This window comes from Setaria viridis, chromosome 5 (genome assembly GCF_005286985.2).
Source record: "Setaria viridis chromosome 5, Setaria_viridis_v4.0, whole genome shotgun sequence".
Taxonomy (NCBI): Eukaryota; Viridiplantae; Streptophyta; class Magnoliopsida; order Poales; family Poaceae; genus Setaria; species Setaria viridis.
The window spans coordinates 9242026-9310491 of NC_048267.2; the positions used below are offsets into that span (position 1 = coordinate 9242026).

The 68466-nt window shown below is 46.0% G+C and overlaps 8 protein-coding genes and 2 long non-coding RNA genes across 10 annotated transcripts; 6 read left to right on the plus strand and 4 right to left on the minus strand.

Annotated features, from left to right (window-relative positions):
- Positions 1-9483: 9483 nt before the first annotated feature.
- LOC117859338 (uncharacterized) lies at positions 9484-13047 on the plus strand. Its single transcript, XM_034742581.2, has 8 exons — positions 9484-10261; positions 10418-10494; positions 11200-11368; positions 11706-11794; positions 11929-12093; positions 12186-12263; positions 12368-12471; positions 12628-13047. The coding sequence occupies exons 1-8, from the start codon at positions 9763-9765 to the stop codon at positions 12731-12733; spliced, it is 1287 nt and encodes a 428-aa protein (XP_034598472.1). The 5' UTR covers positions 9484-9762; the 3' UTR covers positions 12734-13047.
- Positions 13048-13997: 950 nt separating this feature from the next.
- LOC117856131 (autophagy-related protein 18d) lies at positions 13998-18901 on the plus strand. The gene is made up of 5 exons (XM_034738566.2): positions 13998-14215; positions 14986-15835; positions 16024-16282; positions 17689-17812; positions 18415-18901. The coding sequence occupies exons 2-5, from the start codon at positions 15074-15076 to the stop codon at positions 18521-18523; spliced, it is 1254 nt and encodes a 417-aa protein (XP_034594457.1). The 5' UTR covers positions 13998-14215; positions 14986-15073; the 3' UTR covers positions 18524-18901.
- A 2026-nt stretch (positions 18902-20927) lies between these two features.
- LOC117856130 (rhamnogalacturonan I rhamnosyltransferase 1) lies at positions 20928-24740 on the plus strand. Its single transcript, XM_034738565.2, has 8 exons — positions 20928-21561; positions 22193-22260; positions 22379-22467; positions 22706-22868; positions 22977-23266; positions 23354-23558; positions 23636-23793; positions 23958-24740. Exons 1-8 carry the CDS (start codon positions 21300-21302, stop codon positions 24202-24204), a joined length of 1482 nt encoding a protein of 493 aa, XP_034594456.1. The 5' UTR covers positions 20928-21299; the 3' UTR covers positions 24205-24740.
- A 331-nt stretch (positions 24741-25071) lies between these two features.
- Positions 25072-27391, minus strand: LOC117856132 (uncharacterized). Its single transcript, XM_034738567.2, has 4 exons — positions 26406-27391; positions 25777-25866; positions 25636-25703; positions 25072-25474 (listed from the first exon to the last, which is right to left on the minus strand). The coding sequence occupies exons 1-4, from the start codon at positions 27093-27095 to the stop codon at positions 25318-25320; spliced, it is 1005 nt and encodes a 334-aa protein (XP_034594458.1). The 5' UTR covers positions 27096-27391; the 3' UTR covers positions 25072-25317.
- Positions 27392-28723: 1332 nt separating this feature from the next.
- On the minus strand, positions 28724-30974 carry LOC117855306 (uncharacterized). Its single transcript, XM_034737617.2, has 4 exons — positions 30079-30974; positions 29563-29652; positions 29375-29442; positions 28724-29178 (listed from the first exon to the last, which is right to left on the minus strand). The coding sequence occupies exons 1-4, from the start codon at positions 30760-30762 to the stop codon at positions 29034-29036; spliced, it is 987 nt and encodes a 328-aa protein (XP_034593508.1). The 5' UTR covers positions 30763-30974; the 3' UTR covers positions 28724-29033.
- Positions 30975-34244: 3270 nt separating this feature from the next.
- Positions 34245-35671, minus strand: LOC117855813 (uncharacterized). The gene is made up of 2 exons (XM_034738200.2): positions 35233-35671; positions 34245-35143 (listed from the first exon to the last, which is right to left on the minus strand). The coding sequence occupies exons 1-2, from the start codon at positions 35396-35398 to the stop codon at positions 34524-34526; spliced, it is 786 nt and encodes a 261-aa protein (XP_034594091.1). The 5' UTR covers positions 35399-35671; the 3' UTR covers positions 34245-34523.
- Positions 35672-43299: 7628 nt separating this feature from the next.
- LOC117855812 (transcription factor MYB61) lies at positions 43300-44910 on the plus strand. The gene is made up of 3 exons (XM_034738199.2): positions 43300-43835; positions 43969-44098; positions 44208-44910. The coding sequence occupies exons 1-3, from the start codon at positions 43697-43699 to the stop codon at positions 44746-44748; spliced, it is 810 nt and encodes a 269-aa protein (XP_034594090.1). The 5' UTR covers positions 43300-43696; the 3' UTR covers positions 44749-44910.
- A 1521-nt stretch (positions 44911-46431) lies between these two features.
- LOC117859262 (uncharacterized) lies at positions 46432-47254 on the plus strand. The gene is made up of 2 exons (XR_004641136.2): positions 46432-46763; positions 46855-47254. It is a non-coding gene; the product is annotated as an uncharacterized lncRNA (long non-coding RNA).
- Positions 47255-52240: 4986 nt separating this feature from the next.
- LOC140222974 (uncharacterized) lies at positions 52241-53046 on the plus strand. The gene is made up of 2 exons (XR_011898364.1): positions 52241-52546; positions 52695-53046. It is a non-coding gene; the product is annotated as an uncharacterized lncRNA (long non-coding RNA).
- Positions 53047-61108: 8062 nt separating this feature from the next.
- LOC117854459 (large ribosomal subunit protein uL22) lies at positions 61109-63782 on the minus strand. Its single transcript, XM_034736649.2, has 7 exons — positions 63635-63782; positions 63506-63542; positions 63361-63401; positions 62105-62335; positions 61904-62006; positions 61764-61831; positions 61109-61363 (listed from the first exon to the last, which is right to left on the minus strand). Exons 1-7 carry the CDS (start codon positions 63635-63637, stop codon positions 61331-61333), a joined length of 516 nt encoding a protein of 171 aa, XP_034592540.1. The 5' UTR covers positions 63638-63782; the 3' UTR covers positions 61109-61330.
- Between the last annotated feature and the right edge of the window lie 4684 nt (positions 63783-68466).

The window sequence follows — 68466 nt, forward strand, 5'->3', positions numbered from 1 at the left end:
TGTTCCAAGAGACCGCAACGAGGAAGCAAACAAACTCGCCCAGCACGCATCTGGGTATCGGCCGATTCTGGGCGCCATGGCCTTAGAACTTGCAGCCGACGATTGGCGTAAAGAAATTGCCGATTACCTGAAGGATCCGTCTAAAAAGGTGGAGCGACGAGTACGCTTTCACGCCACCAAGTACGTGCTGCTCGAAGATGATCTGTTCTACCGGACGATCGACGGTGTCCTCCTTAAATGCCTTGGGACAGAAGAAGCCAAGACTCTAATGGGAGAAATCCATGAAGGGGTATGCGGAGCTCACCAATCGGCACATAAGATGAAGTGGATGATCAGAAACAACGGGTACTATTGGCCTACGATCCTCGAAGACTGTTTCAAATATTATAAGGGTTGTCAGGAGTGTCAAAAGTTTGGAGATGTCCAACGTGCACCCACGTCGGCTATGAATCCCATCATCAAGCCATGGCCGTTCAGGGGGTGGGGAATAGACCTCATCGGCCAAATTTATCCACCATCGAGCAAGGGGCACAAATTTATTCTGGTGGCTACTGATTACTTCACCAAATGGGTGGAGGCAATCCCATTGAGGACTGTGACTTCAGGTATCATGGCCAACTTCGTAAGGGACCATATCATTTACCGATTCGGTATCCCTCAAACTATAACAACCGATCAAGGAACAATGTTCACATCGGGGGAATTTGAGGAATTTACGACCGATATGTGCATCAAATTGTTGAATTCTTCTCCGTATTACGCTCAAGCCAATGGTCAAGCGGAATCCTCCAATAAAGGAATAATCAAGTTGATCAAAAGGAAGATTGAAGAAAATCCGAAGAAATGGCACCTGTGTTTGACTGAGGCCCTGTGGGCATACAGAATGGCCTGTCATGGAGCTACCAAGTTATCCCCCTATCAGCTGGTATACGGCCACGATGCAGTACTGCCATGGGAATCAAGGGCAGGATCAAGGCGCATTTCACTTCAGGACCAGTTGTCAGCCGATGATTACTCATCTCTGATGAAAGGAGAACTTGACGACTTGGCCGGCCAACGACTAAGGGCTCTGATAAGTATCGAAGAGAATAAAAAGAAAGTAGCCAGGTGGTACGATAAGAAGGTCAAAGTCAAGCAGTTTTCTCCCGGAGACTTGGTATGGAAGTTGGTACTACCGATCGGGTCGAAAGATCCTAAGTTCGGCAAATGGTCTCCTACCTGGGAAGGGCCGTATAAAATCGGCAGATGCGCTCCAGGAAATGCCTACATTTTGGAAACAATAGAAGGAGAAGAATTCACTAGAGCTCTGAATGGAAGGTACTTAAAAAGATATTACCCAAGTATATGGGTTGGGGCCTAAGAAATCGACTTTAATACAATCATACATAGCCGATACAAGTCGGTTTAACAAACACATAAAGTCGACCAGAAAGGCCGATTACATTCATTCGGTACAGGCGATAGATTACATGGCCGACAAAACATTAAGTCGCCCTTAGAACAAAAAATTACAAAAAACAAACTAATTGTTCTTCTTCTGAGATGATCCCCCATTCCGCTCCAAAGCACGAAGGCGCGAGGCCTCTGCCGCCGCCAGGATGACGGGCCGAGGAAGCAGACGAACCTTATCGGCGGGAGATCGCTGGCCGCCGTTCCTCTTCATGTAGTCCAGGATAGCGCGGGCTGTCAAGGTGACGTCATCTTCAGGAACGTCACGACGACGACCCCTCATGACTGGAGATCGGCGACGGCTTTCATTCACCACGGCATCCAAGACTTTACGAGCCTCTGCAGTAATGTGGTCTTGGAGCTCCTCTTGGTGGGCCAGAATCAGAGCCTTGTCCTCCGAGGTCAACGGGTCTTCAGAGTGGATGCACTCGATGGCGCGCACGAGCTCCGGACCAAGGCGTTGGGGCTGAAACAAAGGAGGAATAAGGTGAAGCGTTCGTTTCCTAAAGATCTAAGATGAGAGGTTGGGACTTCACCTGGTCGACAGAAGAGGATGACGATGAGGCCATGACGAAATAGTCGCGCCGATGAGAAGAAGAGGAAAGGTGAAATGGGAGCCAGATCGATGCTATCGGGAGTAAGCGCCGAGGTCGATATTTATGGGGTAAAATACGTGGAAATCTGATGAGGCCACGTCCCATCGGTAATAAGGAGGGCAGTAAATAAAGGGCGCCGCGAAGGGTCGGTCAAAGAAGGTAGTAAATGTTCGTACAAAACGGTCAGTGTTTTACAGATTACCCAAAAGGGTATCAATAGCCGTGATGGCCCGACGTCGGATCTGATCGGCAGAGTCAAGAACCCGTTGGTCTTCTTCTGCCGATCCAGGAACCTCCGATGCGTTGCGGTGGAGTTTCAGAGCCTCTTGAGCAAAACGCTGCCTCTCCCGTGTCAAATCGGCAATGGCAGAGGGTAAATCTTGAAGTCTGTTCTCTTCGGCGCTGATTGCCTTGGTCACTTGCTCCATCTCTTTAGCAAGTTCCGCCCTCCGTCGTTTGAGGCGATCTATTTCACTAATGATCACCGGGCGTGAATCTTCTAGGACATGGATACGCCGATTCGCTTCTTGAGCCTGACGCTTAAAGGCATTTTCATCTTCACGAATCTTGGCCAATTTCGCGCGATCGGCCATATGACGAAGGGCCCTAAAGACGGGGATCCTCATGGACTCAATAAAGGCCGCCGGTGCCAAGGCCTCTTCCGCTTCCTCTGGTACTCGTCCGCTGACGTCACTGAATAGCTGCCGAATCGGCGAAGCATCTTCTACCAATCGGCCGATGTCCCCTTGCAGGAGGGATCGGATGTTGGTAAGTTTAGCTCGGACGTCGTCAAGAACGGAGCTTAGAGCGACTTGGCGGGACGCGATTTCCTCATCATCAGAAAGAGCAACCGCGAAGGAGAAAAGGCTGTTGTTGGGGGAGTCTTGTTCCTGAGAAGATAAGGAAAAGGGGGTGAATCGGCATGGAGTCAGAGCAAATCGGTGGGTTGAAAGCTGGTTAGGAATTTACCATTTTAAAACGAATTTCTTCATGCTGCGCTTGTAAAGCCGTTGTGCCTTGCTCAGTGGTCTGTGCCATGGGTTCATCTGATGAAGAGGACTCCACGATAATCGGCGCGGTGCTCGGACCAACTCCCTGGGAAGAAATCGGTTGTCGGGAAGCGCTTGGTGTGCCGATGGCCTGCGTCAAAAATCGGTTAAATACATTACGCGGATACCCGAAGGAAATCCGTAAGATAAGTACCGTACCTCAATGGATGAGGGCAGGGGCGCATTGGCGTCCGGTCGAGTTGTCGCCGATTGTGGTATTTCCATAGAGGTGCTCTGGGAAACACGGAGTTAAGAAAAGTTAGTGTTTAATTGACGATCGGAGACGGCAAAATGCGGACTTACCTGCATAGCTTCCAACAGTAATGACGCGGCAGTTACCCCGGCTTGTGTGATGGCTTGGGTATCGGCACTTTGTGTGGCCTGGGGTGGTGCAGTCAAGGTTTCTGCCGATATGAGCACAGGAGGATCCGCCAATTCCGTACGAGCCCGGACTCGGCGACTGGTTTTCTTGATGACCTTCTTATGAACCTTCTTCGATCGGCCAGCAATTATGTCAACTGACGGAGCGTCGTAGCCGATAAGGGGATAGGTGGTGTACGGATAGCTCTCTATTGGCCGACCGCTGCGACTGTGCGTTGGAGGGGCTCGATTCTCGGCCTAAAGAAACGATGAAATCATTAGTGCTCAATCATGTTGGGAAGAATAAAATCGGTAATCAGAACTACCTCGACGTTGGGATCAATGTTGGCCGGATCTAAAAGGTTGCAGTATGCCGATGCTGAGTTGCAGAAAAGAAATTGCTTCCATTCGGCCCACCAGAGTTTGAACGGCTGGATGGCAAATGGATATAATAGCCAGTCGTTCAAATTAATCGTACTGGAGTCCGGAATTCGGTCTCGCAGCCGACAGTAATCCAGGCCAGTTGTAAGCACATCTCTGAACTTGATTCGGCCAGCAAAATACACCCGTATCGGCAATTGACCCATGCCGAATTGTCGTGCGGCAGTAGACGGGTTGTAGAATTCGTATGTAGGGGCGTCTTTCCACGAAAAGAAGTTAGCCGGTAAGAGTCTTGGTTTGATCAGTTCTTCATAAAGATCTTCATCAAACCGGCCAGAAGTTGAATCGAAGTAGGAGGGGAGCTCGAAGACTGGAATGTCTCGCTGGTATGGAAACCAGATGGCTGCGTCCTCATTAAATCCATTATAAAAGCACCGAAAGTACTCGGCCACCTTTGTAGCGGAATACGCACAACCTGGAAAAGCTGACGCTGCTTCGCCATAAGACATGCATCGGCGACGCTCGGTAGGGTCCTCCGCCGATTCGATATTGGGGAACATCATATGGTCCACTGGCTGCCGGGTGATTCTGTTCATGTAAAGGTTCAACCATAGATTGACAAACCACCAAGGCCCACCTGGGTTGCCGATTGGTTCTCCCTTGGAAAGTTTTGTGCCGATTTGATGGAGCATATGGTACACGGCACCCAGAAGATGTTTCCCGAGAGGAATATGGTTTCCTCTAGATAGTGCTTCAGCTAAGGATTGGGTGTTGGTTGTTGGGCCGGCGGCTCTTCCACAGAAAAGGTGTTTTTCTAGCCACATCATCAGGAAAGCGGTGTGTTCCCTGTTCTCAACAGAACCGGTCTTCTTGTTACTACTGATAAAGCCCTTCCAGCCGCCGATTCCCCTTGTGTCCAGCCGATGCGACGTTGCGGTCAAAAGGTGGAAAGGTGTGTCAGGGGAAGATATGTCCAGGCCGGTCAAGAGGACCACATCGGCCAGAGTGGGGGTCATAGGACCGTGTCCAAATAAGAACGCATTAAGTGCGTCAGACCAAAAATAGGAAGCCGCCATCACTAACGGCTCGCTCTTCTCCATTTGAGACAGGGAGAGGTTGATACATTGGCCGATTTTGAGCTCGTCCCACGAGACGCTCCTTGACGCGGCCACTCGTTGGTACCATTCTCTCCAACCTGGGGTTTCATTTGGCCAAGATCTGAAAGTGCTTGCCCATTGATCTAAGTTCATATCGGATCGTTTGAAAGGTATCCGGTCGGTTTCCAAATTTATAAGATCTGCCGGATCTGGGTCTCCCATGGGACCAAGGCAAACAAGGCCAGGACTGCCCGTGAGATGAATAGTAATTCTATGTCTAACCGCCTAAAAAAGGAAAAGGGGCATAAGAATGTAAGGAATAGATCTGAGATAAATACGTTGCCGATAGGGGAAAGATTCGGTATATACCTCCGGGATAAAGTTCTGAGTAATCGGTGTGGTCGCCGACACAGACGTGGATGACGGGGCCGTGATGGGGACCGCCATTGGGATTTCTGATGAAGCTCTTTCATCTGCAGATGAAGTGACGGCCGTCGTTACCACCACCGGAGGCACTATCTCTGGATCATTGCGTGCGGGAGAGCTGCCGGAAGGAGTCGCCATCGGAGGGAAGGGGGAAGAAGTACAGGAACTGGAACTAGAAAACTTCGATGGCAAGGGAGAGTTAAGGAAGAAGGATGCGCGCGCGTTGGAAAAAGAGACGTGAGCTTGAAGATGAGCTGCGGTGAAACGCTATTTATAGGATGCCTGAAGAGAGGGTAAAAACGGAATTTTCACCGCGCCGGCGCTTCGAGTTTTTCGGGGTAGTGGCTGTCGTGGGCGCCCGTTTCAAAATTTGCAATGATCAGCCGGGAGACCGCGAAACGGAAGGATATTTTCACTGCGGCCGTTTCGGAGGAGAGGTTATAAAGAATTTCGAAGTAAAAGACTGTGTTTTACTCCGAAACTGGGGGGCATGTGTTGACGCCGGATTTCGTCACCAGTAGAATCGGCGTCAAGAAGAAAAGAAATCGGAGAAGTACAGTTGGGAATCGGTCAAATGGTGCTATAATGAGGAATCGGCTGGCAGCTTTTGCTTCGCTTCAGGGAGAATGCGCCAGACTCCCAATCGGCAATCCTTTGCTGATGAGAAATCGACCGATCAGGAGGATGGACTAATTGGGCCTGTATGGGCTTGGAAAGGGATGGAAGGATAAGGTGGAGGTCAGCCCACGAAGCGTGGGGTAGCTAACCTAGTACGAATTGTGCTTGTAGATATTTGTTTTCTGTTTGAATTAGAGATAGAATTCTAGTCGGTTAAGAAGTTATCTATACGGGGCTATAAATAGCTACCTTTGTAAATCTGTAAAGACAACAATCAATCAATACAACAAGTTACCTTCTTCTTCGTACTTACTTTCGAGCAGGCGACTTCGCCATTACTTTTTCTTCTCACGAGTTCGTGCGGGTTGGCAGGGCTGCATCATCTTGACCTCCGGCCGATTCTGTAAGTTCCGTTTATCGAGTAACATCTAAGCTTTAACTTCCGGCGCATCGCTGTTGTTTCGTTTAGATTTATTCATCAGTTATCGATATCAACTAGATTCATAGGTTTTTACCTATTTTCCTAGTTTTTATCACCAATTATCTCACTAGGAATCAGTAGTATCGGCTTTCATTATTTTCTATAGTTAGATCCATTTGTTGCCGATTAGATCTTTTCCTAGTGTTGTTATCATAAGCTTTGTACCGATTACTTCAGTATTCTTCTATCTACAAGGCTATAGGGATCGGGCTGACTTATAGCCGATTTCATTATTACAGTAAATCGGCCGATTCGCCGATAAACTCTCTCGATCGGAAACTTAGCCGATCGTAGTTTCTGAAACTGATACGTGTTCTTCCTTGCCAATCAACAGGTCAGATTGGCTGGCACGCCGCGCGAACCGCACCAGGGCATTCACCCGAACAGGAGCTAAGCAGATTCTCCCGGGTCGTGTGTCGGTAGCTGGGATTCGGTTGACCGATTTCTAGCGCCAACAGTAGGTATGCCTCGATTTCCAGGGGCGGCGGCGGTGAGATCCACCGGGAGAAGGTGCGACCGGCGGAGAGGGGCGCTGGATGGGGACGGCGGCGGCAGAGGCTAGAGGCGGCGGCGATGGTAGGGGAGGCGGCGGATGGGGGCGCCGGCGGAGGAAGTCAAGGGCGGCGGTAGGGGAGCCGGCGCTGCTCTGGCGTCGGGGTCGGGGGTGACAGGAGACGCGCGAGCAGAACTGGGTCGAAACGATCCGTCCGTTTTGGAGGAATCACTTGGACCCGGATCTAATGGGAATATTTCCATGTGGGTTGGACCCAACCCAGTTCTCTTTTGAACCAAACGTGGGACGAAGGGGGTCCGACCCGTTCCGATCCGGTAACCAAACACACGGTAAAGGTCTCTGCTAATCACATCAAATTCCTTGTAGAATACAGTAAGAATCATACAGCACCACCAAGTGTACATGAGTACGATTAAGGTTTACTGTTCTGTTTGCCTCATCAATTAACTGCCTTAATGAATGCCCCTTGTTGGTCCACATCATCTCAACCGGAGCCAGGCTGTTGATCCACATTCGCGTCGTCCCTGATCCATGGATCTGCCGAGCCCAGCAGGAGGTGGCATCATTGCTTTCTGCTCTGCAGCGGAAGCCGTGAAGGCTGAGCACGGAACGCGCGGCTCGTTGTCCTCCGATGTCCGATCCTCCCCTCTGCCTCGGCGGGTTCGGGCTGTACAGCCTGCAGGGGCCATAGGCTTTGATTGCAAGCATGGGCTAGGAGGCGTTGGTGAGGTGGCAAGGGAAGCATCAGAAGTTGCTGCGTGATTGGTTTCTTCATTCAGGGAGCGGATCTTGTTGTTGGCTCGGACGCCGACGTGACGGGCGGCAAGTGGCGCGAGCCGCGAGGAAGAGATAGATCGAGCAGGCAGAGGCAGACGCGCGTGCGCCGACGGCGTCGCGGCAATCGTGGCTTCTTCAACAGCCGCGCGAGGGGTAGCTGAGGCGAGAGCGAGAGAGGTGGCCTGTCCCCTTATGCGGCGCGACAGGTTGTTGCCATACCAACCCAGAGCCCCGTCACCGACGTCGACCTCATCTTGTTTTCTTTCTTTTTTTTTCATCCGATGCTCCTGTTAGATGCCAAGGGATTTTCCATCGTCGAGCTAAAAAGGGAAAACTACGAGTTTAGAACTTTGGACGCCTCTGCATTCGTATTGTCAATAAAAACTTCAAAACATATGCTACTAGTTTGGTATAATCTCTCAAATCTCAAGTGAGAGGGAGATGCTCTCTTCATTCTCAAATAGGCGATGTTTAGACACATGTAGCAAATTTTATAAAAATTTGGCTACTAATATGCATTAGCTACTAAAAAGTTGTCACATGAATGTAGTAATGTAAGTGGAATGGTCATGAAAAATATTCTTATATGGTTATATTTTTAGTTATTTTCAATAATGGATTATTATTGTACTATTTAGTAAAAAAAAAAGGCAATGGCCAAAGACATTCTAAGGACCTGTACGTATCAACCTCCCAAACGTCGAGTGAAAGAAAAATGGAGATGATAGCCTCTAAGCAAGGTTCAGCAGAGATGGCGCGAAGAGGCTAAGCATCGTTTGGTGTCACAAGTCATACGTGTGCTGATGGTACGGCACCGGCATGGCCGTTAAGGAAAGGATAGGTAGACAGGATTAGCTTAATAAGCCAGTGGTTCTAGACTACTTGTAGCACTAGTATGTTAACGTAACCGTATTAAACAATACGAACAGACCGCGTCTTACCATTCGGCTGTCAAATCAGGTTTGTTAACAGGTTCTTTTGACGTGTCAACTCTGGTACCTTTTTTGGTTCACAGTTGGTTGGATACGTTCAGTCGATTCTGGCGGACAGGGAACCTACCCTTGCTAGGCTCGTCTGACCTAGAAGTTGACTCCCCGTTAATTTGGTCAAATTTGCTCCCGCTAGTTTGATTTTTCAACTTAGGTTGCAAAATTTTGCTCAACTAGTTTGCTATAAAAAAAAACATGGTCATTGCAATGTGCCTGGCAGTGAGATAAAGAATCTCGTACCATTTTTAACCCAATCTTTGATGCAATGCAACTATGCCTTGTCCGGACTGTAAGATGTTTCGTGGATTTCCTACCAATAGTCTTATGATTTTCTTTTTTTTTTTACACTGGGATGACTGTGGTTTAGAAAAAGTCAAGAGGGTAACATAATAGCTTAAGATACAAACCAGTAGAGGCAGCAAGAAACACCACATTAATCAAGCTACTACTATAACTTATCGTATCTTTTAGAAAATCTTAAAACATAGGAGTAGCGTAAAATAAGACAGTGCCCAATATTTCGGCTTAGTATTAGATGCCTTTGTGGCTCTGTCGTCCTCATCCGGTGCTGACGCCGACAAATTTAAATTAAAACTGGCCATTAATTAACCAGATCACAAAAGAAACCGCACCAAACGGAGGATTAACGAACGAGCCAACGAGGCAACACACGACCAAACCAACCACGCAAGCAAAGCGCAGGAAACGAGATAAACAAAACCCATGCCCGGAGAGGGGGAAAAAACAAGAGAGATCAAAAGGGCAGACCACAAAAATATCCTATAAGCCTCCCAAAAATTCCTCCCACCACGACCGCGACGACGACGGCGACGAGCACGGGGACCCTCCACCGCCTCCGCCTCCGCCTCGCCGCGTGCGGCCTCCGCGCCTCCGCACCGACGTCGTCCCCTCCGCCGTCCCCCTCCTCCGCCCCCGACGCGGCGCCGCCAGCCCTCCGCCACCGCCGCCGCCGCGGCGGAATCCTCCTCTGGAAGCTCCACCCCTCCCGCGCGCCGTCCCGCCCGATGGACGCGCCGCCGCCGCCGCATCAGCAGCAGCAGGCGCACCCGCCGCGCGCCCCGTCCCCGCCGCCCCCGCCCCAGCCGCCCGCGCCGTCGAGGAGGTACGGTGTGCACTTCTCGGCCTCCAGCTTCATACAGGCGCCGCTCACCGCGCTGCTCGAGTACTCCGGTATCCTCCGCCCCGATCCCGGCGGCGGGGCGCAGCAGGCGGGGGCGGGGGCCGGGCCAGGCGAGGTGTCGATCCGGATTGTGGCGCCCGGAGAGGCGGGGACGTCGTCTGAGAGGGCCGAGGAGGTGATCGTCGAGGAGGAGGAAGAGGAGGGGCACGCAACGAGGGCGCGCGCCGAGGAGCCGGCACCCGCGGCTGGGGCCGGGGAGGGCGGCAGGGAATCCTCGTCGTCGTACCAGAGGTACGACATACAACAGGTGGCGAGGTGGGTGGAGCAGATACTGCCCTTCTCCCTGCTGCTGCTCGTCGTCTTCATCAGACAACATTTGCAAGGTCAGCTCACTTGTTTCCCTTATCAACAGAGCGCAAATTGATATGCGCACATGGCCAATTTGATGCTTAGAACATAGTGGCATGCTGCTTGCGAATTGAAGTAATGTAGATGTGTAGGGAATGTTGGCTAAATTTGTCTTGGGTTGTTTTGCACAGGTTTCTTTGTGACAATTTGGATTGCTGCGGTGATGTTCAAGTCCAATGACATCTTGCGTAAGCAGACTGCTCTGAAGGTTAGTGATTGTTTTGTACACTTTTGGTGTAATTTTACTAAGGTTTGTGTCGTAGAGCAGCGATAAGCGAATGACATTATTTCCCCTGCAGTTCATGTCATTAAATAATTCTGTTTCCACAGAATGGAAGAGCTCTGCTTAGAGTTTTTTTTCCATTTAATGAATGTTTTCAAGTGTTCTAAACATGGAAATATTATAGTGCAGCAAACATCATGAACTTTTAGCTATTTGGTCACATCACCATTGTATAGGCAATTTTTATGGATTTCCTGCACCTGAAGGCATTATAATTCGATGCTTGCCTATAAGGAATCACCAGGGCTGTGCTGTCCTTTCACTGCTTTGCGTTTGTGCTACTGTCTAAGGATTAATTAGGTAGATTTATAGGATAGCTTAACCTCTGTCCCACACTCAACAATTGTCATGGATGACATGTGTGTATAGCAAGCTTTTCCTTATCAACATTGGTTTGAACTTTACTGCAGCAATCGATTAACTTCTTATATTGATTGAGAGTTATGTTTCCATAGGAAGTTTCTAATAACCTAATGTTTCTGTGGCACACCCTTAAGTTACAAAACCCTGCAAACTTAGTTGCTTCCAATCCTTTTATACAAATTTTCTCTGTTAGTGACAATATGGTGGATACTGGTGATCCTTCTACCATATTGGCTAATTTTGTTCTTTTTTCCTCATGTAATGCAGAGGGAGAGAAAAATTCCAGTCCTTGTCGGGATTACAGTATTATTTGTTGTTCACGTATCTGGATTTTATTGGTGTTACAAGAATGGGGACCTTATACGACCTCTCCTGATGCTTCCTCCTAAAGAAATACCACCATTTTGGCATGCGATATTCATCATCTTGGTGAATGGTATGGTGCTTGAACATATTTACATCTGGCATCGTTGCAAAGTTATACTGCTGGCATCATTTGAAGTCATACCGCCTGAACAAATTTAGTATCTGGAGCTGAAGTCTCTCCATTTTGTCAACTGGGCTTAGATGTTTGCTTTGACTTTACTTGACATGCGTATGTGCTTGCCTTCTACAAATAGTTAAGTTGTTCCTAGGTTGTAAGTGGGTAACCTGTACCTATACTTCAACGCCGGGATCATTTTATACTCTCAACCATCAATACTGTAGTACTGTCTTCAAGGTGATACTTTCCTCTACAACTTTTAGTCACAGTTGTCCTTAATCTTGTGCAGATACAATGGTGCGCCAAACTGCTATGATTGTCAAATGTTTGCTGCTGATGTACTACAAGAACAGCAGAGGCCGAAGCTATCGTAGGCAGGTAAACCATTGTACCGTTATCCTACATTTTTGTGGTATATCTTGGTGATTTTTCTGGATAGCTCATGGTGTATTGTTGTTATTTATGCATAATCATAGATGGAGAAGCTGTAATGAAATTTTCCTGTTGTTCAGGGTCAAATGTTGACAATTGTGGAATATTTTCTACTTTTGTACCGTGCATTATTGCCTACACCTGTGTGGTACCGTTTTTTCTTGAACAAGGAGTATGGAAGCCTATTTTCGTCTCTAACCACTGGCTTGTATCTCACTTTCAAGTTGACATCAGTTGTGGAAAAGGTGCTTATGGCTTCCCTCATCTAACTTCAGATCTCAAGTTAATAAGTTATGCATACTGAGTGGATGCCTGCTGACACAACTGTATCTGTCAGGTTCAATCGTTTTTGACAGCATTGAGAGCATTATCTCATAAAGACTTCCACTATGGTTCATATGCAACGAGTGAGCAGGTAGCTACTATGTTCTTTGTTAGTCATGAAATGTCTTGAGAACTCCACACTGGATCTTTTAACACACTATGTTTCCTGTACTTAACTATCTTGAGCGTGTTCAGGTACTTGTTGCTGGAGATATGTGCGTGATATGCCAAGAGAAGATGCATGTCCCCATTCTTTTGCGCTGCAAACACATCTTTTGTGAAGACTGTGTATCTGAATGGTAAGCCACGCCCATCTGGCCCCTTCCCCTCCCCCGCCCCCTCCAACTTCCATTTAACCTTTCCTTGCTATTTTGACCCATCTTTCAGTGATTCCATTGTCGTGAAACCTAAGATTATCAATTCGTCCCTTGCTAACATTCTTTGGACGATAACAGGTTTGAGAGGGAGCGGACGTGCCCGCTGTGCAGGGCACTGGTGAAGCCAGCAGACCTCCGATCGTTCGGCGACGGTTCAACAAGCCTCTTCTTCCAGCTATTCTAAAGAGCGGCAAGTTGGAGCGCTCCACTCTATGAAGATGTTAGGGTGTGTGCGTGTGTTGCTGCTCGCAGCGCGCTGATGCGGTGCTCGCTGCGAGCAGAGCGGCCCTGATGCGGTGCTGAAAGAGTGTACAAGTCAAAGTCCCTTCCAGCAGAAGCTGAAGGCGTACATGAGTGTGTGTATTTTGACCGTGCATATTGCCACCCCCCTGTATAGGCTCTCGCGGGATGCTTGAGCACCTGATGACTACCTCTACCTGACCGTATACGTACAAGTTTACTAGTACTATATAAATAGAAATGTTGAGTTTATACAAACGTTACGCTGTGCTCCTCAATCTTCGGAAATGAAATTATCTGATGCTCTGTTAGATCGTGGCGATAAATAAATCCTTACGATCCCTGCAGGTCGGCATGCCGGTTCGTTCTCAAATCAAAAGGCGTCTCCTGTTCGCCGTCGATGCGTTGCGTTACGTGCCTGCTCCGGTGAGCTATTTTCACAGCCAAGATCACTCTCAGCAGAGTGACGTGAAAGGAAACCCCCACAGTACATGTGGAAATAGCGTACGGAGTAGCAAACTAGCGACGAATGTTCTGGAGAATCTCGACGGCGAACGACTGATGGTTACACTTGATAATAATCCGAGGGGGTGTTTGATACGAGGTGCTAAATTTTAGGAATGTCACATCGAATGTTCGGATACTAATTAGGAGAACTAAACATGAGCTAATTATAAAACTAATTGCAGAACCTCTATACTAATTCGCGAGACGAATCTATTGAGCCTAATTAATCCATGATTAGCACATGTTTACTGTAGCAGCACATTGTCAAATCATGGACTAATTATGCTTAATAGATTCGTCTCGCGAATTAGACTCTATCTATGCAATGGGTTTTGTAAATAGTCTGTGTTTAATACTCCTAATTAGTATCCAAACATCTAATACGACGGGTGCTAAATTTTAGGAGGTGTATCCAAACGTCCCTGAGTATCCAGGGAACCATGAACTTGGAGCGGGACCATCCTGCGAGCCAGATCGCGCCCCGTCCCGTGCCGGCGCGTCCGGCCATGGTGACGGGGTCCTACACCAGCTAGCCCAGGCCTAGGACGCTCCGTGATTGGAGCAGCTGCGAAACAGGCCTCCTCCACACACACAGTTCTATCATCATCATCATCAGAGAAATAAAAGAGCAAAAAAAAAAGTCTCCGTAATGACGATTGAGCCGTGGGATTAGAGCACGGGCTAGGAGGAAAAAAAAGGTTAATTGCGGCGCACGCATCCGTCGGACGAACGCTTCCCGAGCCCCCCCGACTCCCTTCTCGGCTCCTCCTTCCACCGTCCGGCCTCCCCGTTCCCTCGTCGCTTGCCCGGTTGCCCCACTCCCCCCTTCCCCTCGCTCATCCGCCACCGCGCGCACGCGTGCTCACCTCGTCGATCGGTCTCCGCCACCCCTCATCGGCAGGCGTCGCGGCGCAAAGAGGTATGGAACACCCACTCGATGGCTTCCGCCCCGACCCCTCCCCTCCCTCCCTCCCTGCTTCCTCGGAAAGGAACCTCCGATTTCCCCCCAGTCATTGGGATTCGCGCCTTCCCGAACCCTTCCGCTGCGGTCGATCGCCGGTTCCGTTCCCCTAGGCGCTCCGCCGCCCTCCGTGCTGTGGACGGTGCCTCCGACCAGATCCGCTGCTGCGCGGCCCTTTCTTCCTTCTCCCGTAGGCCTCCTCGTCCTTCAGCATCGGAGCGGGTAGCGGAGATCGGAGATCCGCCCGGACCGGGACTGGTTTCTCGAAGCCCTAGGTTCGGTGGACAGATTGCTCCCTCAATTCTAGATGTTCTCTCCAATTCCCCCCTGTTCGTTGTGGATTTATGTATGCCGTGTAGCTGAGTGCCATTAGCAGGGAGTAGCTTATTTCCCTAATTGTTGGATCATCTGAGCCCCCATGCGCCGGCTTCATTCCACCCGTGATTAAAACCACTAGCTAGCTTATTTCCCAAATTGTTAGATTATCTGAGCCCCCATGCGCCAGCTCCGTTGCCCCCCTGATTACAATCACTAGCTAAGCAGGGGATGCCATGGAGCTCCATTCCCTGACTTCTACCGCACAAGCGCAGAATGAGACAGTGGAATGATTAGCATTGTATCTTGCAATTCTTTTTGTGTCTGATTGGATCATTAAATATTGAACTGATTGTGCCCATGTCATGTGTTTTTTTTCTTTGCTTGCTGCTTATGTTTTCTGCTTTCTGCAGGATTTCCAAGACTTTGCCAGCAGCAACACATTTGGTTTAACTGAGCTCTTACATTCAAAAGCAATTGATTTGGCTTCACGCCTTCCTCATGAGCTCACAAGTCTCCACATCACGGGGGTTACACCCCCCTGGCAAGCTTGGGGCATTTGAGTCGTCACATGTCTGGCCGCTGTCCGCACCTACGAGCCAGCCCGGAGCAGGTCTTGGTGACGACCAGGATGTCAGGCTGTTGTCAGTTGCTTGGAATCAGGACTGTGGATGCTTTGCTGCTGGTACCAGCAATGGATTCAGGATCTTCAACTGCGAGCCTTTCAAGGAAACTTTCAGGAGGGACCTTAAGAGCGGCGGGTTCGGGATCGTCGAGATGCTGTTTCGTTGCAACATCCTTGCTCTTGTAGGCGGGGGCTCCAATGTGCAGTATCCGCCGAACAAGGTGATGATCTGGGATGATCATCAGAGCCGCTGCATTGGAGAGTTTGCCTTCCGCTCTGATGTCCGGGCTGTAAAATTGGCAAAGGACTACATTGTGATTGTCCTCGAGCGGAAGATATATGTCTACAACTTCACCGATTTGAAGCTGCTCTACCAGATTGACACTCTGTCAAATCCCAAAGGACTTTGCTGCCTCTCCCATCATTCCAATACTTCAGTTTTAGCATGCCCTGGAGTGCACCAGGGGCATGTTCGGGTGGAGCATTTCGGGCTGAAGATGACAAAGACAATCCCAGCTCATGATTCAAACATCTCTTGCATGGCACTGACAATGGATGGTCTCCTATTGGCAACTGCGAGCACGAAGGGCACTTTGATCAGAATATTCAACACAATGGATGGCACTCGCCTACAAGAGGTGAGCATAGCTTCTTTTACTCTCTAGAAGGCTGATCCTTGTTTTTTGTTGCATGGCATTCTCCGTTGTGAATAGCAAGCACAGTCTTCTTCTTTATTCCAATGCCTCTTCTGTTGCAATATCATAACCAATAAATGGATAGGATGAGCTCATAATGATCTATTTTTTATAATCTTAATAACATGCAGGTACGCAGAGGACTTGACAAAGCTGAAATATATAGCATTGCGCTATCGCCCAATGTTCAGTGGTTGGCAGTGTCCAGCGACAAAGGAACTGTTCATATTTTCTCTCTGAGAGTCAGAGTTGCTGGGGAGGATTCAAGCAATGAGCAACACACTCTTGAAGGTCCACGGATGGACCACCAGAACTCTTCCAGTTCTATTGATCCTCTTATTCAGACGAACACTGGGTCCAATGCGAGTTCATCACTGTCTTTCATGAGAGGTACATATGCTACTCTGGTTTGCACCCATTCTTATTTGATCCGTACTGGATCTCAGTAGTGGAAGTTGCACCATTATAAAAACTTGCTATTTTGTGAAGTTAGCTGATGTATACATCAGTGCCATACCTCTGAAATCGTTAATCCGTTAATTAGTTTTAACTTAATCTATGAATGTTTTCTTCACCTTCAATCACAAGGATCTTTGATGATCTGTTTTTGTTTGAATGTCAATTGCCTTTTACGGTTATTTTCATATGCTGATTGTTTGTGGTATCATCACAGTGACCTCAATATTGCTCTCTGATGTTGTTTGGTCATGTTATTAGGGAACTAGCATGCATGCACTCATTGGAGCATATGCCCTCTTGCCTGCTGTCACAATCAATGAAGCATTAAGTTTGTTTGCTAGCATATGGCTTGAGATTCACTGGCTGTAAATTTTAGTATCTCCTGGAAGTGTACAAGCACTAAGGGTGCATTTGGCAACTAATGGGAAGGGGCATGGGAATTAGTGGTGGGAGTTGGCGGAGGGAATTCACTTGGGATATGATTTTTAGTGCCGTTCCCTTGTTTGTCTTTTGGAGGAAATTAAGAGTGGGAGTTTAAGTGAGACTAGATATCCCTTGTTTGGTGTTGAGAGTTTAGAGGTGGGAAATTATATCTTAAGTCATGATAAACAGTGTAGATGCATTCATCTTCCACTTAAAACAAATTCCCACCCAATCCTCCCCCCCCCCCCCCCCCCCCCCCCCTGGGAAGTGATTGGTGGGAGTTGCCCCTCTAAACTCCCATTCCTCATCCCATTAAAACTCCCATGCCCACCAAACAAACAATAGAATTTTAATCTCTTCCATCTAAACTCCCTTTCCCTCCAACCACTTACTTCCAACCAAATGAACCGTAAGGAGTTTGCTGTGAGGTGTGGAAGCACTGATTATTGACTCAAAACATAAAATCATGCAACCTCCTATTTTTTTCTTTTAAAGAAAATAGGGGCATTTGTATGGTTGCCCTCAATTTGCGGCCTAATTATGAGTTTGCCCTCCTTTTTTTTCACTTTGCTTACACAAACCAGGGTCATGGTGCAAACATTTGGAATAAAGTAGGGGCAGTGGTGAAAGTGAAGAAATGGAGGGAATACTCTTAGTTAGGTCTCAAAGTAGGGGCAACCATGCTATCTAAAAAAATATGTGGACTAATTAGCTTGTCTTAAACGTCATATGTTTAAAAACGGAGGGAGTACAGATTTGCAGCTAAAGCACATGTATAACCATACTTCTTCTTGAACCTAGTGAGTTATTTACATGTTCGCGTTGTTTCATTTTATGATCTTGAGACAGAATTGGGATTGGCTTCTCAAATTGTTCCAAGTCATTAGCTTATTTCTGCTGAAATTTTTCTCCAGGGATCCTGCCAAAGTATTTCAGTTCAGAGTGGTCATTTGCTCAATTCCATCTACCTGAAGTCACACGCTACATAGTAGCATTTGGTGCACAGAACACCGTAATGATGGTTGGCCTGGATGGCAGGTACTCTCCTCATCGAACTAAATTTTAGTTTCAAGGTTGTCCTTTCAGTAAATATCAGACATTTTCAGTGCTCGCTGTTGCCAAATATTTCTCCATCTGAGTTCGGTCCTGCAAAAGAAACAAAAAAAATGGAAATATAAACCATGCTACCTTCTCTGTTTTGGATCAAGACATTATTGGCCTTGTCACCAGCATTGTTGCATGTATTGTTTGTGAATTGTGCATGTCATAAACAGAGCCGCTGAGGTGGCACTGGAGCCCATGTTTATTCATCAACGTTTGCCACCTATAGTCATTGAACAGGCGTGCTTATGAAGTCACGTGGTACTCCTTTTTACTTCAAAAATGTCATAGCAGTTGCCTCTTATTTAGCTATGGAAAAATACATCAGCCAGTGGAAACAAACAGTTACGCACATAACAGTTTCAGGTGGCTATATAGTTGATTTGACAATTTTTTTTATACAAAAGTTTCAGTTGGTAGTACGGTTGATTTGGCAGATTTTCTTCCTATCTAATGAAAGCCAGCAACCAGCATCTTCCACCTCCATTTGTAGGAAGCATCGCGTATTTCATTAATCGTGCCAATTTTGTTTTCTCCAGCTTCTACAGGTGCAGCTTTGACCAAGTGAATGGAGGGCAGATGTTGCAGAAGGAATATTTCCGGTTTCTGAAGTCTGACAGCCCACCTTTCAGGACCTCAGCCAGCTGACCTGGATGATGATAACAGTCACCCCTGTAAATATCAAAGGTTATGCTCGGTCCATTGTACATATCTTCTCACCGGCGAAGTTATAGGCAGCCGGAATAAGGAGCTGACTGTTGGATCGCAACCTATTTCCTCTCGATGTTCTAATTTCTGAAGCAGTTGGCCTCCCATCCAAATTTCAAGAATTATTGGCCGTTTCTCTTCTTTCAGCAAAGAACACCCATTGGTATGTGTATAGCATAAATGTTCAAGAACGAATTTGGCTATGCGACCTTGCATCTGCAAGGCTGTAACAAATATCAGACTTGTTCTTGCCTGTGGGCTGTGGCTTATTGATCTGACTGTTACCTTGGTATGCAATTACAAACCATTTTGGATTAAGCGACCTGCATGCTGTGACATTGCTTTGCTGGTAGGTTGCTAGGCTTGTGCTGCCTGACGGATTGTTTAGTAGGCCTTGCTCAAGAGTTGACCATGATTTGAATCTGATAAGGTCCTGATTGCATTAAGGGTTTATCTTCTATTTTTGTGTTGTCAGCGATAGTGATTCGATAAGATTGTCTTTGCCGCTTGACTTTGCTAACTACATTTTCAACGATCTGGGAATGGATGGGGATGGCATCTTTTCAGTGTACAAGCCTATTAATGCACAAAAGGCGGCTAAATATTCAAAAAGGAGAAAAAACACATTCATAGTACAAGATAATGCGATCCAGCTCGGTCACAATTTTTTTTTGGCAGGGTCACAAATTTTGAAGCACGCTGTCCCCTGATACGTGATTGTTACAAAATTTTCATGAAAACAACATTTGACCAGTTTGCTTTTCGGCCGGCCTTCTCATCCTTTTTGATAAAAGGGTTAATTGAAAATATGCCATTACAATTCTCACGCTTCCAGAATATACTATTACTATTCGTTTAACCATACCATTACAATTTACTCTTTATTTGAGATATGCCATTACTTACCCTCGATATGTTTTTCAAAATATTCAGACTAAACTTATCTTCTTGCCCCCTCTCTCTCGTTCATCTCTCCTTTCTTCCTGCCGGAGCAGGAGCTCAAGGACAGCCCTCGCCGGAGCTCAGCCCGGAGAAGCTCGTCGGTAAGAGGCCCTACATCCTTGCCGCTATCGCTGCTCATGGCTGCGTCCATGCTGCCGTCCAACGCCGGGGCCACAGCCAGCAGCTCTCTCCTCGTCCAGTCGTCCTGTGTTCTTATCTCCTCTCCACCTCCTTATCTCTCGCTTGCTGAAGCACAGTCGAAACAGCAGCTCAAATTTCTCCTGTTTCCCACTTTCCCTCTCCAATCCGAGTCCGCATCCACCCAATCCAAGTCGCCACCTCCCAATTTTTTTTCGTTGCGAGATGCAAGCAGCAGCAACCCACCAGCCTCATTCTCCAATTCAGCCAAACGCCTCAACAAGCATAGGAAACAAATCATCATGCCTTCTCCAAATTAAATCAAGCAACCAAAGCATGGGCCTCCACTGAATTCAAGCACAAGCAGGTGCACCCTGCTAGCTTCTCCTCCCTCTCCATCTCACGCAGCAGAGCAAGCCGGCCATGGCCAAGTAGATCGAGCTCCAGGAGCAGCTCCATCCATCGACCAAGCAGGAGGTTGTGGTCGTCGTGGAGGCATCCGCGGGGCTGCAGGTGACGCGCGGCCGTTGGCGTCCTACGCGCCGAGGAGAGGAGGGCAGGTGCGGACGGGGAGAAGAACAGTTCTGCTTGCCCCCACTGGCCTCCTACGGACGAGCATGAGAGAGAGTGAGAGGGGAAGAGGAAGAAGACAGGGACAATTTGGTCTAAAATTTTTGAGAAACATATCAAAAGGGCAAGTAATGGCATATTTCAGATAAGGAGTGAATTGTAATGGTACGATTACGAATAGTCGAATAGTAATGGTATATCTCCGAAGCACGAGAATTGTAATGGCATGTTTCCAATTAATCCTCGATAAAATGTAACTGGACCATAAATTTCTTTTTTGGTGAATATCGACCATAATTCCCACTTTATCATATATATATATATATATATATAACACTGAAAATAAATAAATAAATACAAAATTGCTAGTATTTCGTGGATGCACTTATGTCATTTTGAAATACTCCTATATACATGTCCATGTCCTAACTCCTAAGTCAAAGGTTTTAGCTTTGACCCTCGGTATCTAAAAAGTTAATTTTGGCAACACATATATATCTTTTTGTAATGAAAATCACTTTTTACATAGACATACATACTACTTTCTATGTTAAATATATATTTTATCGATTACTATATAAAAAGTGTGCCATATATTACGATATTAGGGAGACCAGGAGGAGGACTTGTCACTCAGTAGCCAGTCCTCACTAATGGCCGAGCCGTACCATACGAGCGAGCTGATTAGACTAGCCGATAATTAATGGCCGTGTTTGAGGGCGAGGTTACGACTTACCACCGACCGAGAGGAGTGCGCCCAAATGCTCACGTCGTGCCTACCGCCGTCGCACGCGCCGTCTCACTCCTCGATTTCTTCTTCCTCCGCCCGATACCGATTCCGCATTAAACTAATCATCGCCCAAAAGCTTCGCTAATCTCCTCCCCTCCGCATAAACACCGTTGCGTTGCGTTGCCTTGCCCCCCACACTAATCGGCCTCTTCCTCCTCCTGGTGGTGGTGGTGCTGCTGCTCCCTGCTGGTGGTGTAGCAGTCACTAGCAGGGGTGGTGGTGGTACTGGTTGCGGTTGGGAGGGAGGGAGGTGGGTGGAGGCCGCACGGCCGCGGGATGGTGGCCGTCGGTGGCGGAGGGGGGCGGCGGAGGCGGGCGTGGCGGTGGGCCATGCGGGCGGCGGCCAGCGCCGTGCTGTGGACCGCGGTCGTGCAGCTCGCCTCCATCGCCGGGCTGTTCCGGCCGCGCGTCCTCGCGGACTGCGGCGGCGGCGGCGGCGGTGCGGGAGGCGGAGGGGGCGCCGCCGCGGGGCTCGCCGCGCTCGCCGGCGAGGACAGCGTCGCCGCGAGGCTCTCGCCGCCGGCGCTCGTGCCCAAGAGTGAGTGCCTCGTTCCTCTTTCCCGCTTTGCCGCCGTGCGTCTCCTCGCCTTCCTTTTCGTACCGGTGATCTAGGTGGGGAGCTCGGAGCGCTCCGATTTGGGCGGGCGAGGGGTCAAATGCGGCAGTTCCGTGGTCAGGAGAGGCGCATTTCCGGGTCGATTCGGCTCGATCGCGTGCGCAAATTGGCGGTTTTTTACGCGAGTTTGGTGTCCTTTTGGGATCTCGGGTCTGACCGCGGACTGCGGTGCCAACGTTCTGAATTCGCGATTGATTGTTTCATATGTCAAGGCATAGCTGATATTACAGTTTATCCTTTAGCAGGTCAAAGGGGATGTCTTAGTGAACTTGACAAAATGTGGCTTCAGGTCTTCATGCCTATCTTGCCTATGCTGTACTTAGTGCTTATACTGCTTAGCCGGGCGCTTAGAAGGAGCTCTGTAATTTCATACCATCCGATGATCAGGGGACTTTCTTTTACTGGACACTGAGCATTTCTCTGTTCCTCAAGACATGTGGCGATCAGTCAAGTCCTTCTAGCTACACATCACTAGGATGCCAATGGGCTTTTCTTGGTGTCTCAGCCCTCCTGTTTGCACTAGAACTGATTAGGTTGGTGTTACTCTCTACAGGAATTTATAAAAGCAATGGTTATCTACGAGTGACTTGCAATGGTGGCCTCAATCAAATGCGAGCTGGGGTTCGTACCTCAACTTTAGTAGCTTCATGCATGTTTATCATTTGGTTCCATGGTGCGAGCAAATACTGCTGTTCATTTGTCAGTCCTTCTGAAGTTCATATGAAATGATATGCTGCAGATATGTGATATGGTGACTATAGCCCGCCATCTAAATCTAACGCTAGTGGTCCCTGAACTGGACAAAAGGTCTTTCTGGGCTGATCCAAGGTATGATTTTCCATATAACTTTGTCTCAACGAGATCAATGTTGTACATTTCTGACGAGCTGTTCATCTTTTGCTTCCTGAAACTACTTGAACATGGCATATAATCTTATGTGTTATGAACTGCATTCATCTACATATTTCAGAAAAAAACTATGATTTATGTGTAGAAATATTACTGCATTGACATATCTCTTTTGTTATCTTCTCCTTGCAAATTACTTTGTTATTTTGGTTTGCAGTGATTTTGGAGATATTTTTGATGTGGATCACTTCATTAATTCCCTGAGAGATGAGCTGATGATTGTCAAAGAACTGCCTTTGAAACTTCAGTTAAGAACTAAGAAGAGACTATACTCGATGCCTCCTGTCAGCTGGTCGAATGAAACATACTACCTAAAGCGGGTAATCTTTGATCTTTCATACCATCATACTGCAGAGTGTGGGGCTGTGGGCTGCAATTAGCACCATTGAAATAGTGATAACAAGTGATCTGAAAGCACTCTTTTGCAGATATTACCTCTGGCAATGAAGCACAAAGTGATCCATTTTGAGAAATCAGATGCTCGCCTTGCAAACAATGGCCTTCCAGTTCAGCTCCAGATGCTGCGTTGCCGTGTAAACTTTGAGGCTTTGAGATTCACCCCACAGATTGAGGCCCTTGGCAGGAAACTTATCTCCACCCTACAGAGAAGTGGGAAATTTGTTGTGCTTCACTTGCGCTATGAAATGGACATGCTGTCCTTTTCAGGTTGCACACATGGCTGTTCTAGTAAAGAAACTGAGGAGCTCACTAGAATGAGGTTTGCATTTTGCATATTACTGAGACTATATTATTTGTGCTATTTTGATCCTTCACTAGATATAAATTAATCATGTTTGTACTGCAGATACGCTTATCCATGGTGGAAGGAAAAGGAGATCGATTCTGAAGCGAAGAGGCTTCAGGGACTTTGCCCTCTCACACCAGAGGAAATTACTCTAGTTCTCAAAGCTCTAGGATTCACAAAGGATACACTGATATACATTGCTTCTGGTGAGATTTATGGTGGGGAGAGGCGCTTGGCTGCACTCAAGACTGCATACCCTAAACTAGTGAGCACTTTTCTAGCATTTAAATGTTCCAGAGATCTTTTACTTGGATGCTAAGTTTCAGTTTTATCTTATATTAGGTAAGGAAGGAGAAAATTTTATCTCCTGATGAACTGCGGCCATTCCAGAACCATTCAACCCAGATGGCAGCACTGGATTACATGGTTTCTCTAGCAAGCGATATTTTCATTCCCAGCTATGATGGAAATATGGCAAGGGTTGTTGAAGGTCATCGCAGGTCTGCATCTTTGATTCTAATGGGAATTTTACTTATATTTTCTTTTTATTGTACACTACATTATTCCTAGTCAATAAAGTAAACCTTTACTTTATTGACTAGTAATAATGTAGAGTGTTTATATTGCCGCTATGGTTGTAAACATGCTTGCTGATCTATTTCAGGTACATGGGTTTTCGCAAGACCATTGTATTGGACAGAAAGAAGCTTGTTGAACTCTTGGACCTTTTCCAAGGAGGTGCGCTATCTTGGGATGAATTCTCAGATGCAGTGAAGGAGGCACACAAGAGCCGCATGGGCCAACCTACAGAACGAAAGATCATGCCTGGCCAGCCCAAGGAAGAGGACTATTTCTATGCTAATCCTCAAGAATGCCTGGGCTCCAATGGGGGATTAAGAGACATTTCCTGACAATGCTTCCTGGAAACAAGTTCCCAATGAATAATGGCGCCTCAACCCAATAACACACTGTTTTTGTTCATCGACACCATCACTTCACTTTTGTACAGCTGACCAAAGGCCCACTTCTTACTAAGCATTTACATCAGGTATATGCAGGTTCACAAATCAAATGCTTACAGCCAGATTTCCTCACAGAATAAAGCAGAAAAAGAAGCCGAATACCTCAGGTTTCAGAAAGAAGAGATGCCGCTCGGGCATCCAGTCTGCTCCTTTTCCACCATATGTTACAGTTGTTGTAACCTTTTTGTTAGCTGGTCATTTTTTTTTCCATTTCGTTGTTTCCCACTTCCTTTTTGCTGCCCATATTGTCCTTTTTTTGTTAACCTTTTTTTTTTCCATTTTGACCATGCCAAAGTAGTTCAGTGTCCTGAAAGTTTTTTGTACTAGCCAGTCACCAAAACATTGAAGATTCTCAACTGATAGACGATTCCTAACAAAATCTGGAGGGATGAATTAATGGCAATCGAGCAATTGTTTTGTTTGCAGCATCTGATCCATAGATTTTATGCTTATTTAGCGATCAAGATGGTGCAGCGTCGATGTGGTTGTTGCCTTCATGCCTTGTTCTGTACATGGACGTGCAACTTTTTTTTTTTGATACTCATGGACGTGCAACTTGCAACGGATCAGCTGGTTCCGACTTCGCTTGCACGCCCCGTCTCAACCAAATGGCATGGATCATTTGGTAGTTTGGTACGTATCAACAGGGAAGAATATGCTTTGCAAATTTGCAATATTTTACTACTGTCATTTGAGTATTTTGAGTATTTTGCACTTTGTAAGTTTCGCGGTGGCGAAAATGACACTATCAGGGCGTAGTTATAATGCTGGCATTCTTTTTTGTTCGAACCGGTGGCCACTTGATCTGCATTCAAATGCTCGACCACTGAGCTATGGACCCGTGATAAAACAAGGTAACAAAGACGTTTATAAATAGCATTAGCATTACTAAATACTGCCCCATGGACTTTCCCCCTCTCCCAGTAACTGTACGGAAACGTCAAACGTGCTGCAAGCTCGAGCCAGCCGGGCCACGTCAGACCAAAGCTAGCTATTTCGCAGCTACACTACACCGGTGGCGACGGTGGCGCTGCCGTTGGAGTTGGAAGGCTGCAGCAGGAATTCGAGGAGGACGGGGTTGAAGAGCTTGGGCTCCTCCTGCGCCGGCAGGTGCCCCGAGTTCGGAATCAACTTCACCGTAGCCTTCTCCCCAAGCTTCCTGCATGTTATGAATTCGAATTTAGGTTTACCATTCATTTCATCCAAATTCTCAATCAACAATGAAATATTCAAAAAGCTGAATGGATAGTAGAAGTTTTAAAGTAGGACTGCTGATCCACTACCGAAAAAAAACTGACTGCAGGTAGAATAGAAACTTACTCTTTCACTTTGTATGCTTTCTCCAGCGGGAAGATCTGGTCGAACTCTCCCCATATGATCAACACATCCTGCGCGTGGTTAAGATCAATCAGTTGTACGAACTCTTGCGGTGTCTGGGTTAGTAATTGCTGTAGTTCATACCAGAGGCAGAGGAGTAAGCTGGGAGCCTTCTGCCGTGGTCATCCCTTTGATGAGCTCGATCTTCTCCTCTCTTCGGTCCTCCAAGGATTTCTGCATGTGTCAATACACCGTTACTACTGTATCCATTTTTAAAATTTTGAACTAACTCTTGTTCTAAACATAATATATTTAAAACGGAGAGTTTTTTTAACTCAAAACCGAGAGATTTTTTATGAACATATAGCAATTGTCCTTTCTTTAGCTATCTAGAAAAGAAAACCTTATCTTTTTTTTTACGTCTCCCTAAAACCAGAAGGAAAAAAATAACTAGCATTGCGTGTGCAATCGTGGCAAATCATGCTTAATTATAATCGGAGGTAGTTGGCTATGCATGTAGATGATTAATTATCTCAATTAAGTTGCTTGCAAATAGTAGCATGCTTAATCATCTGGACCATCGGGCCTAACTTGGTAACTGTGCCTGCTGGATTTTACGGTGATGAAATTTTTCTCTCTTTTCATAAAACTTCATCCTCTCTCTCATTATAAACATTGCCAAGTTAGTATAGAAATTAATGCTGAGAAACTCTCTATGAAACTTCTATTGAAACTGGACTCAAACCTTATAAATACTTGGACGTGATGCGTACCCGGAGGAGGTCGCGGGCGATGCACTCGGGCATGTACTTGGGCGGGCGGTGGAAGGAGAGCGCCGTCAGCCGCCGCATCACCTTGGTGTCCGCGGGCACCATCAGCTCCGTCACCTCCTCCACGCCGCCCCTCGCCGCCAGGGCGCGGTCGTCCTCCGGTCCCTTGGTCACGTCGGAGTCGCAGAGCACCACCTTCCCCACCGTCACGCCGCCGCCGTGCTGCAGCAACGCGCGGGTCAGGTGGTACGCGACGATCCCGCCGTAGCTGGCGCCGACCACGTGCAGCGCCGGGCGGCCGGGGCCGACGAGGCCGGGGAGGTGGCGCCCGCCGGTGAGGAGCGCGGCGACGGCGGCGGCCTGGGAGGCCTCGGACCGGGCCGGGGCGCGCGTGCGGGAGGCGCCGAAGAAGAGGAGCGTGGGGACCACCAGGTCGAAGTGGCGGGACAGCGGGCCCACCTGCGCCGCCCACTGCCACGTGGGGCCCGGGCCGAAGCCGTGGATGAGCACCACCACCGGCCGCTGCTGATCCGTGGTCGCCGCCGCCGTCGAAGAAGGCAGGAGTAGGGAGCGGTGGGCCCAGAAGTGGACGGTGGTGTCGGCGTCCACGGCGGCGGAGCCGGGGCGGAGGCCGGCGGAGGTGAACGCGCGCCGGAACGCCGCGTCGAGCAGGGACACCACGCCGAACCCCATTGCCCAATGCTAGCTTAATTTGGTTAGTTCAATTTGCCTCTCCGGCTTAATCAGAGCTCTGGCATGAATCAGCTAGTGATCATGGCATCAGTTCTTGAATGGGATATATAGAAGGGTTTCCCTGATCTTGGCATCAGACCATCAGTTCTTGAATGGGAGCAGGTAACTGATCAGTACGGGGTAGGTGTTTATACTTTCTTATTATGACGGCAGTGGATTAGCAAAATGTAGGGTGTGAATGTTGATCACTTTGAGTAAGCAACTGCATTACTTATACTTTTTGAGTTCCCTTTTGTGTGTACAACGACGCTGTCAACTTTGAAACTCGATCGTTTTACATTCATATGCGCGTGCATTTCCAAATCCTCTAATGATGGTTGTTCCGTCTGTTCACCTAACGTCGCTACGTTCAAACCTAAAGTGCGTGCTGTTATTGAATAAATGCCATGTTATTGCCTTTTTAGTCCTTCAGTTTCGTTTTTTTTGGCTTAATTAGTAGTCTTTTGGCCCCATCACCCATCCCATCAACGACTCTTGGAGCTCCTAGTCTAGTAGTCTTCTAGAAGTATTACCTGCTTTGTTCACGAAATGCTCTTCGCGTCATTCCATATATATACTTTCCTTTTTAATGAATTTTGTGCTATATATACTAGAGTATCTATCTATCCTTTATTTTTTGGAGCGGAGTATCCATCTATCCAAGTTATCATAATGCAATTGTAGTTTTATCTTAAGTCAAATTATCCCAAATTTGATCAAGTTTACAAGGAAGGTACTAACTTTTATGACACAAAATAGATATATTATGAAAATATATTTAATAGCAAATCTAGTGATACTTATTCGGTATTATAAGTTATTATATATTTTATACAAACTTAGCCAAACTTAATTTGTTTCATTTAGGATAAAACTAGAATTGCATTCTTTTCACGATGGAGTACTGAAAAAGAAATCCACTATATAGTCCTCTTTTAAAGACCAACCAAATCTTTTACATGTGACAACTGACTAAGGCGGACACGCCCCACCTATCATTCACCGGGTAAGGAGTTTCAGCACGACGAACAGGCGTCATGCGACGTGGCAGAGTTTCAGTACTATTGCATCCGTTTCAAATTGTAGGTTACTTTAACTTTTCTAGGTTTATAAGCATTATTATGCATCTTAACGTACACTTACTCTAAGTGCATTAAAAAACTATACACTCAAAAAAGTCAAAATATCATACAATTTGAAACGGAGAGAGTGCGAACTCAGGAAGGGCGACCCCTGATCAGGAGTTTCAGCTTACCACACGTCTTGTGTTTTCCCCCGCTTTGATCTTCTCTTGAGATCAGTACCTACCGCACGGACAGAGGACAGCCCTGCTCGATCTTTTCTTGCCTGTTACCTTTTGAGGTTGGCCATGGTCTTCCTAGGATGTCCTTATTTAAGCTCCTATTTGTTTGAAGCTTCCAAAAAGATATTGTTGGTTACAATCCGAATTGAAAAGCTGTTGTTCGTTTAACTTTTTGACTGTCCTTCATTTTTTAAAAAAAAAAAACTAATAGCGCAATGCATGGGTGGGCTCACTGGCATTCACGACCAGCCGATGGAACACAACAAGCAGCCCTAAGAGGGCCCAATAGTGTTGGAAATGCTGACCTCTCTTACTGTACAGTAAAATTGGTCCAATGCCCCATCACTGGTAAGTGATATGTGTAGCTCTTTGTGACATCAATCCAAATCATGAAAACAATCAACTGCTTGAGAGAAAAAAAAAAGATCGAAACAAAAATAGCAAGGCTACATCCTTCATCCTTACACCTTGCTAAAATACACCAATCTGCATTGCCCTCTGTATTCCAAAACCAGCTGGAAGTACAAAAGAAGGCAGAATCTCCATGAACGTAACTCCGGATGCATGCAACACTGCGACAGAAAGCTGAGCCCGAGCTATTTGGCGGCGGCGCTGCCGTTAGAGGTGGAAGGGTGCAGCAGGAAGTCGAGGAGGATTTGGTTGAAGAGCTTGGGATCCTCCTGCTGCGGCAGGTGGCCTGCGTTCGGGATCACCTTCACCGTCGCCTTCTCCCCAAGCTTCCTGCATGTGCATGCAGAATTCAAATGTTCATTACTTGTTTCATCTCATCGGCCATGCGTTAACTAGCATGTTCATTCGGCTAATCAACGTTAAGTTGAGTTGAAGAACCAAATGTTCAGTACTGATTGACTGCCTGGCTGCCTGATTACTGAAGAAATCGACAGAAATTGAGTAAGCAGGAACATCATGAACTTACTCTTTCATCTTGTGCGCTTTCTCGACAGGGAAGATCTGGTCGAACTCGCCCCAGATGATCAAGACCTCCTGCCGTCAACATAGATCGATTAGTTCTGTACGATGCATGATGAGTGCCTGTGTTCATAGTATATAATTGCAGTCACTGGATCGGCGTGCATCTTCAGTGGCGTCAGTAGTTTGATGTACCTGGGGCAGTGGAGTCAGCGGGAAGCCTTCCCCGGTGGTGATTCCCTTGATGAGCGCTATCTTGTCCTCCCTCTTGTCCGCGAAGTACTTCTGCAAATGCAGCATCCAAGCAAGCAGTTACTTGATCTGATCGCATTGCTCTCTGTCTCTGAAGAAACAACCTGATACTGATCAGGCTCTTTTCTCTGCTATGCGATTAGGGGTCAATGCATCCGTGACGCTATGCTTGCGTCATGGTGGCGAGCTAGTCCTAGTACTATGCTTCATGCGAGTGGTGATGATTGGAGTTGTAGGTGGTCGCCGATGTGATTCGCCGCCAAATCTTTTGCTTTGCAATAACTAACTAAAAATATGGGACGACCAGTCAGTAGTTCAGTACCTAACTTATGTGGGCCAGCCCATCACCAAACCATGGGCTGGTGCACTCCATCTCTTATGATGGCCTCCACTTTGGATGGGCTCAGCTCAGCTCAGTCAGGTGCACGCGTATGCAACTATACGTATACGTATACGTACCCGGAGCATGTCGCGGAGGAGGCACTCGGGGATGTACTTGATGGGGCGGTGGGCGCAGATGGCCATCAGCCGCCGCAGCGCCCGGGTGTCGGCGGGGGCCAGCAGCTCCGTCACCTCGCCCACGCCGCTCCTCGCCGCCAGCGCGCGGTCGTCGTCGGCGCCCTTGCACGCGTCCGAGTCGCACAGCGCCACCTTCCCCACCGCCACCGGCGTCGCGGCACCGCGGCCGTGCAGCTCCCGCACCAGGTGGTACGCCACGAGCCCGCCGTAGCTGGTGCCCACCACGTGCACGGTCCGCCCGGCGGCGCCGGGGAGATGGGCTTCGCCGGTGAGAAGCGCGGCGAGGGCGGCGGCCTGGAAGGCGTCGGAGCGAGCGGGGCCCCGCGTGGCGGAGGCGCCGAAGAAGAGGAGCGTCGGGACCACCAGGTCGAAGTGGCGGGACAGCGGACCCGCCTGCGCCGCCCACTGCCACGTCGGGTCCGGGCCGAAGCCGTGGATCAGCACCACCACCGGCCGCGGCGGCTGCTGCTGCTCCGAGGAGGGGGGCTGGAGGAGGGAGGGGTGGGCCCAGAAGTGGATGGTGGTGTCGTCGGCGTCGACGGTGGCGGAGCCGGGGCGGAGGCCCGCCGAGGTGAACATGCGGCGGAACACGGCGTTGAGCAGGGACACCACGCCGAACCCCATCGTTGCTCCCCCTGCCTCTCTGTTAGAGGTAGCTGCTTCTCTTCTCCCTGCAGGCCGGCACGCCCTGCCACTGAACTTTGGCCTAGTAGCCGGAGCAGAGGACTTTGCTCAGTTGTTCTCTTGAGCTTTTCAATGGCAGGTGGTGCATTTTGTTGGGCCGCATCAACTTTAATTTGTTGAGCTTAATTTGTTCTGGTGACCATTATCCTAGAATAAAGTAATTTTGATCCAACTTTTGACTATATATAGGGGTGATGTGTCCCACCTGTCATGGAGCCTACACCCCGCGCCATGGCTTCCACTTTCGACACCAAGAATCATGGAAACTGCACTAAAGGTTCTAGAAGGCCTCGTTGTAGTGCCTACTGCCTAGGGCCATGGGCTTCTACAACTCTACAAGGATTGTCACATGTCGATCTGTCAGTTGGGACATCGATGACATGGTGAGACAAAGTGGCTCGGAAGTGAAGTGTCACCCACTCCTAATCCTATTGGTCTCCGGCCACCTACCGCGCTTGCGGTTGGCGGGAGCCGCAAGCTATCCTGCGGCAGCGGAATGTGCTCTACCAGCAGCATCGATTCCTCGCTAACCTCTGACGACCAGCTTGGCATAATGCAAGCCTTCGCTTTCTCAGGTTTGGCATGGCGTCAGTTGGGTCGCGTCAACTCAGGCTGAACGATCAACTGTAGACATGTAGTATTCACCGAAGACCGACGAGCTATCAATTCTTAGGCTTGACGCGGTGGTGGCATTGAGACGGCATATTGATCACATGACATCACTTGGTTTCGGCCCATCTGTTTCTTCCTCAGGCCGGCGGCCATCATGTCCAAATTTCCGTTCCGGCCCAACAATGAAGCCCAGTTAGGAACAGGCCCATTTCCATTTGGATCCACCCAACTTTTTGGAACACACAAAAAGTTAACGACGCCTTTCTTCCATTTACAGTTGAGGTTAAAAAAACAGGCACACTCAAAAAGAGGAAAAAACACTCACAAAAAGAAAGATTTTTTTTTTGGGTACAAGCAGACAACGACCTATATACCCATGTGATTTGATCACTTCTACAATAATCCTAACGAAGAGTTAATTAACCGCAAAGAAGACAAGAACCAGAGGTTAGACTAGCTAGTAATAGTATACGGGGTAGAAAATTAGCCGACGTGATTGAGCATTAGTGCGAGCACTGAGGTGACACGGTATCAGCAAGTATGCTTTGATTAGTCATTGTTACCGCACTAGGTACCATCGATGCCTACGACCTATATACCCATGTGGCTTGATCTCGGCTACGGTCGGCGAGTAAATTAACTGGGGAAAAGACAAACAGTGGTTAGACTAGGGCTAGAAAGTTACGCGACGTCAATCAAGCACGAATGCGATTTGGCAGTTAATTACTACGTATCAAGTATCATCCATTCCCCCCCTTTGTTAAATAATGGTACTCTCGTTTGCCCATGCCATCGGGAGAAAGTGCACATTCCTAAATTGTGTGTATTACATCCGTTTTCAAATATGTTCACAATAAACTACTCCCCCGTTCCAAATTGTAGATTGTTTTGTCTTTTCTAGGTTCATCGATATTATCATGCATACAGACATACACTATATCTAAGTGAATAGGAAAAACTGTGCACCTAGAAAAGCTAAAATGTCACGTACTACCTCCGTTCTATTTTATTTAATATAGGTTAGTTTTCACTCTCTATAATGTGGAGTGCAGTGGTTGGGGGTGGGGGGTTGGGGGGTGTATTTAAGAATAGAGAGAGCTAGTATAATGTTTTCACTCTCTATTTGTATCTAAATGTGTTTGAATAAAGATTAAAACTAGATATATCGTCATGTGTGTCATTTTATAGAGATATATGTAGATGCCCATTTCATAGTAACTTTTTTTTGTGATCTAATGGTCCTCTTGCTATATCTCGCACGGTAAGTTATGAAAAAATATACTATCAATTAGTGAAATAATGTAGGGAGCTAGTAGCAGCGTACTCTTTAGGGAGCGTTTTCTTCCCGTGTCTTATTTTTAGCACGTGTCACATTGAATGTTTAGATACTAATTAGGAGTAGTAAACGTAGACTATTTACAAAATCAATTACATCAGTGGAATCTAAACGGCGAGACGAATCTATTAAGCCTAATTAAGCCTAATTAATCCATCATTAGCAAATATTTACTGTAGCAACACATTGTCAAATCATGGACTAATTAGGCTTAATAGATTCGTCTCGCCGTTTAGATTCGTCTTATGTAATGGGTTTTGTAAATAGTCTACGTTTAATATTCCTAATTAGTATCTAAACATTCGATGTGACGGGTGCTAAAAATAAGTCAGTGGAAGAAAACGGGGCCTTAGTCCTTGTTAGTCCTAGCTAGTCATCTCATCACTAGTCTTGGTCACCAGTCATTGTTAGCCATACGCTATGCATGCAGTGTGCAGTGTAATTGGTCAAGATGCTGCTCCAAATCAACAGTCAAGCTCATAAGGATTCAAGGGATGTAGCAGGTAAGCACATGCTCCGCATGGACCAGGGCTTACATACATGATACATCCATCCATGCAGACCTGGCTTTGCTGTCCAAATTTTCAAATGCTAATGACCACCTGGGCTGCTACCACTACTGAACTAAACTAACCATTCAGATATAGCTGCACCTGCAGGACGGCTATAGGTAGCCATAGGCTAGGCTGGACTCATCTTAGATCTGCTGTAAAGCGAACGAATTCAGCAAGAGGTCATGGGCACATAGGATAAACAGAAAAGATTAACTTAGCTGTCGCGCGCTAATACTGTCTCGTGCAGCATGTGCGCTGCCTTTACCAATTTTTTTCCTGCAGTAGTTGTTGCCCTCATCCATGGTCGCGCCGACGACGAAGACCTTGGTCGCGTGCATGCTCTCGATCGGTCGATGTTAGGAACGCCAGTGGTTATGCGCTGACAGCCATCGATCAAGGCCAGCATCGATGGTATGTTTTGAAAATTTTCAAATAATAATAAAAAAATTAACTAAATTTTGAAATTTTAATATTATTGGTCCTCTAACAAGGTAAAATTTGAGTTCGTGACTCCACCCTCAGCCACTAATTAGTTGTATGGGCATACAAGGAAATGGGAGTTAGTTCATGCTGAGGAAGTTGGAACTCGAATGCAAAGGCAGCCAGGAAGGCGGGAATTATATGCTTGCAGGAATGATCGAAGCTGCTGTTTCTAGAAAGTAGCTTGGAAAAGGTATGTGGGAGAGAATTGCTAGCTCTGCAATCTGCATACACAAACACAGTCAACTCTCTGCTGAACTGAATTGCGTATCAGCTTTGAATTGCTAGCTCTGTAACTCCATCCTTACACATTAACAAATTTCCGGAAACTAGCTGTCCCCGATACATTTTCCGACATGTGCTTGCGGATTGTGTGTAGTTAAATCTATAGAGAAATTAATTTCACCGAGACTCAAAGACAAGCATAATAGTCTCGTAGATTAACTGAACAAACATATGGTTGATTCTTGACACAAGGTAGCTAGCAAGGTACTTACAGTAACTTTTACCAAAAAAAGAAAAAAAAACTTCTTCTAAAAATAATGGAAATGACAAGAAATACAACTCTTTTTTTTTTTTACCACACCGACAATTGGCTAGTCTAGTCATCTTAATTCAGCTCACACTTGAAGCATGAAGCGTTCGTTTGCCTTAATAACTCGATCATACGACCTATGATTGTCGGGAACGAAACTACGGTTGCGATTCTTGGCAATGAATCAATAGAGCGAGGAGCTCATCGGATTTGCAGGGTACAGTTCACTCTCCCACGCGTCCATGGCACCCGGCACGTCCACGAGGAAATCGGCCGGGTAATCCAGATCATCGAACGAGAGGAAATGGATCGTGTCGCTGTCGCCGACGCTCGCCTCGCTCTCGTCGCCGGAGTTCTGCTGCGTGCTAGTGGTCGACGACGGTGTGCTCTCGCTGCCGCCGTCGCCGGCTCCGTCGAGCACCTGGCAGGCGAACATCGGGAACCGTGCGGGGATGGGCAGAGGCGCCGCTTCGGTGGCCGCATTGGTTAGTTCCGCTTCCGCCTTCTCCTCGGCGGCCGGCGCCGCTGGTTCGGTGCTGCTGCTGCTGCCACCGTCGCCGCCGCCGCCGCCGGACTTGGCCGCGGCGTTGAGGCGCTTCCTGATGCGGGAATTCCAGTAGTTCTTGATCTCGTTGTCCGTCCTGCCCGGCATCCTCGCCGCGATCGCCGACCACCGGTTGCCCAGCGACCGCTGCAGGGAGATGATGATCTCCTCCTCGCGCTTGGAGATGGGCTCCTTCTTCAGGTCCGGGCGCAGGTAGTTCATCCACCGCAGCCGGCAGCTCTTGCCGCTCCTCCTCAGCCCTGCGCATCCACCATTGACGCGGCGTAAGAACAGATTATCATACGCGTTAATTGATGCGAAAATTAGCACTAGATCAGACTAATCTTGCCTGCGAGCTGCGCGACGGAGCTCCAGGTGGAGACGCCGTGGTAGGTGATCTGGGCGAAGAGCCGCTCGTCCTCCTCCGGGGACCACAGACCCTTCCTCTCCTTCGTCGCCTCCGTGCCGCCGTTGCCGGCGCCGGCGGTGTCGCCATGGCTCGGCTTCCGCACCATTGCTAGCTAGGCTGCTAGCTGGTTCCTTAATTAGCTCTGGCTCTGCTGTATTGACAATGGCAAGTTCAGCTTGGTTGATTGGCTGATGCTGTTAGCTACTCATGTGTGTGACTGAACTGCCTGCAGTATATGTATATATATAACATGTCTGCAGAGACAGAGGGCATATGCCTCTGCGCATTAATTTCCCTGCCTGCAGGAGCTAGTAGGGCGCATGCGACCAAGAGCATGCGTGCACCAGATACCAAATCATCGATTCTATTCGCTGCGCTCTTCATGGGTCAGTCTTATACTACGCTAGTATAATGTGTGTGGTTTCAGTGGAGGTCACCATCCATTGTTACCGTGTGTTGTGACTAGCTCTGTGAGCTTTGTGTGCTTATGCGTGCATGTTTATGTCACTTTGCCTACTCATCATGTAGTACATGTACATGTTTACTGGAACGTATTAGGTGCTGTACGTGATGGATGGAAGGATATGATTAGCTTGCGATATGAGAAGATTATTACAGCATCAATGAATGATAGTTGATGTGGCAAAGCCACATTGCCATCCATGCATGAATGTCCAGCTGTTGCTATACATTACATGGCAACACAGGATCTATATACACACACACACACACAGGATATACATGATTATTGTTTCTGATAAGATGCATCTTGTCGGTATGAAAAGGCATTGGGTATTATTAGAGCATCATTTAAATACAGTCAATCATAACCTATAAACCTGGAAACTTTTGACATTATTTCAGAGTTTCAGCATGTGTGTTTTTATAAAAAAACTAGATAATATAAATGATATCATCAGCATCAGCATCAGCATGCAAATGTTATGTCCTCTGTTACTTTGCATTTGCATACCTGTGCAGGGAACGTACAGTTCAGGGGAAGGTGATAACTGATGAGGAGATGGAGTTAACTTGCATCTACAGAAGAGGAGGTTGTTGGTAGTTCATTTTACCCAGCAAAGACTAAATACAACCAATCATGAATCATGCATATATAGGATAATCCGGGTTACATCTAGCACTGGTGGCCAATCTTTTTCTTGAGGAAAAAGTAGTAGCTGCTAATGGTCAAAACTACAACAGTAACATGCATGCATCAAACATCTGCTTCATCGAAAGTGCATTTGGATAAAATTATGACCTCTACCCCAGAAATAGAGTCATCCAATGGCTGATCATAGTCACAAACCTAGGACCATGACCTTTTGTGATCAACCACCCTTTGCCCTTTGGCGGTGATGATCTTTCGCCAAGTTTAATTATGGTCACAATAAACTGTGGACCATCGCCCCTACGTCAGCAACCTTAGGATGTTGCCAACCATTCCATCCTATTAATTCCCGCTACACAGCTCCGGGAAGAGACAAAAAGCATACAACCCTGAGAAAGAGCCAAGTTGCGTGGCAAGTTCATAAAAGGCGGCTATATATGCATACAAACGCCAGGTAAACATGCATGCATCTCACAACTTTCAATTTGCAGCTCTAGACATTTAGCTAGAAGTTCTTGCTTGCTGCTAGCTAGTATGCAAACTATATACACAAACCTTGGCGAACGCAAACATAAGCAATAAGTTGATAAACTTGCATTAGTGCCTAAATTGCGGCCAATAAGCCTGTCACGATGATTTTTGTTGTTGCAAGAGGTCATTATGCCTGGTTTTCCAGCATGTCTGTTTTTTTCAGGACCATTCAGACGTTGGAGCCAGCCCTTGAAATACATCCATTTCAAGGGCTGGTCAGTCCTGGAAATGCATTTTCAAAGCTGATCAACTAACCAGCCCTGAAAATGGTTCATTCTAGCCCCGAAAGTGAGTGTGCCATGGCATCAAGTTCTTGGCTTCTTGTTTTTCTGGAGGGTTACATTTACAACACATATTTTCATTGCCACAAAACTATTGTGGCAGTAGACTACATTATCATGACCTAACTAGTTTTGGCGATACTGACTATATATCTACTAGACTTCTATACATATATAGAGTTACGTGCCCTTGCAATGCGTGGAAAAATTATAAATTCCTTGACCTAATTAGTGGATGGTATTGCCAGTTGCTTGCCACCACAAGTTCATGACATTCAAGGGAAATCGATCCTCTGGCTAGCTCTTGGGCAAGAGGTGGAGTCAAGCAAAGACACAGTTGCATGTTGGACTCTAGGTGAGCCGTCCCATTCCAGAAGGTTAAGTTAACTATGCCAGAATTACCAATATTAGGAACTCGATCCAATCACACGGCTGCTAGCTAGCTATATTCCCTTGACCTGTGTTCCTCAATTATTTAGGTGTGTGTTCAGTGTTAAACAATTCAAGCCTGCATTATGCTTGTGTGGTGATAGGGTTGCATATGCGACAAACTTATGGCGGCCTCTGTTTGCACTCTCAACTAATCTAATAAAACATACGAAATTACACATTAAATTAAAACCTTGTCAGTCCTTTGTTTAGGTTGCAGGCATGAGATAAAATTCTCCAGTGCACATGACCCGAGACAATAGCTAGCCAACCATGATGCAAAGAACTTGCTTAGAATATGATGCAAATGCAACTTGCAAAAACAAACTATACATATGCAGAGCCTGACGTATGCGTGTACATGCATCTGCAGTTGTGCAGCCTGGGGGTTAGCTGCATGCAGTGATGGATCTGGTGCTGCATACATAATTAGACTGTGATTAACTGACGGGAGTGATACTAAATCATTAGCTGACAGAGATTAGTGAGTGTATTAGATGCTCAACATGGCCACTAGCAGCTCGACAGCGAACGAATGGCGCGCGGCTGACATCTGCATCTCCTTTTGTCTCATGCTGCTGCACGCACGCATGCTACTGTTGCGCATGCATATTATTACAAGACATCACAAAAGCTTAGCTAGTTTGGGTGGGTTTGTTTGATTTCGAATTAAATATCATCTATGCAGTCGTCTGCAAATGCCGATAATCGTTGATTGTTTAATTTTCTGCACGAATTTAGCTGCTTTTTTGGGGGCGGTTCTCAATAATGCAAGTGGGCAATATCTGTTGGGGCTGCAAAGTTGAGCTGGTTGCTGGATTTTAATCTAACAATTGTTCTCCTTTTGTTTGCTTGTTGTTCAGGGGTTTTGGCAATCATTTAGGGTGTCACCTGTGACCTTTTCTTAGGTTGGTTGCCTTGTAAGGTAATAGTTGTACCAGAGCTTGTTGTCCAAATAAATAATATATATGGTATATATGTATATGTAGCACGCAGATCTCATACATATTCTAGATAAAAGACATCTGTTTTTTTTTTAAAAAAAAGTGTTGGAAATTGTCTCGGCTCAAGAAACAACCAATATGAACGAATAAGGCGCTCGACGCGCTTTCCATGAACATATTCTTGCATACATGGTCCATTCTCTAGCTACTCTTGGTTGTAGATGTGAACACCACGAATTATCCCAAGTAAAGGTTCATGCACCATGTGCCTCAACCTCAACAGATTCCAAGCAATGATCACATTAATTTTCTTCCATCGATCTTATTGTCACCATTACCTTTTGAGGGGAGATTATTGATCATTATCTGGATAATTACGATCATGTTGCCGGTGGGGCAATAGGATAGTCCATTCATTTTATTTTATTTTATTTTATTTTTTTGCAAAGATGGATAGGATAATTAGTTGAATCTGACGATGCATGGTGGTAGGTAAACGCGGATCAACATGATATCAATTGCCAATATAGAGCTAAGCTAGCTGGTTAGAAAGTTCTTTCTGTGGGAAAAAACAATTACACTATCTAGAAAACAAACACATGGAGTACGATTCTCACCTCTGCTGCTTGGTTTCATTTGCATGATTGGTGGTTGAGTTGGATCTGTTAGATGGCACCAGTAAGGACTAAGGAGCGTGTACCATGAGCCATGCAGTGCCAGATATATTCATACAACTTTATCTCCTTGAAAGCAGCAAAGCATTAGCAAGGTTTTCCTTGGACTGGTATTGTCGGTATTGGTCAAGGTTTTCCCTGGACTAGTACTGCCGGTATTGATCCTTTGACTCCTGTTCTGGTTCCAGCTGGTTAATTATATAAACAAGGATCTGCGATCAAAAGTAAACAACGTATGTAGATCACATGTGTCTGCATGATCAGCTCAAAGATAGTCATATCTTGGTCACTCGATAGCAATGCAACTCCTCAGAGGTCACATGGGATAACATTAATCTGGACCACCACCAGCAGTTCATAAAGTAATTCCAATTAGCTAGAGCTTTAGAATTATTAGTGTGAATCTACCTGTCGTTTTAGCAACACAATTAACACGGTTTTCACTCACATACTGATCTAGACTAGCTGTCTAGTCACCAGTCGGTCATCACTTCTGACTTCATTTATTTAATTTTGAACCCTGATGGTGTAACAAGCTGATCAAAAGTGTTCATGAATGATATTATGATGTTTCATGCTAAATTCATTGTTGAATAGAGTTAAACTCATGCGCAGAAAAGGATCAAATTATGAACACATATGTATGTCCTCATATATAATGTCCTTGGAACAACATGTGTCATTTTTTTTTATAAAGGATAGACTGCTTTTTATAGAAAGCATACATGTGCCTATTTGGCGAAGTGGTCAGAGACTATTCCTTTTTTTCAAAAAAAAAATACATGTGTCTATTTTAACTATGAGCAACACATTGGCACATGAAAAGGAAATGGGGTAGAGTGTAAATACCTATCAGAGGATGTTTTAATTTTTAAAAGGATAGGTAAATTTTTCAAAGGATTCTCGCACCTAAAAAATCTCGTTCAGTTGCCTTCAGCATCACGCATATGGACAGAGCCGCCAACATCTTGTTGGATTATGATGTCTTAATTTGATAATCGGAGTGTCACGTTGCTAGAGGCGGATCGAACATGTATGTATTAGTTGGCTGGCATTTCTCACCATTGTATTGCTAGTCAAGAGTCAAGGACAAGGGCATTAGTAGTTGCTCAATGCTTAATCTCTCCATAGAATCTAGTCACATAATTAAAAACCATTTGGATCACATGATACATTGCATCGGAAACTGATGAGTGAACGATGCAGCTTTCACAACAATTATTTTTATTGTGTTATTGACAATTTAGAATCAAAGGTTTTGTTCATCTCCGTGCATGAAGCCACAATAAGAACAGGAGTAAACCAACGCATCATTATCTTCATGAATTGCCCAACATTTTCTAGACGCAGCGCTTGCAAGCTACTCGATCGCGAGATAGCGGGAAAAATACGCACCGGTGCGCCCCTGCACGTACGTTATTTTCGGATCATCACTTTAGGCTGTCTGCGAGTTGTTCGATCAACCCCCTCAAGGCACGTTGGTCATACTCATACGATTACACGATCTCAACCCCACATGGTCGCAGCAGCACTGCTCGCGCTTGGCATGGATACACGACTCCAGCTATTCGGTTATACATGTGACTACCATGAACATCTGTCCCACAAACCAAGAGGTGCGCGTCAGATTCCTTGCAATGATCACAGCTTTTTCCTCCATGGATCTTGTTGTCTCATCGCTTTTTTAGGGGAGGAGTACTGATTGAATTTTTTTAAAAAAAAAATCAAGTTGCAGGTTTATTTGTAATATGAAATTAACTGGATCTAATAATGCACGGTGGTAGGTAAACGATGGATCATGCATAACTTGTTCGCGATTTTCATTGGGGAAATAGAACTACTACTAGCAGCTGCTGGCGATTGGATCACAGGCAGCGCGCATCGCCACCTGCTTCCATGAGCCCTAATGTTTTGACTATTACATGCCAAATTGGCCATCCCAACCAAGGAACGTGTACTATGTATGAACCACTACTACGTGCAGGGATCGGATACCTTACTTCATCAGCTAGTATTAAGCGATTCCTAGGCCAAACAATAATTACACGCACAGTTATTTAGAAATTAGGCCTAGTGCCTAGCCAGTAGCCACCAAGATCATCAATCACTTAGCTCGTGACTCGTCATTATTTACACACATAACTTTTAGCTTAACATAGCCATCTACAAATGTTCATGGATGTTTTTTTTTTCGTGCTTAGTTACCACGTAGTAATGAAGTAAACAAATCTGACGCAGAAAGTGCCTTAATTGAGATAGGAAGAAAGCATCATCTAGCCGTTTTATTTTTAACTCCCACATGGCACGTGAAAATGTGGTGGAGCGTCCCTATCAAAGCATGCATGGAAAAATTTCCCGGTCGGCTGCGTCGATCGTCATGCACGCGCGTGGATACCGGCCGGCCGCCGCCATGTTGTTGTTGCATTCTGAGGTCTTACAGCTTTGTTAATTGAGTAAATACAAGCTAGGCACATGTGATTAATTACATTTCCTACTGTAATAATTTAATCACTTTGATCCAAATACCAATGGTTAATTATGTATGATTTGAAACGGAAATGGTCAAAAGACAGGAGACCGTACTTGTGCATGCAATGTGTCCTTGCATCAAGCCATTCTAAGAACATGAACGCATGAACAGCTAATAATGGAGAGATAGGTCTGCTATGTGTACCCATAGCTTTCCCGGAATTTCAGTGGATTATATCGTCACGGGCCAAAAAGTGTAGGCCAGATATGTTTGGCTTCCTTATCGATCTATATATTACATGCATGTGTATATGTATGCATGCACGAACGTTTCATGTCATGATGTGACGGAGGTTAGGTAATAACGGCCCTACACGTACTTATTATATGTGTAACCCTACATATACTTCCAAAGGCTTAACAAGTCCTCCTACTGCACGAAGTGACAGAGACTTTCAGGTAATTCCTACCTCAGATGAGCACGTATCCATGCATAAGTATATGTTATTATATGTAGGACAATTTAGATCAGCAACCCTGAAATCTAAGGAACTAGTCCAGCAAGGGAATGATTCGTTCCTAGAGCTTGCAGAACCTTGTTGTTAGTGTTTACTTACTGGTGGAGCCAGAAACTCTGATGGTTTCTTCCAACTGTATTACTTTACTTTATGGCGTGGTGCAATCTTGTGGCCCCTCGTCTGCCCATGCCAATGTTGGTGTTTCTATGCATGGCGGTTTCGTCAGGCTGTTTTAGTCGTGCGTGGTGCTATCTTGTGGTAGCAAAGTGAATTAGTGTCCAATCCAAAATCATCTTGTCCCTAGGTGTTTCTAAGGTCCAATGCTATCGCAATGTGTGTGCCTATGTCTATACATCCCCTCTTGGGGGGGGGGGGGGGGGGGGTTCCTTGTTAAAATGAATGGCAGAATTCATGATCTTGACTCTTAGTTGTTTGTTGGCCATCAGAAAGATCCGTATAATATACTACTACTGGAGTAACTCTTAGGTCAAGTACTTGAAACTTTAGGTAGTGATAAACTATAAAAAATGGTTTTCAGGACCGATCGAAACCACATTTGCAGGAACAGGTACCTTACCCGCTTTTGCTTTTCGTAGCTGCAAATAGCTGTTTGGATATTGGTAATAATGTGAGTAAATTTGTCTTGAGACGTGATGATTTCATAATAGTATATATATACTTGTCTTTAGCAAAAACAAATAAAATAAAATTATACTAGTTATATTGTTCTATAAATACATATTTTAAATAAAAATGTACTAGTCCAAGCTATATTTAGTAGACCATGTCGATATCCAAAAACATCACTTACTTGTGACTTGAGGGAGTAAATACATTTTTTATCTAAGCAAATAGATGGTGCTATTATGCTGTTTATCAATAATTGATCAATATGTGATATGAAAACTATGTCAGAATGTGACCAATCAACGCATGGCTGCAGCACTTCAAGGTAAAATCAATAAACATATAAGAGCACACTTTAGTATGTCGCAACGCCTGTATAAAAGACCATGCAGCATGTCTGAAGCCCATCAAGCATCATTATGAAGGACGCAGCTAGAGACATGAGTGTGGCTGCTTTTGCGATGGCAGCAAGCTAGTGCAGCTGCACGTTAAACTAGCTTCTTCTTCCGGGGCTGCATGCTGCCTCCTGATCCTTGATTGAACATGGGTGCTTTACAGCCATTATCACACAATTACATAAGACTCCTGCATATATTGTATAGTACACTATTCATGCATGGGCCATTGCCCATTGGAAATAAACAAGTGCTGCGAGATGCAGCGTCTGCCCCTATTTTCTATGCACGTTTCTAACAAATCGACAGATTGTCACCAGAGCATCGATCCAGTACTTAATTCGGTGAGCCAGACTTTATCTAGTGTGCACATGCCTTTGTGATTGCGAGAGCTTAGCAAGCGTTCTTGCTCGGACGACACAAAGATGGGGAGGGCACACCCTTGCTGCTCCGAGGAGAAGAAGGTGAGGAAAGGGCTGTGGTCGCCGGAGGAGGACGAGAGGCTCGCCTCCCACATCGCCCGCTTCGGCGTCAGCTGCTGGAGCTCCATCCCTGAGCTTGCAGGTACCGTGCTCGCTCCATTGTTGTCGCCTCGGCTTTCACTATCAGCTTAAGCTTTTTTTCAACAACTGGCTATAATTGCATCACCATAGTTCTTGGTTACTCATGTGTGGCGTGTGTTAATTGCTGTTTGCAGGCTTGCAGAGGTGCGGCAAGAGCTGCCGTCTTCGGTGGATGAACTACCTGCGGCCGGACCTCAAGCGCGGCCGCTTCTCCCAGCACGAAGAGGACCTTATCATTGCTCTCCACGAAGCACTTGGCAACAGGTAATTGAGCTCCACAGCAACGCCATTGCCACATGTCGCGTCAACTTGATGCATGTAAAGATCTATCCTTGTGTTGATTAGGTGCTAATTTGATCGTTATTGTCTGCAGCTGGTCCCAGATCGCGGCGAGGCTGCCCGGGAGATCGGACAATGAGATCAAGAACTTCTGGAACGCGCGGCTGCGCAAGAAGCTCCGGCAGAAGGAGGCGTCGTCCACGGCCGGGAGCAAAGAGCCCGCCGCGAGCCACCGTCGCCGTGGCGGCGGCGAGGGCGCCGGGACACATCCGGCAGCCGTTTTCAACCCACTCCTCCCAGCTAATGCGGACCGTCCATGCCCTGCCGGTTATGTCGCCGGCGCTGCTGCCGGCAGAAGCAGCTACGACAACGACATGTGGGCCACCGGTAGCGCCGCGGCGACAGGCGGTGCTGTTCTTGCGGCCGCGGACGTTGGCCGGAACGCCGCGGCCGCGGAGTCGGTAACGCCGTCGCCGACGAGCACTGCGAGCGCTTGCACGGATGCGCAGGCGGGCTGCGACGACGAGTTCCTGAAGGCGATGGTCGATGACGCGAGCATCCTGTTTGGGGATTTCTACCTCAACAGCAACCATGATGGATCGATCAGCTTCTGGGAAGGCCATGTGTTCAGTTGATTTCTTTATTTTGCTTCTTGTTTTCCTTTTCAGATGCAAGTTGCTTCGTGTGTGTGTGTGTGTGTGTGCGTGTGTGAAATTTAAATTGTGCAAAAACGAAATGAAATATGAAAAAAAAAAGAGGATCCGAGTACGTGCTTGTTAACTCTGTTTGAACTTTGAACAATACAATCAGTGTGAACTGGTTTCAGTCCGAACAACAGTGTCAGGGATGGTTTTGTCCTCCCAAACGAGTTGTCCACATGCACTGCATATGTAGACACGTTGGGCAGTTGGCGCCTAATTTCAAATCACAACTTGGTGATCCTTACTCTGCTCGATTCTCGAGACCAGACGACAAGGTTCTAATTGCAACGTTGGTACTTGACCTGCAGTCTGCGGAATCAACCGGGTCTTTTTCTTTGAGATGGTTCGTTGTAGAACGCGTCAAGATTTTCCTTTAGCCTACGTGAAATCCGCTCCACGCGGCCCACTCTAGCCCACCACAGTTCTAGGCAGACCAGAGAGCAGAGGAGATTATTCTGATGATTGGGCGGTATAAACCGTCATTAGATAGCACTGAACTATTGTTAAATTAAGATGGGATGATAAATGCACCAGTTTAATTAGTTAAAAGGTTAATTAATTATGTTTTTTAAGTTAAAATCAGTTTTTCCGCTGAATCAGAGATGTAAATCGGACTACGGCGAAAGTGACGGGTCAAACAGACGTTTTCTTTTCAGAAAAAGAAATCCCCGTTGCAGGGACTAATATTGGGCCGACTCCTATGAAATGGGCCTTGAGTAACCGAGAGTCTGGTGTTGCGTGGGCTGCATGCGAGAAAAGGATGGACCGGGCCATTCTGGTCAAGCCCACCTACCAATACCCATGGCTCCGTCGTCGATTGACCGGACGACGCCGGAAGCCGCGCCGTCGTCGACACCAACTCCGTCGTCCAATGCTTTGCACGCGCTCGAGGTGCCGAATCGGAGATGCATCTACACGCATTCCGTCACCCCGATGAGTTTACCAACGGCGACAACTCGAATCTCCGCCGTTTTTTTACATATTTCGTGGCCTCGTTTCTCTGTGTGCCCACTTGATCAGACCTTCGCTATATCTGCAGGCTGCGCGCGCATCTCGAATGTCGCTGACCTCGGCATCAACGCACGTTAAGTTGCTGGTGCGCGTGTATTTTTCTCGAACACGTAGGAGAACTATGTATCATTGCATTAAGATAGAAGGAAAAAAAAGACCAAAATAGCCATTCAAACACACACTCGGTTATCTAAGAAAGGTGCGTGCATGATGTTAGGGTTTGTTTGGATCCGGCGTCCTAAACTTTAGGACATATCACATCGAATATTTAGATACTAATTAGAAGTATTAAATATAATCTAATTACAAAACTAATTGCACATATGGAGTCTAATTCGCGAGATGAATCTATTAAGCCTAATTAGTCCATGATTTGATAATGTGGTGCTACAGTAACCATTTGCTAATGATGGATTAATTAGGTTTAATAGATTCATCTCGCGAATTAGTATAAGGGTTCTGCAGTTAGTTTTATAATTAGCTCATGTTTAATCCTCCTAATTAGCATCCGAACATCCGATGTGATCCTACTTGTATCAAACACCCCCTTAGTATACTCTCTAGTCTCTGAGTAATTGCTCCACAGCTCCAGACCAGGTGAAGAGATCGAAACCCTAGCTTGTGGGTGGATGGGGATCATGGCAAGTTGGTGCAGAAATTGAAGAAAACTGCTATGGTTGCTGCAGGTGGCAGGTGCAGTGTACTTAATTTGCCAATCCAATCTTCTCCCGTTCTCCGCGCCTATAAATACTCGCAGAGCGATACGGCGTATCCTTGGTCCTCCACCATCATTAACCTGATCGATCAGCCAGCCATCCAGCAAGTGATGATCATGGCCTGTGCGAGGACAAGAACAATGTCTCAGCAAGTGATGATCGCCTTACTACTTGTGCTCATCTCATGCCCAAATGGCTCAGCTGAGGCTCGCACATCATCAGGTCTGTAATGTACTGTAATGTAAGCTGCTTTTGTGCTCCATGGGTACGGTCTAGTTGAGATCATCCATGTCACCACTCTATCTGTATGCAGGCGACCTCGCCGACGTGCTGCACCACGGTGCGCGGAAGCTTCTGGGCCGCCCCGCGCCTCCGCCGCCGGCGCCGGCGTCACGCCCTCCGTACAGCGCCTCTGTCGTCTTGCCCCCGCCGCCTCCAGCGATATGATGCGACAAGCACGCCGTCCTTCTCTGTACTATATATGCGCTGCATATGGGATATGGCTAGCTGCACATAGAATTACTTCAGAGTTGTGTAGGGCTAGTATGAATCAATACTTCAGAGTTCAGACAGGCTCACTGTATCAGAGATGCTGATCAACTGATGACCATGCATAGATGCTGTCGTCGTCAACTGTTTAAGAATTCAGACAATCTGGCGGTTTTCGCTAGAATATAGTGTCGGTATGTGATCAGGTTTGTCGCACGATATCAGCTGTTTGCGCCTAATTTCAAATTGTATCTAGGCAAATATTTTTCCTCGGGTCTTTTCCTTCTGAGTGGGAGACACAAACTGTCTGCTACTAGTTGGACCGACATCTCTTAAATGGGCTTTATATTAATGGCGCAAGGTCTTGTAGTTAGGATGGCCCAGTTCCGTAGAGATGGGCCAGAAAGTCAAACTAAATCCAAGAGATAGGCTCTAAATGTGCGTCGGCTCCATGCTTGAAAGAAAAAAAAAGAGCTTACTTTGAACACCTCCGGGGTGTTTGGATACGAGGTGTTAAATTTTAACAGTGTTACATCGGATGTTCAGATGCTAATTATGAGAACTAAACATGAGCTAATTATAAAACTAATTGCAGAACCCTGTGCTAATTCGTGAGACGAATCTATTAAGCCTAATTAATCCATCATTAGCAAATGGTTACTGTAGCACCACATTGTTAAATAATGGACTAATTAGGTTTAATAGATTCATCTCGCGAATTACACTCCATCTGTGCAATTAGTTTTGTAATTAACCTATATTTAATACTCCTAATTAGCATCCAAACATCCGATGTGACGGGTGTTAAACACCTTGTTGCCAAACAGGCTCTTAGTTAAGAAAAAAGAAGAAGAAGAAGAAAACTTCAGCTTAGTAAAATCAGTCACGGTATTCTTTCTAATAAATTGTGATTAGTATATCAAATGATGAACGAAAAATGCTACAACAAGAATAGCTATTTGGTATTGGAATAGTCGCATTATGTTTTCTTAATTATCTATACCAGATAGTCATTCCAACACCAAATTTAATCGCTTCAAGAATTAACAAAACTTAATGTGACTTGCGCCAATTAATTATATGACTACCCACCTTTAACGCGGGATGAAGACATTTTTTTCCTATGTGCCTTAAAATGTCTTAAAATTTTTAAAATCACTTATATTTATGGACGGATGCAGTGTCACATAATTTAAAGAATTCCAAATAGCTCCTTTACAAAACACACTCTTAGAAAGGAGAAATCAAACAAGGCGATTTCTTTGGAGGGGTTGGGTTGGTTTGCATACTTCCCCACTAACATTTGACGGTCCGGGACGGTGGGCCCAGCTGCACACTGCATATATGGATGGGCCCCGGAGAACCTATATAACTTTCCGGTGTTTGATATTCGTGCTGTGCAACCTGAGTCGTCGGATCCGCTTCATCCCTTACCAGGCCTAGCACCATGCGCCCGACCCGCCGCCGGATCCTCTCGCTCGCCGCCGTCGCCCCGGTCCGCGAGCCGCAAGCGCGGCTGCCGTCGCCCCTCCGCGCGCGACCCGCGAGCACCGGCCGCCGCGGCCCCCGCACGCGCGCCCCGGCGAGTGCCGCAAGCAGCCGCACGCGTGCCGCCTGCGAGCATCGGCCGCCGCAGCCCCCCGCACGCGCTGCCCGCGAGCACCGGCGTCCCGGCGGCCCTACTGTCCTCAAAGAAGATCTAGAGACTGCATTTTTGAGATGTTGATCATTGTTTGTAAAATTGTTGAATCCATTTTTTTCAACTGTTGAAATAGATTTCGAAAAATGTTGAGTGTGTTATTTTTTTTACAAAATGTTGATTTATGTATTACAAAATGTTGAATCTACTATTTCCATATGTTGGTCCAACTTTGAGAAATTGTTGAAAGTGATCAGTGAAAAATAATAGATTTAGTATTCTATTTGGGCTTATTGGGCTTTAAAGCTACCAAGCTTAACCAACTTGTGGATTAAGTCATAAAGGAGCGCCCCACGCACCTGAAATTCCACTGCAGCAGGGAGGTCTGCGCTGATTCAGAAGTTGTTTCCACCTGAAAACACTGGCTGGACGATGGGCAGTGCATGCGGTCTCGACAGCGAGCGGCGCATGCAGAGCATTGGAAGCCGGCCGGAGACCATAGCTCTCGTGCAGATGCATGCATGATTCGGCACCTGCATCTACATATCGGGATGAGAAGAACGAGCGATCGAGATCGTCAGATCGATAGACCTCTGAATCGTAGAGCTTTTTTTAGTTTGCTCCGGCGAGTGGTGCATGCAGACAACGCGGCGACAAGTAGAATCTCTGGATCTTCTCCACTGCGCGCGCATCTCGAATGTTGCCCCCGGCCTCTAGATGATCCAAGTTTCCATGCGGATCGGAGGCTCCGAGCAACGGCGAATACATCCGATCGATACGTACACCAAATTGATCGATCGATCGGCCAGCAGCCAGCTGCCCAGCTGAGCTAGCTAGCTAGTGATGATCTTGTGGGGCGCCACTGCGAGAAGAACGTCGTCCCTGCTACTGCTACTGATCGTCGCAGTACTATTGCTTGTCTCATGTCCAACTGCTTCACAGGCTCGAAGAACACGATCAGGTGTGTACGCGCGTACTGCTAGTTTCATTTCATTTAATGTGTCGGTTCATTTCTAGGGTTTAGCTTTTAAGTGCAGGTGCAGCATGGATTTATATCTGTGTTTTTAAGGCAGCTAGCTGCTTATTAGCAAGTTTTAAGCTAGTTTATTGAGCGCTCGATTCTGATGTACTCTATCTACCTGCAGACCTCGCCGGCGGTGCGCGGAAGCTTCTGAACCGCGCCGCGCCTCCGCCGCCGGCGCCGTCATCGGGCACTTCCGGTCGGCGCCGCTGTCACATGGCGAACCTCGGCCAGAACGAAAGCTCCAACTCCAAGCGATCAACCGATCGAAGCATCGTGAAATAAACTGCTTGATTGATTCCCGAAGCTTCCCTATATAAGCACGGCACTGTACCCACCTTCAACCTTCGCACTTGTATAGCCATTGATTTTTAGCTGCTGATTAACAGCGATGATTTTTTTAAAAAATGGATAAATATTCGGCCTCTGCGACCGCACACAGAAGTTTTATAGTATTCTCAGCACATCAGCTAATCACACAAATAAGGGAAGTAGTACGCAAACGACTGGAAGAAATCAAAAGCAAAGTCTATTATTGTTTCTCCATCCATTCTTGACAAAGATATACAGGACGATGATCTCAGCGTTCATGATCCAAAGGTTAATGATCATGAACGTTCGTTGTTTTGCATGTATGGACTACGTGCCTATGTTATTTGTGCATTACGTATGCTTTGAGAAAACATTAGAACGAATTTGAAACAAAGCCCAAGCTCAGCGTCGCAAATGGTTCCAATAGTCCACCAAGAAACGGGGAGAGTTCCTACAGTTGCTCAACACCATGGCAGTAGTTGAATCTTAATTCTTAACTAGAAATGGAGTATTGCTTCTCTCATCACAAATATCAAATAGATACCAATTTGAACATCCACGTGGTCTTGAGAAGAAAACTTTAGGACCACTAAATTCTATTACAATATGTTAACAAACACAATAAGATTGTATTGTTATATACAAAAGTATATTTACTGTTTGAAAAAGTACAAGCTTTTAAAGTCCCAACCTAGATGTTCAAAGCTAGAGAAACCTCCCAATCCTCCCGACGCCACTGCCTTCCCGGCCCTCTCGACGCCGCCCCCCCTCCCTCTTCCGCCATCGTCACCGCCGCCTCCCCCTCCCCAGCCCTCCCGACACCGCCCCCTCCCCTCCCTCTCCCGCCATTGCCGCCGCCTCCTCCCTCCCTCCCTCCCTCTCCCGCCGCCTCCCCGACCCTCCCCCTTCCTCCCGCCCCCGCCCCCTCCCCCTCCCTCCCTACATCGACGCCCCCTTCCCTCCCTCTTCCGCCATCGCCGCCGCCACCTCCCAATCCTCCCGACACCGCCGCCTCCCTCCCTCCCCTGACTACCTCATCTCCCTCTAGCGGCAGCGGCGGCGACAAGATCCGGCCCTGGTGCGGTTCTCCCTCTCCCCCCTCTGCGGGAGGCGGTTCCGAGCGGAGGCATGAGGGCGCGGTGGTTGGGGCTGGTGGCGGCTGGAGGAGGGTAACATACGCCTTGGGAACCTGCTGGAAATAGCGGAAGGGTGCCGGTCCGCTTGCTCCCAGTACCGCGGTGCAGCACATTTTACGCTACTGCGGTACTGGAGGAACGGGTAGAGTTCCTCGGTGCGGGCAACCTTAACGTTTGGAGCCAATCTAGTCATCTAGATGAGGCTCCTCGCAATAGTCTGTGGTGGGCCGGTGGGTCAATTCTGGATAGCTATCAAATTAAAGGTGGTCCGGCCTATGTAAACTGGTGATTTTTTACGTAGCCTTACTTATGAAAAGTACAAGTTGTAGTATCTAAACTTACACAAAGATACACTCCACATGTTGTAGTATCTGAACTTATATAAAGATACACTCCACACACACCCCATACACACCTATGCGCAAGTTAAGACCTACAATCTACACTCACACTCACATGCCTGCTTCGAAGAGATGGACTCGGACATCGGTTCCCAGCATGTGTTGAAGCTGCAATAGTTCAGGAAAATCCGGTTTCGAAGGGGATCGAATATGGGATCTCCTACTACGGTGAGTTATCCACACCTCATCATGGAGCTTTTTGCGTTGCGTTGTTGCATGATACGCTTACAAGGTTAGGACGAGAGTACTATAGGGTCTAGGGATACGGGGGACACTAGGATTATCGTGTGCACGTACGAAGTTTCTTGCTTGGCTTGCCGTGCACGTACGAAGTTTCCCACGAACTCAGCCAACTTGACGGCGACAACTCGAATCTGAGCCATTTATATTTCTCCATCGCATCTCGAGCATGTTTAGTTTAGATCTGGCCGGGCCTGGATCTCGAGGATCACTTGGGGTGCAATGCCTCACTGCCACATAGCCAAACTGAGCTCGGTCACTGTGCAAGGATCCATCTGAAGATCACACGTACAGTGATTCCACAAACCTGGGAGACTGACGACTATCGTTAGTTCGATACTCCATGTCGATCGATGATTTACTCCAGCTGGGAGTGAAAGCCAAGGAATAGCATTGGACCCATGTGATTACCGACACGTACGTAGCAATTAGCAAATGCCTAGTTCGAGTTCGGAGAGTGATTTACATTTACTATGGCTCGGCAGTAGTTTTTTCCATGAGGTTGGTCTCGCTATCTCCCTTCTCCACCATGAACGCCCTATAAATACACAGCAAACAGAGCACACACGTCTCTTCTCACTCTCAGACCTCAGTCTCATATCGCCTGCTGATCGATTAGCTGGCTGGTGATCACAAGCTAGCAATGGCAATGTGGAGCGCCACTGCATCTCCACGGTCGTCTCTGTTCAAGATCGTGCTAGTGCTAGTCCTCGTCACATCATCTCCACACTCCTCGGAGGCTACCACTACCACATCATATTCTGCAGGTACAGGTCGGCTCCACTGTTAATTACTAATAAGCTAGCATAGTTTTTATATGTAATTTCCTTCAATAATCAATGTAATCAGGTTGCTTCAGCTCACTGTTAATTAATTCTTTTATATTCACACGCACTGAACTCCACATGCGTGCAGGCTTCGACGGCGGCGTGCATCACGGTGCGCGGAAGCTTCTGAGCGGCGATTACCAGGTCACGCCTCCTCCGCCGGCGCCGGTAGCGGGCCCTCCCATCGGCCCTCTCCCCACCCCAAGTGCACTGCCGCCGTCGCCGCCGGCTGTGTGATCACCATGTATGCCCGTGCGTGCGCTGCTGGTTGATCGTCTTTCTCACGTACTGCTGTTCGAATAAACTTACTTCCGCTGTTATCGAGTTTAATTTTTGTTTTAATCGCATGATCCGTTTAGTAGGCCTGCAAGTGATTTGCTGCTGTACTATGCTGCCGTGTGTATTCGGCTTCATGAATAATTGAGCTTAATTACTTACTACCTTGATTTCCACAAAAATACGTGCACAAGAGTGGTCGCCGACCTTGGATTGTTGATCTAAAATTTCAGAGAAAAGGGCGGGTATGCAAATGGAACAAAAAAAACGCTCAAACTTGGGTGTAACTCGATGTTGCAATGGTGCAAGAGTATACATAGCACAAACGATACAAGTAATAAAGTGTGCCTATAAAAGTAATACATACTCCTTCCGTTCGTTCTCGATTAGTAGCTGTATTAGGATTAAAAACTCTATAGAGGACTGATTTTACCACAAATTTCTCTTGCAGTATATCACCAATTGCAACAAAATTAAATTAATATCATATTGAAAAATATATAATATTGAAATATGAGTATATTCATTTAACTTGTATACACACTAAGTACGCATATAATTTGATTAATCATTGGTCTTGAAAATCTTAATTAATACATCTACTACAACGAACAGTGGGAGTATCATGTAAAAATTCTTATGTACGCACTGAAAAAAGAACAAATTGTGGATGGTCTTCATAGACTTGTAGGTTATATATGCAACATGGAAACATTGTTATCTCTAGAAGGAAAATAAAACAGAAACATTTCGTAGACAAAACATTGTTATTTTCCAAGTAATTGTAACAAAGTTTTCATTTCATTTAAAACTTTTTTTTCCAGTAGACAAAACAATGAAACCTGCTGGAGCGAGAAAATATAGGGTTACTATAGACCTCCCTGTGAGCTTCATGGGAGTATGAGAAAATAGGAGAAGCCTAAAAATACACTTGCAAATCTTTTACCACCCATGGAAATTGAAAGATATCTAGAGACAATGGGAGGTGGACCAGCAGCAAATTATCCTGTGTTTGGCTATATGGTTTTGCTTATATGGTTTTGCTTAGGTCCCCGCCATAAATTGGAACAGATAACACCTTCACTAGATAGCAGTGGACTGTAACAGCAGGTTCGGGCTTTCCAACCTTGTAAATAATTTTGCCGACAGGTGTATCTCCGATGGAATATTTAAGATCAACAACCCTGATGGGTGATCTCGATAGAGGTTTATAGAATTACTCGACCTACTGGCGTAGCGGTAGAGTCGTGGGTGCTAACTTCACCCGCCAGGGGTTGTTCAAGTCATCTAGCTAGTGTCCATCTATCTACTAGATGCTTGTGAGTTTAATGACTACTCCCTCTGTCTGTAAATATAAGTATTTTTTGTTTCTTAGAAGTCAAACTTTCAAACTTTGACTACTATCAGTAGCAAAAAAAAACATAAAAACTACTACTTATAATCAATATTATTAGATTCATCGTGAAACCAATTATCTAATATGTAATTCTTTCTATTTAAAATAATTCATTTTTATAGATAGTATTGGTCAAAGTAACATATTAAAGATTATGTCAATGTTATACAATGCTTATATTTATGGACGGATAGAGTATATAATATCGTTAATTGGTCCATAGACAAGAAGTTATGCTTTCATCAGTTATGCTCACTATAACTACGGGATAAAACTCCATAGAAGATACAAAGGTTGCCACTCACTACACCTAATATATATGCTTTGATAGGAGAAAAATAGTTGTATTATACACATTACTACATCTGTCTTTAAATGTATGACGTTTAGGACAAGCTAGTTAATTTCAAACTGAACTAATGTGATCGTGTAAGGCCTCCTCTAACAATACCACTTTAGCTAGTTCATAGGAAGCCACCTCATCACTTTGATTACATGGAAGAGAGAGAAAAGTGAGTAGAGATAATGTCATATCTCTTGTCCAAGAGTTAGCTCACAGGGAGAAAGTGGACTGCACACTTTATTGATGAGAGAGGTGTTGTTGGACCCAAGATACTTTGAGCAATGTGCCATGAGACAAGTCATTGGAGAGGTAATCTTTTTACCATCTCTTATACGAGGTGGACAAGTTTTGAGCTAGTGCACTAGCTCAACCATTGGAGAGGGCCTAAACAGCATAAAAATAGGTGAGTATTTAAGAGGGATATTATGGACAGTCATTTTACATCATCATCTTTTACTTAGAGCTAATAGTAGTACTTTCTTGTCAATGCATGTATATGGTGGTGTGCTATGAACAAACATTGTACTACTTAGAACTAAGAGAGTAACATCTCAAAACCTGAACATACGCGCACTGCGACAAGAAGAATCTATCGCATAAATCAAGTACCTCGAATCTCAAAGGCAGCGCGCGCCACAAATGGCAAAGTACTAGGGCAGGGGATAGTAGCTAGCTCGAGCTTCTGAACTGGGAACTGGCAAGCATGCACGCACATGGCTGCCAAGCCTCGGCCAGAACGAACTCGATCCCATTTAATTTGCAAGTTGTTGTAAACCTCGGCCAGTAATAGAAAAGTACCAAGTTGACTTTGCGAACTCCTTAATCAATTCCTTGGCTAGCAGGTTTCCTATATAAGTACGGTACTGTACCTTCCGTCCTCCGATCCATCGATCGGCCTGCAGGTTCTCACTCTTGAGTACTAACCCTAGCTAGCAAGCCGTACGTAACGTAGCTGCTCGCGCTAGTAGAGATGTCTGCTTCTAGGTCATCGCCTCTGCTCGCGCTCATCCTGGTGGCGCTGCTCCTGCTCGTCGCCTCATCCGGCCCCGTACCCTCTGAAGCCTATGGCGTCCCACAAGGTAATTAATGACGTGCTGATGATCTTCCTTTAATTGCTCGATCATCAGACTAATTAACGTCGTCAGATTATTATCCAGATCGAGTGTTCTGATTTTGTTCTGATTCGATGATGACCGCGGTGATATGATGAATCACTATACGTGCAGCTGGTGGTAAGTACGGCGGCCGGAGGTTCCTAGGTTACTTACGGGAAGGACCGCCGCCTCCGGCTCCGGCAGGCGGACCTCCGATTAGCCCTCTCCCCACTATCCCCGCGCCGCCGCCGCCAGGGGCGTGATGGCTGTCGACCACGCACACTGCGCGTGCATGCATGCGAGCAGCAGATGTCTGTAGTGTCTCTGCTGGCTCTCTTATTTTCGAATGGAAGTTCTTCAGTGTGTGTCGTTGTATTGTAATCGCGGGGTGCCGGTAACAGTTCTGCCGGGCTGCGCTGCTGCACACTACAATTCGGGAATAATTAGTAGCTTTCAATTATGATCAACGACGTGTTGGTTATACTCCCTCCGTCCCAAATTACTATATATTTATTTTGACCTTTTTAAATACATATCATTTGATATGCACCTGAATATATGTTATATCTAGATACATAGAAAAATGTAAGTACGTAGGAAAGTCAAAACGAAGATCATACTATTTTGGAACGGAGGTAGTATATATCAACTCAATCATATATAAGCCATGATTTGTTATTGAAATTGTGCTGCATTAAGAGCATGGAAGGATGATGGCCGACATGTGCCAACTTTCGTTCGAGGGTCGATGCTGTATGGCACTTAGTGCACTACGACTACGAGTGTGTGCACATATAATAAGAATAAAATACAAATAAAATTTAAGATATACAGACGGCATTCAGAACTGTCAACCTAGCAAACGCTGTTAAAAAGTGTTGCTCGTAATTTTCATTAAATGCTAAATAAACATGTAGGTATTCATACACACGCATGCATAGCACCGCCACATGTGTAAACGCAACTAGCACTTATGAGTGCATGTAGGAGACTAGGAAGCATATCCCGAGATTGACAAAAGTTAAAGTTACTTACCGCACAAATGTTTGAGGTGGAGGTCACCTACCACTCATCGGTGAGACTTACAAAGGCGTCAATTGATCCCTAATAGGTAGGGGTACAACCAATTCCCCAATAAACTCCACAAATTCTAAATAGATGCATACCAGGAAATGTTGGTGGGTAAAGTCATGCGACCACGGTTCGACCGCACAATGATGCTTTTACATAGGATGGTGATTCAAAAATAAAATTTTAATTTCAAGCATTTAAAAATTAATATTACTATTGGAATTCACTTTATGTTGCGCTTCACCTTTCTTTTTTGAGCAAATGTTGCGCTTCACCTTTGTGCCCTCAAAATCTCTCCAAAGTCCGAAAAATAGAATGCCACTAGGGCATGTGAGATGCAAGTATCACTACCGGAGGAATGACTTTTAATACAGGGTTTCACAACTGCTATATCGGTATTAAAAGTGGGGATCTTTAGTACCGGGTGATCCACCCGGTACTAAAAGACCAAGTTAGTACCGGTTCTAAATTGTTTCACGCCTAAAAAAATAAAAAAATATTTTAAACCCTCAAGAGGTAGGTACACACGGGCAACATGAAGGATGCCATGGATTCCTTAAAAAAAGACAAGTGCCATGGATTTCTTCCTTAAAAGAAGGAAAGAAAGTGATATGGATTTTAAACAGATAGTAAGCGATCTATCAGCTATATACTGGGTTTCTATTGTAGACTTGTGGTAAATATGAGTGTACACACGCATCTGTGTGCGTGTGAAGAACCATGTGCGGATGTGCCTAACAGCCGTAGCTAGGCACCATCTTTATAGTTTAAAGGGAAAAAAAATCCAAATTGCTACCTTATACCGTATCAGCAAAGTCATCCATTACTTTGCTAATAGTACATGCTGTAATTTGGATTTTTTTTCCTAGTTTAAAACTCAATGTACAGATGGAGAAAAATTCATTACATAATGGACTAAATGTGGCCTTGCCTTAATGGGCTTGCGGAGTGTACATCATGCGAAGTGCGAAGTTTCCAGTGGACACAACAATATGGCGACAAGATGAATCTGCAATTCTGCTCTAGTGCTAGCTCCTGCACTGGATCTCGAGGATCACGCGCATATATGCTGCGTCCTAGCTCGATCACTGCCACATGGCGAAGTGCTGACGATCTCTCTCGGCCACAGCACACGTATATGCATAGGAGTACGTACTGATTGTCTCTAATTCTCCGTGTAGTACGTATGAGAAGCTGCGAGCGGGCCGAAGTGGGCGGTATTTTTTTCTTTTTTCCTTTTCCAAAGTTTCTTTTGTAGACTTTTTCCCAAAAAATCGCTCCAACAATTTTTTTGGATTTTTATTCTTCTTCCATAATTTTGTTTCCGAGTTTTTTTACTCTTTAATAACTTTGTTAACATTTTTTCTAAAGTTTTTGTCCACAACTTTTTTGAGTTTTCTTCATAACTTTTCCTTCTAAATTTGTTTTTGAATTTTTTTATTCATTTTTTCATAAAGGTTGTTTCAATTTTTTGTCACAAATGTTTTCTTCTTAAATTTTTCTACTAAGTTTTTTAAAATATTCTTTAGAAAACTTTCTGTATATATGTTTTTTTGAAAGATGGGAGATGGGACTGGGGAGCTAGCTGACGTGGTGCGGTGACTTTTACGGGTGCATGCATCGAGCTAGCTGGCACAGTGGCACCTGGTGGGGTACCGAAAAGGGGAAGTGGACTTGTCGGAGATTGACCGCACTGGAAGAAAATTTCTAGGTGACCGTAAATTTGATTTCCCCAAAATAACCCTAAGCTAGGCATCATCTTATAGTTTAAAATTCAATGCACAGATGGAGAAAAAATCCATCATTTGCCCTAAAGGTCATGCGGAGTGTACATCGTGTGAAGTTTCTAATGGACACAACAATGGCGACAAGACGAATATGCAATTCTGCTCTAGTGATCATGCGCTGCATGTCGAGGATCACGCGCATATACGCTGCTGCCTCGCTCGATACATTGCCAATTCGCCACCACGTGGCGAAGTTGACGATCTCTCTCTCGGCCAATCTATGCTGCAGTGCTGTCTGTACGAACCTCGTAAAATTTGAATTACTTCGCGAATGGCAATGCAAGTCAGTGTTCAGCTGTTCAGGCCAACTTGCTGGCAGTATGAATCGAAGTTTATTACCGTAACCGCATGGTGGTAATCTCAGTGGTTGTCCTGCAAAGTGTTTGTGCACTGTCCCTTTAATTTGCCGGGCTTTTCTATCGCGAGCATGCTTGCTCGTGGCTTTTCCTTTTATGGAACAAGATGCACATCCATACATGCATGGGTCTCCTAGTCCTAGAACCAACGAAGTTTAGATCAACATTAATTTTTCAAAAACAAGAAAAGACTAAAAGAAAGTTTTCATAAAAATCTGCACAAATACTGTGTTTCCCATGAACTTAACCGATGTCAACAAGTCGAATCTACCTAACTTTAATAACCTCCATTCTTCTGGGCGTGATCTGGATCGATCTCTACTCCGTCTCGAGCATCGCGTACATTACATGCCTCGCTACCACCACAAGAGTTGACCTTCGGTTTGTTTGAGGATAGAGCTGCCTCCATTTTTTACTATTTGACCTGGCTTACCTTACAGATAAAAGTTAATTACTGACACGAAATTTCCATAGCACCAGAAAGAGGATTCTAGGAGCGACCAATGCAAGCGAGTACAACGTAGTTTCCTTGAAGCTCTCTAGCTTCTTCACGCCCATACATAAACGCACACATCTTCACGCCACTCCACACACTCGCATACTACATGCATTGCCCACATTACAAACCTGATCAATTGATCGTTCAGTGAGGTGTGTGAGATGCGGGGCGCCAGGCCATCTCAGCTCCTAATCGTCACCATCCTCCTCCTCGCCGCCGTCTCGTCGGCGTCGCCTCACTCGTCGGAGGCTCGTCCATGCCCAGGTCGTCAGTTCTAGCTAGTTCAGTGACTTTCTCGGGTTTTGAATTTCAATCATCTTGTTTCGTTTTAAGAAAACTTTAGGGTTCTGAATTCAGCTCACTTTACAATCAACTGATAGTTTTGTGTTCACTGCATCTCTCTAATCGGCTGATGTGTACTCGATCTAATGCATGTTCCAGGCCTTATTATTACCGGAGTGCCACGAGGTCCAAGGAAGCTTAACCAGGTACCGCCTTCTCCTCCGGCGCCGACATCAGGCACCACAATCGGCACTCGCGCCGCCGCCGCCGCCGTCGTGGTGTCCCCGCCGCCTCCGAAGTGACGACTGGCGACCGACCACGCGTTTATGCACTTGACTGGAGTCATCAGTGATGCATACGTATATGCTATAGAGGGAACCGCTGTCTTTAGCTCAAATGTGGGTGGGAAACTGGCATATAATCTATGCACAGTTGGTGTCGAGAGAAATTAAAGCTCCTGACATTTTTTTTTCTTCTTCTTTCGTTAGGATTATATAGCTCTTCAGAGTTCAGATTAGCAAACGATCAGTTGACGCTTTGGATCTTGGACTCGATTATTTTCACAAAAAATAAATAGTTCTTATAGGTCAGGATTTTAGATGCAATATATGATATGGTTGACGAAATATATGCTCTAAAATCGTGCACAAAAAGGTTCAGGTGAAATCGTTTTAAGAGCTGGCTCAGCTACTGAAGGATGCAATCACTGGACGTGCATTGGCAGCTTGGCGCCGCGCTCCGGGCGCTCGAGAGTTTCCGGCTCGGTGAGGACTGAGGAGACGGCAAGCTGCTGGACCCGTAACGTCTTCGTCGTAGGCTCGTAGACGTCGACCTCAGCGCTCGTAGACTACCTTGACATTATGTGGGCCAGGAACGGGTTCTAGCAGACCATTCTCGAGTTCGGCCTCAACTTCCTCCAGCAAGTTTAGAGACCAACGGATGCATTTCACATGTGACTTTCTCTAATTCTGATGTTTCGTATGTACTCCCTCCGTTTACTCCCTCCATTCCCGTTTACAAAGTGTGACATGATACGGCACGACCTCACAAATTAAACTTTAACCATTCATTTATCTTGTATTATATTATTTATGATTATAAATTTATAATCATTGGAGTTGTATTAAAAAATAAAAATTTGTTAGCTAAATTATTAATTAAAGATTGTAAAGTTCGAAATGCCTACGCACGAACGGAGGAAATAACTTTCTGTTATTCTGATGTTTTGTTTCAGGACATTGACATCATGTGGTTCCAGAACCCGATGCAGCACATCGCAATCACGTCGGACATCGCAGCGACAGACAAAATTGCATTCTCCTTTTTTTGCACACAATGCAACGGCAACTTTTGTTATCGACTTGCCTGGTCAAAATAAGCGTGCAAACAATATTCTAGTAGATCCAATGGGTCACAAAGACAGGTGCCCAGATATATCAAACCTATTGTATTGGGAATTGATCGTACACTCAGGACAGCATCAAGCTGAGCAAATCCAGATTCAAAAATATTGGTACCGCAAATATCTTTAGGCAAGGCTGCCATAAAAAGTACATAAACGAGCTAAAGCTATTTAATTTCTTCCACAAAATACCCTCTCGCTCAGCAAGTTAGCATACTTCACTGCTTCCTTGGTGCGACAATGTTGTCAGGCTACATAATATAAGGATTGCATTCGTTAGAAACAGAGCTAAATAAAAGCCACTTCTAAGAAAGATTGGATTGAAATGGCAAGAACATATATGCGTGCTTTCTACCAGATTAAATTCCACGAAGAAAAGGGAAACCACAAAGTGGTGAATGGAATTTCCTTGATCATGGTATTTTTCTTTATTATAACTTAAAAGATGAATTAATAACAGTATGACAAGTCAATACATACAGATTTCTTACAGTTTAGTCTTATACTAAGTAAAATTGAAGGAGGATACTTCAGAACATGTATCATAAGAATTTAAGTCAAACAGCTCTGAAAGTTAGTCCAGTGCAAGAAGCTCAGACAATATCAAGATAGTGTTTGATGAACATGTATTCAGAGGGTTAAAAAAAATACCTCTTTCTTCACAGGCTCTTCCTTCTCTGACAGGATCAGCTCAATGTGGCAAGGTGAGGACATGTAAGCTGCAGGAAAGCAAAATTAAATATACCATTCAACAGAGGCGCAAGAATGAAACATCATACTTCAATACGTACGATTGATGCGTCCATGAGCACGGTATGTGCGGCGCCTCTGCTTCTGGGCTTGGTTCACCTGGATGTGTGAAACATAGAGGTTGTCGACATCCAAGCCTTTCACCTAGAAATAACACAAAAATAAATTAACCCCAACAATAGGAAGTGCCATGCGCATCTAAAACTAAAAGGAAGAAGAAGAAAAAGGCAGCAGCAATATACATCAGCGTTACTCTCAGCATTCTTCAGCAAATCCAAAATGAACCTGGCTGATTTAACAGGCCAGCGTCCCTGTCCATTTGAGTGGCGAGACTTTGCTTGTGCAGTGCGACCAACACCCCCACAGTATCTCCGGAAGGGAATTGCCTGCTTGTGTGCCATAACATCCTCAAGGTACCGCTTAGCTTTGGTCAAAGACAGCTTGCGAAGTGCAAAAGCTGTCTCCCTTGTATTCTGCAATGGTTAATTCCTGTTTAGTAAGAGAAACTGAAAAGATGTTGTGAATGCCAGAGGCGCCGTATGATATCAACTAATTAGTGATCTCAATATCACAGGATACCTATGTCATATGTGGGAAAGCTCGAGGGTCGAGCTTCCACACTCGTTCAATGTAATGTTGATAGGATAGCCCTAAGCGCCTAATCATCTAACAGCACTTCTGCCTAAATATTCTGTGAAAGCATGTTTTCTAATGTCCACTTGGTGGTATACCTGTGTGACTTAACTGACAAAGTGACAAGACCAAATAGAGGAATGCACAACTTGTTTCAAATAGCCAGAAAGGTAGAGAACATCAAAAGTGGAAGAGAAGGCATCAACTTAAAAAGGATTGCAGGACAATGATTCAAAAGAAAAAAAATGGCTGCTAGCTAGCCCCCATAGTCACATGAGTGAACTATGATGCTTATCATGATATAGCTCACACTAAAATCAGCAATCATAAGTTCCTCCGAAACTTAACATAAGCAAAACAATTTCCACTATGAATAAAAGAGTTTGTTTCAGGTGTAATTAGATTGATGCAAGCCATGTCAATGCAATATTCGTAGTTCCTCTCATCTTACAATATACTGTTTTCAAGCAAAATTTTCTACATAGGCATTGTATGAACAATGGGACAGGCGTGGATTTTGGATGAAACAGAGGCATCATTAAGGTATATCAACAGAAATAAAAACATGTTTAAATATGTCACATTGTCTACGAACCATTTGTAATGGAAAGCAATACAATGATTCATAACATAATACTCAACAATGTGTTGATGTCACTAAAGTAACGTGGGAACTGCTCATATGAAAACACAGAAGAACCTTTACTCTTTAGTCTTTGTTTCCACAATCCAATTCATTCACGCATGATGCCACACTTGTTGGTACATTACTTAGCCCTAACTACCATAAAACAACTTAATTCACCAAAATCGTATCAGACGCGCAGCTAAATAATGAGAAATCAAGCGGGTTTAAGAAGCGCACCTTGAAATGCACCCTAAGATCCCTGCCCATGGCCTTGGCCGCTGCACAGATAACACAAACACGCCCATCAGAACCACCACAATAAGATGAAAAGGCCTCAACACAAGACCAACGCATTGCGGGAACAAAAGGGGCCAGATCTTACACTTGGTAGGGTTGCCCGACTCCTGCGAGTACTTCACCTGCGACACAACAGCGAGATGTCAGTCAGATAAACCGAACGAAGCATGGTAGTACGGTTGCGGACGAGGCTGCTGAGAGAGGTTGGCCCGACCATGGCGGCGGCGGCGGTAGGGAGTGCGGCGGAGGAGGAGGGAGGGTCGCCTTCGCACGAACACTCCGCACTGACGAAGCACCGAGGCGGCGGCGGTCTAAGCGGTGAGGGAAACCCTAGTGCTAAGCGCTCTAGGTAGACGGGCCGACGTGCGAGTCGATGATTTAGATGGGTGAAATGTAGACAGCCCAAGTAGCTCAGAAGCCCATGTAGGGGGACAGAGAAGGCCCAAAAAATCCGGTCTTCTCTCAGGCCCGTGTCGGCCCAGATGGCCTCTCTCTCTGGCCCGAGATCGAGTCCGAGCGGGCCAAGCTCGGCGCAGTAAAATAACTTCGTGCTCCAAAAATCTCTATTTTCTTTGTCGCTTCCTCTCCCTCTCTTTCGGAAAATTAAAAATGCAACTTGATCTTTCTTTTCTAATAAAACCTTAGATATGATGGCTAAGACGTCATATTATTGCCCATTCTATAGAAAAGTGCCATATATTCATTTACCTATTTGATTAATTTAACCATCCTCAAATGCATTTCAGGAATTGGAAAGAACACATAGGATGGTTTCTCATTCATCTCTTTGGTGCACTTTTGTGCATAGAACATCTCGGTATATTCAGTTCTTGCTACAGGCACATCTGGATCCCTCTCACCCCCCCCCCCAAAAAAAATAAACATAGACACAATGCGTTTTATTATGATGTTTCTACTATTTGCCCCTTACTTCATCTCAAGCAACCCAGAGTATGAAGAGCATCTTGTAATCCATTGAGTTCGTGCCAAGTATCATTTCTACTTTCACAAAAGTAGGGTGAATAAGATAATGCCAACATGCTAACTCATCCAAAGATGCCACATTTGACAAGGCATGAGCATATCTTGCGCCATGTCAGGTTAGGGACCATTTTATCCTAACAAGAAAACTTTAAGGACTTGAGTGGCTGATTTGATACTTGAGGGGGCCAAAGTGACCCTCAATACAAAGTTGAGGGATGCATTTGGCTATTCCGCAACGAAAACTAATCTCCTCCGCGAGTCCCTAAGACTGCAACAAAATCTGGATAATGATCTCTATCGATAAAGTACCATACTTTTCTTCCGTTGACCCAAAAGAAAAGGGAAAAGGAATGGTGGGTGCGGTCAAGTGGTACGATGTCAAACACTGAATCCCAAGCTTGCCACACTGGCTTCCATGCTGTTTCCGGCAATCGATCGAGCCCCAGTGGTTGACTAACCACGGCCTGGCAAGCTTGCTGCGTGGCCACAGGTCGAATCCAGTTCGTACCGTATATGCGTGCAGTGTGCAAGTCCAAAGCCGCCAGGTAGCGCGAATCTCGACGCGCGGGACGATGGCGCTGCTCACCAGGCTAGCTCGAGATCCTAGACCCCACCACATGCATGCACGGCGGTGAAACCTCGGCCAGCACGAATTAACTTGTATAAACCTTGGCCTCCCGTATTGCAGGTGTGCGTATGTATTTGTGCTGCCTGTGGTGATTACTGTATTTTCCCAATCGCGGATGCTCCGATTCTTTTGTGATTATGAATCGATCGCTTTTTTACAGAGGCGGGAGCGGCGGCGGAACCTCGCGGCCGCCAGCAGCTGCTGTGCGGCGGCCGGAGATTTCTGGCCGGGTCGAGGGACACGCCGTAGCTCCGGCAGGATCGCCTCCATTGGGCACATTCCCAGCCGTCATGGTCGCGCCGCCGCCGCCGCCAAAGGCGATTTGATTCAGGTGGGTGGCCATGAAGAGATGCGCAGGTGGGTGGCAGCTGGAGGTGGATCGGGCCGAACGTGCGCGCGCGCTGGGCTGAGGCAGCGCTGAGTGGGCCAAGTAAACGGCCTAATAGTTAGATTATTCCAGCCCAATAGCCCATCTGTAATGGCTCAACTCCTTTTTCATCAAGAGGACGGCGGCCCAACTTCTCGTCTTTCTTTCCTTCCATAAACGAAAGCAGTTCCCCTAAAAAAAAAAGAAAATAGAAAACGAAAGCAGTGAACTGTGTCTGTAGCCCTTGATGACGTGCAATAGAGAGCATGGATGCACCTTTCCAAAAAAAAAAACAGAGAGCATGGATGTAAAATTGCAAATCAAAAGCCTGATGCATCGATATGCTAGCTGCTTCGACATTCTATTCTACATACTGCGCTTGAAAGGGCGTGAAGAACACCCATGGCACGGCCACGGCCACCACGAAAGATCGAGAGCTACCTGAACCCTAGAGCGAGTAGATGCAGCAGTCGCAGTAGGCGATCGTGAGGCAGCACGCGTTTGCCGGCGGGGCTCCAGTTAAGCCATGTTTGCTGACACGCATGCAGTATATGGCTGTGAAAACCATGGCCGTCAATCCAGATATCTCTTGACCACGCGGCCACGCCCATGGCGGATGTGTGTCTGCAGATACGCGAGCATGGATGCTCGCACATCAGGCGTCTAGTGTGTGACGAGATAGATCCTAGCTAGATGACAAAGGTAATAAGCATGCAGCTAGCGTAGGTTCCTTGGAAATGCTTTTAGGCATACTACTATCACCAGGGAGCTATAGCTACAGCTAGCTATAGCCGGATGAGGTGTAGGCTTAGCTTTAGTAGGAGTAGTGTGAGCTCCCACTTTGGGAAGTGACTAGAAAGATCTGACAAAGATTGCTAGCTAGCTGCGTGCTGCTGAATGTCACGGCCCAGTCAAAGGAAGAAACTGTTAGCCGCGGCGTCGCCGGCTTTCTCTGCATGCTATGGCCTTGATGTTTGTTGCGGCGGCCGGCACAACTAGACGACAAACTCAAAGTGAGATTATATCATTTCAGATTTATGTAGACTATACCTAGATCGTCCCTTGTTGTTAGCTGGGGCTGGGCCGGGGATAGTTTCTCCTTAGATCCAAAACACGCAAAAAAAGGCTGGCTTGCACATTTGGATCGCTTCCGGTTTATGTGTGGGTACTTGTACTAATGTAGTCATGTAAGAGTTTTACTACAATGGTTGTAGGTATCAATTGGTATTTTCATATACCTTTTTTAAAAAAAATTGACGGTCTACGTGACAAATAATTAAAAATTAAATTAAATTGGGTATCGTTTCCCTAATTTTGGTACTTAGTACCACCTATTCAGTACCTCTTGATACTAACTTTCTATAGATATATAGCTCTAGATACCTCATATATTTACATTGTAAGATTCTTTTTAGATGGATGGCATTTATTTTTGTTCTTGCAAAAATCCTCTGTAAATCTCTTCTATTCCTAACTTGGTCGGCAGTCGATCAAGACACCTGTATGTTCTATGGAAAATTAAAACACACATATAGATCCTGCCTGTTCTTTTTAAACTAATCATGGAGGAAAGCATTTCATATCTTATTACTAGTTACTTCCTCCGTTTCAAATTATAGGTCGTTTTAACTTTTCTAGGTGCATAGCATCTAAACATAGTGCATTTTTAAATGTATATAAGCATCTATGCACCTATTAAAATTAAAATAACCTACAATTTAAAATGGAGAGAGTACACGGCAACCGGCCTCTTCTCCACCAACCGACGTTGCGTGCGGAATTCTCTGCTTGCTTGGCCACGCATTTTTTTTCAAAAAAATATTTGACGATCATCTCTGACGATCGGAAAGGACTGGGACATGTGAAAATACAAACACGCACAAACCGGGTCGCTCTGTACTGAATCTACCTAGCTAGTAGCTATACACTGTTCGCCAATGGGAGAAAGAGGACCGGGGGGCCGGAACAGTCGAAGAACACAGCAACAGTGCGGCCGAACTGGAGAGGCAACAGTGGCGGGCGAGGCAGGCCGCCGACCCCATCCTCCTCCGTTGGGTTGGATGTGACCGCTACGACTACCACCTCCACCACCTGCTCTCGCAACTATACCGGCGCGTGTATGTGTCCCTGTCACGACCCAGATCGGCTCATCCGCTACACTGAAAGGCAACTCTAGCCAGCACGCACGTTCTGCCATTGTATGTGCAGCGCTTAAGCCTAGGCTATAGCTTTGGGTAGCTACGGCCTACGGCGACTATACCCCAATGCTTTGTATAGTTGTATGCTTGCTGCTTGGTGTCGAAAAGGCCATGGATCTCGACCTGTCACATCCACGGCAATATGTGCATATAGTTTTGCGTTGCATTTGCATACATGGTCGAGGTCGACTCAGGATCATCCCATCACCGGGCCGGTTTCTGCTACTCTCTGCCTACTTGCCTAACGGTAGCATACGCCAAAAACATCAATATGTGCTCAAGCGTTTTTTTCCTTCTTAAAAGAACAATAACATTTCATCCATCCTTGCATAATAACTATCGATTCATGATTCACGATCCATATGCGTATAGCTTAACTAATGTTGATTCCTCGTCAAGACGAATTGAGTGTCCATTTTCTTGTTAAAGATGGTGAGGCTTATAAAAACCCTATGGTTGCTTGATCGCCATTAGCCTTAGAAGGAGCTTCGGGGAGGCAGCAAGGTGGAGGAATGGGTGCTCACTTGCTCAGAGGTGATGATGATGGCACTCTTGTTTGTGGGTGGGAAATGCCGGCGGTCAGCTAGCGAGGAGGTAGAGATGTTTGTAATACAAGAGTAATGTGGAAGCGTTTCGCATTTGGTGGTGATCGGCGGTGGAGACTTTATGGAGATAGCTTTAGAGGGATATGATGATAGAGCACGTACTAATTCACACCGCCAAATGTTATCAATCATAGGATAATCTGCTACCTTAATCCTCATTATATTGCACGGGTAACTTGCCCTTTATTCTATTTTTTTGCCCAAATGAAACTTCGAACTTGAAACCAGCATGAAGAGATCAGTGAGACTTTTTTTTCTCTTTTG

What these genes read in the sequence shown, in the direction of transcription:
- LOC117859338 (XM_034742581.2), top strand. Translation starts at nt 9,763, where the DNA reads ATGGACGCGCCGCCGCCGCCGCATCAGCAGCAGCAGGCGCACCCGCCG. An exon ending in TGACATCAGTTGTGGAAAAG is followed by an intron (nt 12,094 to 12,185) that starts GTGCTTATGGCT and finishes TGTATCTGTCAG; the next exon opens with GTTCAATCGTTTTTGACAGC. An exon ending in GAAGACTGTGTATCTGAATG is followed by an intron (nt 12,472 to 12,627) that starts GTAAGCCACGCC and finishes GGACGATAACAG; the next exon opens with GTTTGAGAGGGAGCGGACGT.
- LOC117856131 (XM_034738566.2), top strand. Translation starts at nt 15,074, where the DNA reads ATGAGCTCACAAGTCTCCACATCACGGGGGTTACACCCCCCTGGCAAG. An exon ending in ATGGCACTCGCCTACAAGAG is followed by an intron (nt 15,836 to 16,023) that starts GTGAGCATAGCT and finishes AATAACATGCAG; the next exon opens with GTACGCAGAGGACTTGACAA. An exon ending in ATGGTTGGCCTGGATGGCAG is followed by an intron (nt 17,813 to 18,414) that starts GTACTCTCCTCA and finishes TGTTTTCTCCAG; the next exon opens with CTTCTACAGGTGCAGCTTTG.
- LOC117856130 (XM_034738565.2), top strand. Translation starts at nt 21,300, where the DNA reads ATGGTGGCCGTCGGTGGCGGAGGGGGGCGGCGGAGGCGGGCGTGGCGG. An exon ending in AAACATACTACCTAAAGCGG is followed by an intron (nt 22,869 to 22,976) that starts GTAATCTTTGAT and finishes ACTCTTTTGCAG; the next exon opens with ATATTACCTCTGGCAATGAA. An exon ending in GTTGTTGAAGGTCATCGCAG is followed by an intron (nt 23,794 to 23,957) that starts GTCTGCATCTTT and finishes GATCTATTTCAG; the next exon opens with GTACATGGGTTTTCGCAAGA.
- LOC117856132 (XM_034738567.2), bottom strand. Translation starts at nt 27,095, where the DNA reads ATGGGGTTCGGCGTGGTGTCCCTGCTCGACGCGGCGTTCCGGCGCGCG. An exon ending in AGCTTACTCCTCTGCCTCTG is followed by an intron (nt 25,704 to 25,776) that starts GTATGAACTACA and finishes AACCACGCGCAG; the next exon opens with GATGTGTTGATCATATGGGG. An exon ending in AAAGCATACAAAGTGAAAGA is followed by an intron (nt 25,475 to 25,635) that starts GTAAGTTTCTAT and finishes CATAACATGCAG; the next exon opens with GAAGCTTGGGGAGAAGGCTA.
- LOC117855306 (XM_034737617.2), bottom strand. Translation starts at nt 30,762, where the DNA reads ATGGGGTTCGGCGTGGTGTCCCTGCTCAACGCCGTGTTCCGCCGCATG. An exon ending in TCCTCCGCGACATGCTCCGG is followed by an intron (nt 29,653 to 30,078) that starts GTACGTATACGT and finishes CTGCATTTGCAG; the next exon opens with AAGTACTTCGCGGACAAGAG. An exon ending in AAAGCGCACAAGATGAAAGA is followed by an intron (nt 29,179 to 29,374) that starts GTAAGTTCATGA and finishes ATGCACATGCAG; the next exon opens with GAAGCTTGGGGAGAAGGCGA.
- LOC117855813 (XM_034738200.2), bottom strand. Translation starts at nt 35,398, where the DNA reads ATGGTGCGGAAGCCGAGCCATGGCGACACCGCCGGCGCCGGCAACGGC. An exon ending in CTCCGTCGCGCAGCTCGCAG is followed by an intron (nt 35,144 to 35,232) that starts GCAAGATTAGTC and finishes GTGGATGCGCAG; the next exon opens with GGCTGAGGAGGAGCGGCAAG.
- LOC117855812 (XM_034738199.2), top strand. Translation starts at nt 43,697, where the DNA reads ATGGGGAGGGCACACCCTTGCTGCTCCGAGGAGAAGAAGGTGAGGAAA. An exon ending in CTCCATCCCTGAGCTTGCAG is followed by an intron (nt 43,836 to 43,968) that starts GTACCGTGCTCG and finishes TGCTGTTTGCAG; the next exon opens with GCTTGCAGAGGTGCGGCAAG. An exon ending in CACGAAGCACTTGGCAACAG is followed by an intron (nt 44,099 to 44,207) that starts GTAATTGAGCTC and finishes TATTGTCTGCAG; the next exon opens with CTGGTCCCAGATCGCGGCGA.
- LOC117854459 (XM_034736649.2), bottom strand. An exon ending in GTCGGGCAACCCTACCAAGT is followed by an intron (nt 63,402 to 63,505) that starts GTAAGATCTGGC and finishes TTATCTGTGCAG; the next exon opens with CGGCCAAGGCCATGGGCAGG. An exon ending in AAGAGCCTGTGAAGAAAGAG is followed by an intron (nt 61,364 to 61,763) that starts GTATTTTTTTTA and finishes TATATTATGTAG; the next exon opens with CCTGACAACATTGTCGCACC.